The sequence below is a fragment of the Pagrus pagrus genome (genome assembly GCF_965226575.1).
Source record: "Pagrus pagrus genome assembly, chromosome: 1".
Taxonomy (NCBI): Eukaryota; Metazoa; Chordata; class Actinopteri; order Spariformes; family Sparidae; genus Pagrus; species Pagrus pagrus.
The window spans coordinates 30,709,423-30,770,370 of NC_140185.1; the positions used below are offsets into that span (position 1 = coordinate 30,709,423).

Genomic DNA, 60,948 nt, shown 5'->3' on the forward strand with positions numbered 1-60,948 from the left:
GGTTACACCGTCATGGCTCACTCGGACGCTTGCAGAGCCATCGTTAATGTTTTTAGTGACGTCTGTGACAACTGCTGTGAGGAGGGCCCATCAACACAGTAAATATCTGTGCATACTTTACTTTCATATCTGCAGGGTATTGACTCCTTCTACATGAACTGTTTTATCGTTAAACAGAATTACCACAACAATAAAAGAAGTTAAACAATGAGTAAATCTTTCCCACATAGCCAGTGGAACATTTTGTGTGCCCATGCTGACCGTCCACTGCAGCTCAGCCTGCCATTCTCATGTCAGCGGCCTTAATTAGCGCTCGGTTCCCAGAGCCTGGGAACCCTGCCACCGTGTTGACTTTAGATGTGGCCCCCTCCCTACAGGGCCATGGTTTTGTTTTTGTAAGACCAGGATGATACAGCTTCACTGGAACTTACACATAACAAGCTTGCCAGAATGGGCAAGATATGAGCAGAAACGTACACAGCTTCAGGGCGCTGCTTTATCTTTCAATTAAATTGTTTGGACCCTGAAATGCTGCATACTTTTGGAGACGATACGAAAAAGAAATTGAACAGTCATGAATCCTGCGTGTTTGATCCAATACTCTGACACTACAATCCTCAGACTTGAATACAGATTTCACTCTGCATTATGTCATTATACCCCTAATCTTTTCTGGAAGTGAAAAAAAAATGTCACTTTCAGCCTCTCACAGTGGTTCCTGCAGTAAACGGGCTCCGGTCTAGGAAAAAAGACGCCGTGAGCGAAACATGTTGCCTAAATGATCCACATCCACACACATGTGGGCACAGGTCCATTAGCCATTGTCACATTTCATTTAGTGAGTCATGAGGATCTCTAATGGCTCGCGACAGAAAAAAAGGTCAAACCTATTTCGAACAGGTTTCAAAAAGAAGAGATGAAGAAGTATATAATTAGCGCCGTACTTCTGAACATGTCCATGTTACCGCAGTTCTCGTTGCATTATCGCTTCACCTTCGTAAGGCCGAGTGTTCAGCTGAATAGAAAAACACCTCTGAATAGGCACATGACGGTGAACTTCTGTCTACTTTTTTGGTAACGCTCCAGACGTATTGCCATGAAATTATCTGAAATGAAGCACTTTTCTGATCTCTGACAGCCCACCTCACAGAAGATGGATGGAGCATTCGCGGTCAGCAATTCCTACGAGGGCGATGAGAGGACAAAGGAATAAAAAGAGGCCATTCTTTGGCCAGCTATGGCCCAAATCTGCCTTCACTTGAAACAGCACCGTGAATCATTAGGTTGAAGGTGTGTGTGTGTGTGTGTGTGTGTGTGTGAACATATCCAATATCTCATAAAGTGATGCTGGCAGGAGAGGCTTGGTTGGCAGCACCTCTAAAAGCTGGTATAACAGCAAATGTGCCAAAAATATTGTAACGATCATAAATCACTCCAGCTCAGTCGAACCTCTCTTTGTTTGTTTCCCCGCTGAGATTTCCCCCCTTGTACTTTAAGTTACAATAACTGCATTAATGTTGCATTAACCCATGTCACTGCTGAATCACTGTGCTTGTTATCTTTCAAACAAAGACCCGCTGGCACTCCTCTGGTATCACAGATAATGAACTTGTCCGGACACACCAGGATCGGTGGACAGCAGCCGAATGTTCTGGTGAAATCATTTAATTCCAATGGTGCTGCCGTCATCAGAGGATCCTCTTGAGGAAGCAAAATTAGTCCACACCAGCAGTGTTTCGCATCAGTTCAACTTCGGCCAGCTTTGACGTGCAAACTTGCACCGTTGACCAGCAGAAAACTATCTCCACAATGTTGATCTTTGAGGGGAAAGAGAGTCCAAAAGCTCATTAGCTAGGTGGCATCATTTTAAGCAGTAACAGACCATTTTTCAAATTCCCACCTTCTGGCATTTCCCTGTGGCGTTACTCTCGGCAGCTGTGTCTCAACGCTGCGTTAGCAACATGGCTACCGCTAACGACGTGGCTACTGTCCAAAGCAAAAAAAAAAAAAAAAACAGCCGTAAGAAACCCTGAAACGGCAGAGTTAAACACCCGGTTGAATTTATAAGCAGACAGGTTTTGTTATTTACTGATCTAATTCATCTTAAGTCCCACTGGTAAGAGGAAACACATTTCAGTCGGGTTACAGAGAGTCTGTAGTCCAAAAACATCTCTCGAACCCAAAGCGACTGAGCTGGAATAACTTGCTAACCGTAACCAAACTTGGTTAGCTTGTTGGCTTGGACGACTGTGTTCTCCCTCCTCAAAAACTTTTTTATTGAATGAAATGTGGGTGCGATTGTCAAAGAAGTGCCAGGGGGGAAGTAAACAGAACAGCAGAGAGAACACTGACAGCCTGCCGGGCCACCTCGCACGTTAACAGTTGGCTCACCAGAGACAGGAGGGAGGACATGGCTGTATCCTGAGTGAGAGTGCAAACATCACAACATCCCTACGAGTCACAGAAAGCCTGCGGGGCTAAACACAGACGTAACTTATGAAAATTAATGAAGAGAGCTGCGAGGAAAGACTTCCTTATCTGCGTGTTTCTGCCACCTGCCTCCCTCCTATCTCGTTTTCTGCCTGTCTGGTGCCAGATTGGTACAGACGGAGCAAGAGGTGCAAGGATGACCCTGAGCTGTCATTGTTTCCCTGCTAACGCCCTTCCTCCTCACTCCCTCTTTCCCTCCTTTCTTCTCCCTCTCTGTTCCTTTTTAGGGATGGCAGGCTGCACAAAGACAGGTGATTGCTGCTGCTGCTCCTGTAAGGTAAAAAAAAAAAAAAGACGAGCGAGAGAGAGAGGGAGAGAAAAGTGTGTTTTTTCTCTTCCATTTGGAGATGTGCTACGTCAAAGCCTGCAGAAAGTGTTTGGAATCACTCACCTGAAATGTCAGTGACTTCCTAACAGGGTGTCCATCAGTGCTTTTTCTAAAACTGACAAGGGAGCCATTAGCTGGTAGCTCTGCCTGTGGGTGTGTGTCCTGTGGTGGGAAGGGCTCATATCGAGGTTTTTTTCCCCATGTCCATCTGCAGCAAGCCTGTATGACATCCATGCGATAGAAGAAGAAAAGGGAAGGCATCTGGAGTGTGTCTGCTCATGAAAGCATGCGAGGATACTTATTTATATCCAGCGAGGAGGGTTAAGGTTCACAATCTATGAAATGTGGTGTGATTATAATACCTCCTTGATTATAGCTGTTGTTTATGTTCTGCTCATGTGTACACAACCACACACACACACACACACGTCACAGACACACACACACACACACGCAGGTGCAGGCACCATGACGACACCGCACTGTTTGCAGCATGGACACAATCTTTAATCATCCTGTGGTTCGGCTGCAGAACGGAGAATATACAGTGATGCAGACACAAACACAAACACAAACACAAGGACACACACACACACACACACACACCTTCCCCCACCCGTAGTCCACCCCCTGCAAACCCACCGATCCCTAGTCCATGATGTAATGCTATCAGACCCCTCCTCTGCTGCCTCTCCCTCCCTCAGTCTCTCACACACTCCCCTCTCTCTCCTTCTCCTCATTCTATTGGTGGCTCGCGCCTGCATCTGCTGGATCAGCTCTGACTCCTCGCACACACACACACACACCGCACACACACGCACACGCACACACACACACACACACGCACTCACACACACAGAGGCGCGTGCACACTTCCACCACGCTCCCCTCCTCTCACACACACTCTTTTACACATACACTACCAGGGGGATTCCTCCGCCACTGCAGCCTCTGCTCGCTCCACCTGGCTCCCGTCTTCTCTGCCGTGGGGGGGAAAGCACGGTGAGTCCTCCCTCCTTTTCTCTCTTGTGACAGCCGGCGATTGGGGTTCACAATAAGACAAAAGGATGAACGGACGTTGGGAGTGTGTGTGTGTGTTTTTTTTTTTCTTCTTCAGTGGAGAGAGTGGCGGACAAAACACCGGGAGGCATTGCTTTCCTGCCACTGCAGCCTGGGAGGAGGAGAGGCTGGCAGCCGAGTTTGGAGTAAGGAAGTGGTGCGAGGTTGCTCAGCTACTACAGATACCGGTCATCCAGGCGCCGGGTGCCATGGCAATAGATTGCATTCAGTCAGAGAGGGTCTCGCCTCATTGTGCGTCTGTGTCCTAGTGGTGAGGTGCACGTGTGGGATAAGGAATCTGTTTGTGTGCATCTGTGTGCATGTGCAGCCTGATTCCCCGAAGCCTGAATGTGCTCCAGGGTGTTGTGTGTTTTTTTATCTGCTGTTTGAAAAAATATCAGTCAGAATTGCTTTGAGATAACACAGGGAATGGGGAAAGCTGAATCATGTGAATTTTAAAGCGTTAAGTTCCTGTGATGTGGTGTAGTTCTCACTGGACGGCGAGGATGTATGGCTGCAATAAAGCCCTGACAGTCTCATTACGTACGTATAGATTGTTCCTGTTGTGTCCCTGACGAAACAGGGTGTGTGCATGTGGTGTGAACTCATGCGCCTGTGACATTTGGACACTTGCAGCGCTCCCTCTTGTCTTCTCCTTCCCCCATTATGTGCACCGGGGCTCTCTCATTGTGAGGCTCAATGACATTGAGTCTAATAGGAGAAAGTAATTCTATTATTGCCTCGGCTTTTGACTGCTAAATGACACATTAATGATAATGGAAGTTGGGGAGCGAAGTCACTGGTGCATTTGTTCTTTTCCGGGCTGAGCTTGACCAGATTGCATTTTCTGTAGCCGTGCACTGCAACCTAACCTTTTAGATCCAGTGTGTTGAAATGTTAATATTTAATAACGGTTGGTCTACTTCACATGTGGACACTCTCATGACTAATTCATCCAGATGTTTTTTCCATTCCTGTATCACATGGAGCTGACAAAAAGCCAGACATGAGTCGTTGCTTTTTTTTTTCCCCATTTCAATACAAATGCAGAGAAATTGGCTAATTTTAAAAGCATCTCCATCCTGTTTTTAGTTGATGAGTGCGCTGATGGGATCCATAATTCAAACAAATATCGGCTAAATCTGGAAGGAAGTGTGATCCGTCACCAGCTCACTGGCAGCAACCCAAACAATATATTTTCCGCGCTAGATAATCTGCATGCCGTTCTTCAATTAAGCAACAAACAAATTAGCTTTGCTATGCTCTTCAGCTCGGCTCATTATTATCAACGATTGCAGCTATAACCACATCGAAAGGAAACAAACCCACAAAGATATTTTGAAAGTCGGCTGGCCTCGTTCAGATTCTCCCCCTCGTGCAACAGCTCGTGCAAATATGTTGCTGGATTTTTTTAAATCGATGATAAGCACATGAAACGGCTCCTCCTCCAGGCTGTTTAACTCTGACATACTCTCCGTGGGCATAAATGCAAAGTAATTAGGATGTGGGTCCAACAACAAACTAATAAACCAACAGGCAATGAGGAAGTGAAGTGCATGGTGAGTTCCCATTGGCTGTTCAAGCATTATTTGGGGTCCTTTAAAGGTTAGTGTGTTGTCACACTGAGATAGTTTATTGATTTCTTACTGTTTGAATCCCATTACAGCCCCACTGCCCCAAAGACCTTTTGAAAGTAAGGGCAGGAGCTAATACTGCACTCATGCGCTGCAGTTTGTGAAGCTGGCACAGAGTCTAAATGTTAATATTCTCCCTGAAGCACTTCTTCTGTTATTCACACATCCTCTGATTGTGAGGATTCTCCGGCTCTCATCTGTTCTGTCACTATTTCTGACTTTGGAGGTTCCTGCGTGGTGAAGTTGAGGATGCAGAGCCTGTACATTAGATCTGCTACAATTTCATGCTGACTGAACCCGTTAATTCTGTATCTCTCCCCTCGCCGGGTCTACTGACGTCAAAGCAATCAACTGAGGCGAATATGAATATTTGAACTCACTCGAGGTATAGCGCGAGTAGTAAAGAGGGAAGGTAAAAAAAAAGGTCAATTAAATCAATATTTTATCGACTCTGCCGACTGTGTGACCGATGTGGATCCTGAACGCAGCGTTAGAGGAGGATTCACATACCTTTAACCTTCTGGACAACTTCAGCTCAGTCACAGTTTTAGTGGCGCAGTTGCCAAGAATGAATGTTGGCAGTAAACATGAATGCAAACAACTGATGCTGTCGCATTTGTCTGTGTCATCAGGGCCGGATTAAATGTAAAGATTACACCAGGCAGACATATGTTTCTGAGCCCCCTACATGCTCATTCTGATGTCTGGTAAACAAACGAAATGCCACATGATATCATACTATTATGCTCATTATTTTTTAATTGGAATTAGGTTTTAGATGGTAGATACATTTAGATTTTATGTTTTCAAAAATACTCAATACCTAGTGGCAAGAAGTCCCTTGGCATGTGCCTAAAATGTCTATGATGCCTCGATCCTGCCCCGCGTGTCACAGGCTACGTGCCATCCTGAAAATTACATAAAAAAACATGTCATACATGTTCACGTTACGTATTAATGACCTGACTGTCATATCAGAAGGTGGAGGGGATGGTGGTGGAGCTACAGGTGAAAAGACTAGCCAGGCTAGCCAGTGACTGCTGTTCATGACTGTGTTTCAGTATTTGTAAGCGTGACACTACTAGACGTTTTTAAAGAGACCTTTTGCGACGACACAAACGGATACTTTCTATACGTGTGTGTTTGTGGTGAGCGAAACAGCAATTTTAAGACAAAGCGTGATCTTTTCCAAACCCTAACCAAGTGGCTTTGGTGCCTAAACCTAACTAGATCATATTAAATTGAAATTTGAACCCTAAGAAACATAAAGTAGCAACATATCAGTGGTTTGTGGAAATGTTAAAGCTGCTGTAAGCCTTATTGTCGTTTTAGCTAACTTCCTGTCCTTTTTGCAGTTAGCTATCCGCTCCCTCCTCTCTACGGCTCTACACTTGCACAACTCCTTTCTTTTTCTGAGGCAGCTCCCTTTGCCTCTTTCTTTTCTGTCATCGCTTGGCCTGTTTAGTTGTATAAGCAGTCAGCAGGGGTGCTGGAGTTGGTAGCTTTCCCTGTTCACCCATTGCTGGTGTAGGTACCAGAACAGGAGGATGCTGCTCTCTGCCTCTCGTTCGAGCAGACAGGACCGCCTCTTTAAGGCGTCCTCTGTCGTGATTGGATAAAGGAGGCAGGGATAACAGGGTTTTTTTTGCTCTTTTACTGCATGAGCAGGGAAAGGAGAGACATGGCTTACTGACCAAACACTCCATAACAGTGAAAACTGTTGGAATATAGATTATTTTAGTAAAAAGATATAATTTACAGCAGCTTTAAGTGCCAACATGTATTCTGGAGACAGGGTTGGTTTTATTGCACTGACTGTGTGCATGTGTGTGTCCTGGTCTACATACAGGCTTTCACATGAGCACTGACAGCTGTCATTTTCCTGTTTTTAATCAAAGATTGTGATTTCCCCCCCCTCCCCCCGTTGGCTCTAAACAGACACACCACAAGTATTCCTAAGAATAAAACATGTGACGATGTGGGGCTCACTTTAGGAAAAACCAGACCCAGGACAGCTGCTCTGCTTCTTTGATCCTCAAAGCACCGAAGCACTCTTCCACCAAAGCTGTCCACCAAATGTCATGCATAGACAAGCTCATCAGCAAAAAAACCCTCCGACATCTAAACGCATTCGACTCAAAAACAATGAATTCTTCCAAAGTGAAGAGCTACGCGTCTGCAAACAGACACACGGCTGAAGAGCGTATGAATACCTGGGACTGCACAGTGTTTTAACAGAGACTAAACACACAACAGAAGGTCGAGAGTAAAGAAAAATATGGACGATCTTTGTTTAACACTCGAAAATCTAGTTTGACTGTTCGTGCCTGCACTTGTGCTATTATCACACTTTGCTTTAAAAGGATTACTAACACGTCGCATTGCTATCCAAGCAGCTGATGGAAATTTAATTTTGTTTTCAATGAGATGTTTTTTTTTTGGTAACGTTGCACAAATCTCTGCAGAGCTTTACTGGAAGCGGAGCAGTTTTGATTTAATTTCAGCAAAAAAAAAACTTTAATGGAAAAACCTGCCGTTAGACGTAAGAAACACAGAGGCAATTTCTTACATTTAATGATATTCCCCTTTAACGCTGCGCTATATTTAATGTCAAGATTAATAAACTTGTGTGTGCTGAAAAATTCATAAAAAAAAAAAAATCAGAACCTCATTAATTCATTCCCAGTGCCGGGAGGCTTTCTTCCACAGCCCTCCCCCCGTCCCGCTGTGCAGCTGTGCAGGACCTTCACCTATGCCCTCCTGCTGCGGCATCCACAGCCTCCCGGCTTCAAAACCAACCAAGAAAGAGCCAGACAAAGAAAATCTATGTATTGAGCAAACACACACACGTCGACATCTTCATTTAAACTGCACTGACAGTCGCTCAGGGGAACACCGGACCACCGTAATCTCATAACATCCTTTAGGATTCATAACGCCACATGTCAGCCTCGTCTACTGAGAGGCTGTCCGACAGCAGATATTGGTGCTTATTCAGTATCAAACACTTCAGCTAGCTTGACCACTGAGTAGGCTTTGAGCCCATATCATAATAATCTCGATGGGGGGGGGAAATGCTATGAAGCTAATCCAACAGATAGGTCGCGATTCTTCTTTCCCGCCACATCTTCAGATTTGTTTTCTTCTAACGAGCAGGAAACCCTTAAGAACAATTGGTCACAACATGAAAAACAGCACAGAAACAGGACCTGAAAAATCAGAACTTAGTATTCTCCACGATGAGCTGTGCTATTGACAAGTTAGCCTCTAAGCTTTAATTACGCGGGGGAACCAAGAAGCCTCAAAAACTCACTGTGGGATGATTGAACATGTCAGGAATGAAAGTAAGAGCCAATTAAAGTTGATGACATGATTTACATCAACTCGTGTTTAATTATTTCCCCTGTCACTTAATACACGGGCGTATTTCTGACATGTGTGTGCATCAGAGAGAGAGAGAGAGAGAGAGAGGGAGATGGTCGTGAGGCTGCGTTAAAACAATGGAAGTTGTAAAAACAGGAGAAGCCACCTCCCCGAGCTACCATCTGTGGTAACAGTGTTTTACTCTCTCTATCTCTTTCTCACTGCTGTTTGGTCACTCTGGCTTCCTAAAGGGCCGATTTACCCAAATAACAAAACGTCAAACATATTCTCTCACTTCCCTCTGATAGTATTTATCCATGCAGATAGTTTGGGATTTATGTGCTCAGAGATTTTTGCATATTTGGCTGTGAGATTTCTGCCTCGACCCCAAAAAGGGAATTATGTTTGTGGTGCTCACAGTGTTGACAGATGATTTTAAAAACTCATAAGCAGCATGCCTTTTCATAAAATCCACTGATTATAGCCTCTGTGTCGACTGTTACTTTGGTAGAAAGTAGGTCCAATGTAAACGGAGGCCTGTGGATTGTCCAGAGTAACCGGGTAAGAGATGCTGTTGTGGTTTTTGTAGCTATGCTAACGGCTCTATAAGGACGGTGCTGTCAGTGTCAGACCAACACTTTGATCCAGAGTGGAGTATCTTAGCAGCCACTGGATTGATTGTCATGAAATTTGGCTGACACAATCATGTCCTCCTTCATAATAAACTCTATTAACCTTGTTGAACCTCCAACACTTTGAATTATGAGCACATACATGCAAAACCAATGACAATCACATCAGTCTCAGCTGTGCTTCAACCGTGTCCCAAATTCATACGAATTTTATACAGTATGCGCCACATAACTCATAATAATATACTGTTTTTGCAGTTACTACAACAAAGTGCATCTGCCTGCGTGTGATGTCGGATGTCAGTTAAACTGCTACTTTAAGATGTCACTCCAAATTAAATAATTAAACTTCATATTGAAATGTTTTCCCTTAGATTTAATACTTCTGTTTACAAGTTTTTTTGGAGCTGTTTCACCACCACCACCCACAGTTAACTTTAATTTTTTTCAGCTGTGAGCTGCTCCTCCGTTTCCCCTGAGAATGGCATTGTGGGAGAATAGTGTGCATAAACAGCACGCTCAAAAAACGGGCTGTATTTAGTCTGTGTCGTCTGCTTCAAGTGTACTTTGTCACGTTTTATGCTTATTGACACCAAACGCCTCCTTAGAATCAGTGTGTAGTATGAATGTTGGACGCAGTGTTTGCAGTTTGTGCTAATTAGCGAGTTTTAATTACCTACTAAAATAAGTAACTGAACAATGCAACACTACACTTTGAACAATGCAACGTTACAACATTTTCATTGTGGAAGCAGAGTGGGAGTTTCTGTCACAACTACACCTTCTTTCGAGGTGCATTGGAGAAGAGAAGTATTTTCCATTGTGGGCATGTTGGTTTACAGCTCAAAGCCCTGGTGTGTCTAAATACAGCCTTTACAGAGCTGCAAGCTGGAGAATCACTTTGTTGAAATGTTATTTGAAGAAGTCCTTTACCTCCAACTAATTGATTTCACTTGGGCTGATTGAGAAAATGTGATTCTTCGTAGTTTGAGCTGACTCTGTAAAACTGTGTCAGGGTCCAGAGTAGTTCATTGGCCCGATTTGTTTGGGGTCTCATCGGCTTCGCTAAGAAGAAGGCTTCACATGTGTATAAATGACAAACATTTATTCTGATTCTGGTCCAAGAAACATCAGTTTACGTGGTTTACCCAGATGTGTGGGAAAAAATATGGTCACAGCCGACAGCACATGCAGTTTGATTTAAAGGTATCAAAACAACAAGTCATTCCTGTCAATGATAAACGACCAACTTGTCAAAACAACTCCACTCAGGATCATTTATAAAGGAAGCAAATGGGACACTTTCAGATTGGAGTGCCGCACCCGCTGAATAGTCATGAATCATCGGTGTGAGGAGAGACGGAGAGAGAGAGAGAGAGAGAGGGTGAGTGAGATGTGGGGACATTTTGGGGACCGTTGGAGCGGGACAAGGTGAGGACACGGGGATGAGTCATAGTGCAGTCAGGTCTACAGGAGGTGCCTCTGACTTCATCACAGCCTGCAGGAGCAGAGCGTAGTAGTCAGGGTGTTCACACCTCAAGGAGTCATGAGTCGACCTTGTTGCACGTCAGCGGCTCTAGTCCTCATCGTCTCTGACAGATACGTCTCATATTACATACAATTGTGAATATATCTGGAACATACGGCATAAAATACGTCTGTCGTTATTCAGTTTTGTTGTATAGCTGTTACTGTTGCTGACATTCTGATCAGATCAGATTATGGAAATTGATTCAAAATCTAAGGATCACCAATGTCATTCAAATGTAAACTCTGGAGACCATGAATGTCTGTACCAGATTTCATGGCAATCCATCCAGCGGAGAGCTGCAGGAATGAGTCCTAAAACCCAGAAATAATAAGGAATCAGTTGCACTTCCAGTTCCTTCGTCTACTCAGTCCGTCTTTACAGGCTGAATTTAGTTGCAAACTATTGTGACTTTAACTGTACAACTTGCCAAAATGACAGAGGAACCAGGGCGATGCTAACTTCCGGGTTAGCCTACAAAAATACGTCATCCCTGCAGCACTCTATAGTTGTTGAGATCTCTCAGTCTCAGATTTCTTTTTAGCCAAGCTGCTAGCATGGCTAAAAAGAAACCTCAAGTTCTTATCTGTGAATGTAAAGACGTAAGGGGACGAACACCTAAACTTCGAGTGCCTTTGAGTCTGTCAATGAAAGAAAAAGAAATGTTGATCTCATTGACGTAAGCCTTAGCTTTGCCGTGAGCTGCTTAGCGCTTGTAAATTGACTAAATATTTAGGCGAGTCTCCAAATCTGGTGTTGTGTATTACTGAAAGAGTCTGTCATACACTTAACCCCAATAAAAGCTCGGCGGGTGGCCGTGACCTTAATATGAATGGCTTGTGTGTGCTCCCCAGTGCGTTCGCGTGCCACCACAAAGGGATATTATTTGAGTGCGGCGGCAGATTAAGGGTTATGTGGTCAACAACTGAACATTTGAGAAAAATGTGACCTTCAGGACTTAGAAACTGCTCTGATTGATGATTTTTCTGAGTCTGTAATAATTTCCTCAAAGTGTAAATAGCTCCTAATAAACCCTGGCGTTGCTCATTACCAAGAAGCTACTTAATTCTTATCAAAGTGCTTCGCAGAAAGCTCGCAGAGCTGCTCAGCATCTTGTTATTGCATCTTCAGTTTGGGAGTGTCGGAGGACTGCTCGGCTTTTTTTTCCAGATAGAAGCTAATTTGTTCTCGTAATTTTTTAATCCATTTGTTTTCGGAGCGCTCAGTCTCAGTTTCGTTTGGACTCATAGCTCAATGCATTGATTAATAATTGCTCAATGCTTCAAATCACTAGGAATAAAGAAAATTCTGCCCATTTTTTTAGAGGAATTCATTCTGCTGTGTGGTCCATCGACTCCCTGGTGTTGCGAGGCTGACTTCTGCATAAGTTGGATGATTTTAATCTTCCCGGAAGTAATCCTTGATTGAATTTGAGGGATTACTGAGATAAAGGAGAGCAACTTTGATTTGACGTCTGTCTATCAGAGAAGGTACAATAGAGAGAGAAAGAGCTGCAAGTAGTCAAAGATATGGAACAACGGGGACAGAAAGCAAGAGAGGAACAGAGACGTTGCCTTTAGTTTAACCCTCTCCTGCGACATATTTTTCTGTGACAACATAACAGAGGCTATCAGGATGCAGGTTGCTGTCATTACATCACCTAATGGTCAAAATATCTTCCCCCCCTGGCGATGCATGATTTGTGTCCCTCCTCGTCAAGAAGAGGTACTGATCATTCTGATTGGACGTCCTGAGCGGAGCACAAGGGTCAGCCACGCTGTTGTTCAAGAGGCCACGTTTCTTTTTTTTTTTTACTCTTTTCTGAGGGCAAAGAGGAGATTACATGAATGGCTGAGTCTGGTTGCGTTCAGGTCTTTGCCTTTGTACATAATCCCCTGTAATTCTCTTTGTGGTAGACGCTCTCGGTTGTCATTCATTGTCTGACGGCTGCAGGGTCGCCCCGAGAAGAGAGAAAGAGGAACTCTGACACCGACGACAACAGAGCAGGAAAACTTTCTCTCGGCGAAGAAGTCTGTCGAGGTCAGAATCAGAGTCTCTTCTACTGTAAAAAATGCATTAATATATATTTCAGAGTGTGTTTCAAACAGACAAGTGCTGAATCAATTCACTACTCCTACACGTTGGTAACTAACGGTTTATGCACAGATCGTGTGTGTGCATAATTGTCAGGTTTTTTGCATTTTTAACACTTTCAGTCAACTTCAGGCTTTTATTGTGGTGGAATATGTAACCCTGTGATCCCTGCAGCAACTGGGGGAACTCTTTTATACAGTACACAACCATTCGATCATTCATTTATTCATATTGGGTTTGTTTTACTCATTTCATTCCCAAAACAATCGTACAAAACAATAATACACTTTTACCCAAAACACTAAACAGGAGCAGGAGCAAGAGGAAGAGAATATTATCTGCCCTACGCTGCCGTGTACAGACAGAATCTGAACTTCCACATATTATGTTTCCAAATACCGATAAGACATAAAGGCCTTTGCATTCACACTTTGCAGCAAGAAATTCTTACATTACAGAAGAGTTATGTGTAGACCTATGCATATGTTTTGTCTACGAAAAATACATGTATGTATCTTGACCTGCTTTTGCATCGTTCACAAACACACAGGCACCTTTAAGGCTGCTCTAAGCCGAGGACGTTGCATTCAAATCTGGACACAATGTTGGAGGCAGTGCCCCATTCATTCCAACAAAAGCTACTCGGTGGCACATGAACTGAAAATGTCTCCAGCTATCAAATTACCTGGATCGTGCGCGCTTGAGACTTCTGCTGACCGAGCTGGCTAACTTCCAGTTTAGCGCCCGGCTAACTTGAATAGAAATAAATGATTTAATCTTGTAGCTCTTTCATACTTTCCCCAATTTTATTGGACTGAATGGATTAATTTATAGGCAAACTAGTCATTTTGCGGGGGGGTTGTGATGCTAAAATTTTTTTTTTTACAGTTGCTTCTTTCACAATGTAAGCTTAACAAACTTACTGTCCATTTTGCAGTTAGCAATCCCCTCCCTCCTTTCTACCTCACCACATGAACACACAATCGGCAGACAGCAGCATGGCATTCTCCGTCCTGATTGGATAAAGTGTGCAGGGATACCAGAAAAAAAAACATATTTTCTCTTTTACTGCATGAGCGCAGGGAGGACAGACATGGGTTACTTACTAAACGCTCCATAACAGTGATTACTGTTGGTATATAGAGCTAATACTCTTTTTAATGAACAATATATCACTTACAGCAGCTTTAAGAGAAAGAAGCAGGGCCGTAGCCAGGATTTTAGACATACTGAGGGCCTGCCCTCCTCCTCCATCAAGAACATTTTGACTGCTATAAATTTTCACTTTAGTACAAATCTTTACATTCATCTGCAATTTGACACCAATAATCACTTAGGAAATGATATAGATGAAAATTGGACTCTGAAGAAGAAGAAGCTAAGTAACAAATATGGCCAATTTTGACTTAAATGTATTAAACTCATTGCTTTGCTAAAAACAACTTAGCGACGTGGGTAACACTTTATAATAACCATAATTAATAAATAGTACATTTATAGTTCATTATGTTTAGTTAAGCCATTTCACTGTTCAAACGCTACATAAAACATTAATTGAGCAATCAGTTGCAACTCCAAATAATGTTCATGAAGTATTCATGAAGTATTATGAGCATCAATCACCACTTTCCAATAAACAGCTGCTAAAAATGGATTATAAAGCATTTCTAACTATAAATTTACAATTCTTTTAGTCTATATAATTGTTTATGTGAATGCTCTGACCTGTGAGTGATGTCTTGGTGCACGGCTGAGACACGCATGATGCAGTCAGACACGGTGTGCTGGCAGGCGGACAGGCAGCGTGTGCAGTGGGAGGAGCTTAAGTTTACAACCCTGTGATCCAGCAGCTTCAGTCTGTAGTAGAGGAGGCTCGTCTCCACACACACACACGGACTGTAACACCCTCCAGATCCTCAGGCGAACTTTTAGCGGATTTAAATTGTGTTCCGGTTCGTTTTTTCGACACTTTTTCCCAAACAACCGTGAAGACGTGAGGTTTTCTTTCGTTCCTGCGCCGCAGCTCGTGCACGGTAAGGTCTTTTCTTGGGCTCGAGCGCAGTGCTGCGGTGTTCAGGTTCAGACACCTTCACAGCGGTTGGACCCTCTGCTACATATACTATACATTTATGTTATTTAGTTTTCTTTCTTTAGAATGGAAAGAAAACGTTGTGGGCGTCTTTAACCTGACACAAATGTACTTTTAAAGCATTTAAGTGAAGATTTTATTCAAAAATGGGATCTTTAAAGCATAACTTGAGGTTTTCTGGGCATTTCTTTTCGATTTTTTAGTGTTTTCTTTGAAGTTTTGTGTCATTTCCGGCAGGGATGTGCTGCAATTATCTCCTATAAATGTCAATTAATACAAAATTAATTGCAGCTTTGGCAGTATTGTAACCTATGTGGGTAAACAGCTGCTATTCAGTTTAACACAAAGAAACAACAAACAAGAAGCACTTCTGTTGCATTGTCTCTGCTTTTCCATACAGTGTTCCTGCTCACTTCAGAGCTGCTTTCATGTCCTTTTTACATCGGGGATGTGCAGCTTTGGTGAGGCTCCCTGACACAAATCCTGTGCAAAATCCCCAAATTAGCATCTTTAAATTTGAATGAATACTTCATAAACACTGCAGCTTTGGCAGTAAAGCAGTAACTGTAGGTGGGGAGGCAGCCTGATGGACTGGTCCTCTGTTTTCTTTCTACCCATGTGGGTAAACAGCTGCTGTTCACATTGGGAATCAAAGGAAAACACTTCTGTTGCTTTATTTCCACCAGACTTTAAGAAAAAAAGACACATTGGCACAAACTGCTGCTGCTGCCGAGCCCTGATTGATCACACAGGTCTGTTAACACCATGTGGAGCCACTTGGAATTGATCCTGTCCAGCTTTACACTTGCTTAACGGCACTTCGCTTTTTTTTTCTTCTTCTTCGTGTTATTCTCCTCTTCTCGTCTCTGCTGGCGTGTGTTAACATATCTCTCACATCGCTCTGCATTTCTGCGAGACAATCACATTTTGACCCTGCCTAAAGCATCCTTTTTTTCCCCTCTCTGAGCGTGTCTTCGTTAAGGTTTATGAAATTTGTACTCCATCCCGAACTAATGGACCCAATCTGCAGGCTGTGATGCGTGCGAGTCTGTGTTTAGATGGTGCTGATGTGCTTTGGTTAAATGACCGGTGCGGCAGTCTTTTCCCCTCGTCGGGCCTCATCTGCAGCTCTCCTGCTCCTCTGTGATACTGTATCACCAACACTAATAACACTGATGGTGTGTGGCTGTAAACAAACCTTTTTTTTTCCTCTTGAAGCATCTTGCGTGCTCCCCATCCTCCCTCACACACACACATATGCACACACACACCCCCGCCCACGCAATCACACGCACATTCAAACACTCAAAACAAACAGGCAGACTCCACCCAGCCCTCCACCCACTGTAACAACTTCAGAGGAATGGTCAGCATGTGGAGAGGTTGTGGTAAAAAGAGCTGGAAGGGAAGTGGAAACCGGGGAGGGGAGACAGTGCTGCTTTTAACCCCTGGAAGGGTTAGAGATATCCCATACTGAGTGCAGCGGGACTGCAAGTGCTCAGTACAAGCTGATGGGAACTGGTGTGTTCATGCGTCCCCGTGCAGCTTCCCATACTGTGCCGAGATGTGGGAAAACAAGTCATTTCACTGGGCCGAAGCCAGATTGCACCCAGGACGGGGGCAGGCATGAAGCCAGCCACGCTGCCTGTGCGTCAGCTGAGTTGAGTTAGCGCAGATGAGTTCATGAAAGGTTAGTTGTCAGTCCCGAGTAAAGGGAGCAATGAGCAGTGTGTTGTTTTCCGTCGGGTTTCTCCTCCAGCGAAAACACTTGGCAGAGAGAGGAGCCCCAGTTTGAGGAATCTGCAGGAATTCTTGTAGCATTATCGCAACCTGAACTGTGAAAAGTCACACTTCGCCTCTACACACGGGTTCACATTTGCATTCACTAAAACCCGCCTGCAGCCCCTGTTCCAGACCGGCTCTGCTGTGTTTTAAGGCCATTCATATTCAGTTTGACCTGCAGGTCCTGTAGAAAGGCTCGTCAGGCCCTGGAGGGGTTTTAGATGTTGGGCCAAAGGAGGGCTCTGAATGCAGGTGATGTCCCTCAAGGGGCCACGAAGATGGATCTGAGAGTCATTTCCCTAATCTGACGTTCTACCTTATCCTGTTGCTTGCTCTCTTCACACTCTGCCTGGCATGACTATGACAGACGGGTCTGTTTTAAAAGTAAAAACACGTGTTTTGACACACTCTTATCGGTCAGCTGTCATCACTGTTCACACAGGACCTGAGTTTGTAGCTGCAAGTCCGTACGTATCGCAGCTCAGCCCCAGAATTACAGCGGTCCGTAGCGACGCGCCGTGTGTTTGCTTAACGCCGTCCATTAAATGTGGTTTTCTGCTGTGTTTACACTGGAGATTAAACATGTCATGTAACTATTTAACATGCCTATATTTGGTCAGCTTTATGAATGGTTAAAGGAGAAGTTCTGTCCAAAAATTAACTCTGGTCATCTACTCATCCCCCATGTGGGTGGAAAGTTGGATGAAGAACAGCTGAAGTAGATGGGGACTTTTTTTTTTTTTTTTTTTTAAAAGACATAAAACATAAAATGGCTCCATACAGCTCGTCTGGAGTAATCCAAGTCTCAGGAAGCTCCTCGATCCCAAATTTATTCGTAAAGATATTTATTTTCACCCTTTTTTAAAGCCAATATCTTCACTGTGGCTGCTAGGCTAACAGCTATAGCACACACCCCGTCTCAGTTGGGTGCACAAGCCCCTGTAAATTTTGTCTTTTCAAATCATTTGGGATCTCAGGGCTTCCAGAGACTTAGTATTATGACGAAAGAGCTGTATGGAGCCATTTTATGTGTATTTTCTTATTTTGAAGCAAGTCCCCATCTACTTCAGTTGTTTAGGAGAATCATGCAACACTGTTATGATGTGAAGCTTCAGAAATATTTTGTGCACTGTGAAATTTCACCCGACTTTCCATCGGCATGAGTAGATAATGACTGAATATTAATTTTTTTGTGAATTTATCCTTTAATGTAATCCAATCTGAGATTGATCAGACAAGAGATAATTGAGAGGATCAGAACATCAGCCGTGAACTATAGTAAGTCTATAGTAGTCCTATTATTGTTAATAAAAAATAATAAACCCACGTTGAACCGTGGTTGGCTGAAACATGTCCACCCAGTCGTGGTTATTGTAAAAGGCAGGTTTAAATCGCTGCACTGTGTCCATCTGACAAGAGTTTAAGTGAGAAGCGTCCTCTGCATCGACTTGGACGAGGCCTGGACTGAGGTGGCTGTCTCTGGATGGAAACATATTATGTAACACGCTCCTCTCCAGAGAGAAATTAATGTCTTCCCCATTTTTCTTCCCATGTTTTGAAAGAAATGTAGACAAAAAAGATAAACCGTGACTTTGTAATGAAAAACAGACTTTTCTGTGTGCCTGGAATGTTTTTTCCTCGCGAGCCCAGTGATAACCGTATCTTATGTTTCAGCTGGAGTGATATGGATACAGTTATTGTGTTTTTATTTTGCCCCAAGATGGTTTTTGAGATCGAGCAGATTCATGGAAGTTACGAAATCGAATCGTCTTATTTTGCTATTAAAACAAATAACGTTTATTCCCACATGAGGCGGGGGGGGGTGAAGTTATCAGGCACGTGTAATTACAGAAAAAGTGTTTCTTAGAAGAGATAAGAAAGTCATTACTGAAGTTAGAGCTGCAGTTTTATTTCTTTCTTAACTTCTCTCTTAAATATTTGAACAAACTACCTCAGTACATCCAGTTCCCACTCTCATTCTCCACTTGTTGGAAGTCATTTTGTGTGATGCAGTATGAAGCTACAGGCATGTATCGATGTAAGCATGCCTCAGTAGAGAAAACTAATTATATTAGCGACCGTATGAACATTGTAAGGGAGGGTGTCAGAAAAGGAGAGGGTGTTTTTAATTTCCCTTTTGGCTGATTGGAGCAAAGTCTGACTATCTCGAGAGAGTTCGTCACCTTGGATTTGTATTTGGTTTCAGCCTTAAACTGGCAATCGATGAGATTTTTTGCTTTAAAGGTGCAGTATGTAGTTTTGGGGAAGACATTTTAATCAGAAGAGAAAGGTCTGCATTGACTGATTTTTTTTTTTTTATGCCTAAACAAACTAAAAAAACAAACTCTTCTATAACTGAATAAACAAACTGACCTTAAAGGACAACACAATTTCATGCTGTTTTACTGCAATAATTTTGAATTTCTTCTCCAAAATGACATACTGCCACTTTAATCTATCATTATGACATAAATGTTGATTGCATAATGTAATGGTTGTAGAATTATAACACCACCATGTAAACCTCACTTTCACTGCTACCGGGGCATGAAATCTCTCAGGATGGGGTGAATATCATCTCCATTACACGATAAGAATGAATAAACTCACGTTGTGTTCTGTGTTGTTGGTAGTCGCAACTCAGAAACGGAAATGATCCAGTTATCTTTGACAAATAATACTTTTATTATTGGAAACGTAAGGGAGACTGTTGTCTGATGGATGGATGGAGGTGTTACAGCGTTCATGAAAAAACGTGCACTTTGCCAACTGCACTAATACACTAATACATTTTGCAATATTCAATTTAACCTTAAATGCGGCATCAGGAGCTAAATTATTGTTGCATTAACATATTCATGTTTGAATTAGGTTACAGAGTCTAATGAGTTGTACCAATTTACTGTTCACTGCTTTGGTATTATGACATATCGGGAAAAGGGAGTGCTGCAGTTTTCTTCTAAGTCCAAAGAAGGGTCCAAAGAACATATTAATAACACTAGAGAGGGCCATTATTTTTAAAGTGAAGCATTTGATTCAGCCTATCTGCCCACCCAAATAATTTTCCTCTCACTCATAAAAGGACAAAATCCTCCTATTTTTATGACAATTTTCATTGGAAATCAATGAATCATAGCTGCAGCAGGCTTTCTAATATTTTCCCAGCTTCTCTTGCACCATTGCCTGTTATAAATTCATTATGATACCATCCCTTATCTGTCCATGTATCAGCTATTATCAGCGGTATTGTTGCCAGGAGGGACGACACTGTTGACTTATTACTTCCGTTATTGGCGTCGACTGCTCGCGAAGACAAAAGACGGAGCCCCTGACAGTAAACAAAGCAGAAGTGCTTCGGCTGTTCCTTTTTGAAGTCGACGTGTTTGCAGAGCGTAAACAGCCAACAGCCTCGAGGCGGCGAACCACACAGACGACTCAAACTGTGTCGTGTTTCCACTCGGGATAAGTAATGTGAACAGTCTTGTGGTCACGGCCCGTCGTTAACATCATCGCCGTCGGTACCTGATCACTCTGAAGTGTTGCACTCTCAGGTTTGACGAGGTGAAGCAGGGGCCAGAAACAGAATATCGTCATCTGATACGCTTTTTAAATCCTATTTCCCTGCCTGTCAAATCGAGTAAAGAAATGAGTCCTCACATCGGTTTAACTGCAGGGATTAATCGTGCCCCCCCAACTCGATGTTTAAGTCATGAGATGAATAGCCTACTATGGATAGCCAAGTCTTTGGATTTGATGGTGTAATTAGCAGATGAACTGTGATGCTAACACAGCGTGGTCCAGACCTCACAAAGACCTCTATTGTGCGATTACATGACTGTAAATCTTTCACTCTCCTTTGTCACGCCACAGAGTTTGTCCACAGACGTGGCTGACATCATCATCGACCCGGCAGATGAATGAGAAGTTGTCTCCTGCGATGTGAACATCTTTGCAGCTTTGAAAGCAACAAGTGTTCGCTGTACATCTTAGCTGGAAAATAACAAGGAGACTGGAGTGGCGGGGAAATAAATGAAATGCCCTTTTTTCCTCTCGCTGCTGACGTCTTTGGACAATCATTAAATCGCAGTCTGTCAGGCTTGCAGAGCCCAAAGCAAGATTTAGATTCCTCTGTGACTTTTTTTTCCGACTGGAAGCAAAAATGTTGGGCTGTAATGACGAGGATTTCCTGATTGGTCAGCGCATTCATTAGTCTAAATGGGTCATCAGGTTAAAAGTGTGGAGAGCTTTTCCAGCCCAGAAGCACATAATAAACAAAAGGAGATTAGACTAATCTGTTATTTTCCAGTGAGTTTGTGTGCTAATAGCAGTCATTCTTTAAATACAGTAAAGTGATTTCCTTATAAGTGGCTTATGCAAAGGTCTCCCATAGTTTCTGTAACAGGCCTGCGATCATTGCGACTCCGGGAAACGATGCCTCCTATCACACTGCGTCCTGACTGACACACGCAGCTCATTATTGACACTTTGCAAGTTTCTCAAGAAGCCATCTCCCACTGTTCCCCCGTCAGGCTTGAATAATTTGAGGCAAGGGCAACTCTGTATCAGAGGGAATAAGGTGACCCCAACTCTCCTTTGAGCACTTATCTCCTCTGCCAGTTCTGCTTCACTCACTCGTTTGAAATGATAATTGCTCTTTCCCACGCGGCAAAGCTGAGCAGTATGTGCACAAATGTAAAAGGGGGGTTTGAATATTCCTCAGAGCCTATTCGAGCTTAGGATCACACTTAAAGTGGTGTCACACCACGCTCTGGGCTCCTCGTTTCAGCGCTGCCTGTATATAGCATGTTGGGATTGGTGTCGCCGAAAGACAAGTCCCGATAATAACCTCAAACGATAACACGAGGGGATGTTCATCGCTGCTTTTAATACCTTTGACTCAGAGACATGGGCGCAGTGGGATCATGGGAATGGTGTTAGTACTGCAATTAAAAAATAAGCACAGGACTGTCTGGTAGCTTAGCGTCATGCAAAGCCAATTAGGGCATATTTAAAGGAGCACTACGTAGTTTTGGGGAAAAAATAACATAAGAGAGAAAGAGATAAGATAGAACAGTTCTGGATGGAAAGATCTTCATTGAATGATGATGCAAAATTGGTAACATGCTCTTTAAATTCAACATAATCCAGCTCAAACCAAAAAAAGGTTTTTCTACTTCCCTTTTTTTATTTTTTAAACTCCAATTAGCCGAGAGACGATGCAGCTTTCTGGACCCAATCACACTGTGAAAGTTATATTCCTGCGATTAACGGCTAAATCTTAGTTAATGCTATTATTTTTGTGCGTATAACTGTACTGATCGATATCTTCAACTGCATTGTCTGCAACTAAAATCAAACATTTGGAGTGTTGTGCAGCAGAACATGCCGTCACTGAGTGCTTTCTAGTTTAGTTAGCACACTGTGTGTCTGCTCTTTGATCCGTATTTATTTTTTAGCCGATGGCGGTTTGAACCATCAGTGAGTGAGTCACTCTGGGGTCATGGGAAATGCCTGGTTTATGTCCTGAACTGCCTTTCGTTTGATAGTAAGTTTAATGTCCCTCGAGTAAAAGTTAAACGTGCTCTGCAGCGTTTTGTTGTTTGAAAGTCGTCATCGTTGAGTATTCGAATGCATCAGGGACAAACCGCAGCAGGATGCGTTACAGCCAGCCATCGATGAAAAGAGGATTCGTGGAATAATTAATAATACATGCCGGAAAAGTCAGTATCCTGTTATTATCACTCTGGGATCACACATGTAAATCAATGATTCAGTAAACGCTGTCTGTTTCAATTCTCAGAGACTTTCATGTTACCGTCAAGCAAACTGAGAGTGACGGATGATAATGTGTCCGGGAAATAATGCCCGTGGTTGTAAGATGGGATGTTTTTTCTTTCTTTCTTAAGATTTTAACCTTTTTTGACAGTGCACTAAATCAGAATCACATTCACGAGTTGGTCATTTTAACAAAATAAAAGGTTTTTATAAATGTATTTACATCCGAATACACAGCGGGTCTGAAATCTGTCACGTAGTTTCCGAGTTGTTGATTTCCAGCTTCGGAAAAAAAAAGATAAACAGGAACAACATACATAAACATACAAGTATACATATTTATACTTCTTTTTTTAACACAGTTCTCGTGAAGGATTGAAAAAGTGCCAGATTGCTGTTGCGACGTCCACATTACCAGCTGCCTGCCATCATTAAGACGAACACATTTGCATGGAGGAAGTGGAGGTGATAAGTTAAATCAATGGCTCTTGATTAGAAGTCGCTTCTGTGTTTTTCGCAGCACTTGCACAATTTTGTCTCTTTCAGAGGAAGGTTGCCTTCAGGCGTCACAATCTCGAATCTTCAGTGTGCAGCTGTCCCATATTACAGAGCCGAAAGTTGGAGCGTGCGTAAAGGTTTTTTTATTTTATCCCGGGTTAAAGTCTCTTCTGTTGTGTACTGACACGGAGGCCTCGGTTGGTTTCAGAGCCAACAGAAAATCGTGTTACCTGCAGGGCAGAAATGATATTGGAGAGACAATATAAGAACATTTTTCTCTCTGGGGTTGCTTTGTATTTGTGTGTGTAAGTTTTTTTAAGGAGGAACAAGTGAAAGCGTGTCCAATTGATTCCATATCTTCAGTTGACATTTATAAAAATAAGCCCTTAAAAAGTTTACATTCAGTTTCCTACTCTATATGAATTTTCTTTGAGAGGCAAAAACAATATCTGGATGTAAAGACATTTCTGCATTATGAGTTATGACGAGGTCGTCCATATTAAGAACAACTCAAAGGCCTCTGTGAGATCACATCCTGCAGATGTGTCTCTGATGGACGTATTACCTACAAGCTGCTGTACAGTCTTAAGAAAGCAATGAGCCACTTTTGTTGCCTGTGTAGACGTACCCACGATTTTAGAGTTTATTTTTAACCCGGTCGTGATTTATTTAGAAGTCTGCTTTCTTTGGCGCTGGGAGCAGTCTGCTCAGCTGAAACCTTCCTCTCTACTTCCCCCCTGTCCCATCCCCAGGTGGGCTGGATGAGAGGAAGTACGGTACCCCACGTTCACAGAAGGCATCATAGTGCTGTATCTCATAGTATGAAAATAACAGTACTTTACCCTCCACCCTGCTGGAGAAATCCACTCAAAAGGTTGAGGATTCAAAATCTTTAAAGTTGAGGGTACGTGTTCTTGTTCTCAATCATCAATTTATGAGTTATTTATCAAATTGACTATTTTCTCGAAGCAGTAAAGTTTGCCAGTATATCAAAAAAGAAAATGCATTAATATGTACCGTGTAGCATTGTTGGCACACATGTTAATTACATTGCATCCTTTGCAGTTTGAGCGTACATGTAGAAGCAGGAACTATATAAATCTGGCAGAAGACGTGCACTCCTTGCAAGCGTGCAATATTGTGCAGGAAACAAGTTAACAAGCGAGCCTCACCACCACCACTATAGGCAGATTGTTCAGTCTTTGAATGTGATCAGAAACAGTGTTACGTTTATCAAAGTATAATCTATTTCATGAAGGCTTTTGGATTTTGCTGCCCCTCTTTTATTCTGAAGTTGACGATTCTGGTTGTCGCACCTGATTCAGAGTTCACTGAAAAGTTTTGTAGATTCTGTCAACATATAAGCAGCTCTATGTGGTCTCCTGAATGGTTTTCCTGGCCATTGTTTACTACATTACAGTGTTAAATGCAGATTCACAAGTGAGGGCCCATAGGTTGGTATTCTCTTTGTGTTGAGTGGAGAGATTGGTCCAGGATGTGCTAGTTTGCTAAAGGTGTAAGGAGACAATTAGCATCGACCAACAGAGCAGTAATGTGTCTCCATGTAACTCCACGTTTGGGTTGCATGTCTCATCTTAGCTGGCTTGCTAACGATATCCACCCTCAGCTTGAGTTGGGCTGTAGGTCTGATATGAACTCAAGTGCTGCTGTGTTTAGCTGAACGCAGCTCAGCCAGCTGGTGATGATCAGAACAGAGACTCTGTGCTGTGCTCGGTAACAAAAGTACTGTGTCGAGAATTTAACTAGTGCTTTTGAGTAATTAGAAAAGTGATCATGTGAAGTATGTTATGAGTATTTGATTACATTTTTATCACTGTATTTAATGTATTACGTATCAGTGAATCCAGACAAATTTAGTTAAGAGCTCTTACTCTGGAGTAAGTTATTGGACAGGGGGGATTTAACAAGTTAATGTTATTGAAATTATACGTGAGATAATTGGTTTTTACAGCTTTTTCTTGGCGATAAATTAACACTCATTTCACAGTCAGCGAATATCCAGCCATTGGTTTTTTGAGGCAACATGGCACACCCTCCCCCCACCATCCCCCTGGTTGACTTTAAACCAATCGTGCACTGCTCGCTCAGCAAAGCCGACTGCTATAAGTGAGAGTTATAATGGCAGACACAGCATGGAGTCTCTGATTGTCAGTCACCTACTGAGATCTTTTCTGCCCAACATAATGGCTCCATAAATCTCCCTGAATAGCAATCTGCACCCAAGGGGCCGTGTTGTTTTTAGGGTCAGAGCATGAAAAAAAAATCAACTTTAACGTTAGTGCCAGACAAGGACGGATAAAATTTACCCTCTGAAAATGATTAGACTTGTTGTTGTTTCTTTTTTTTTAATATGTGTTGGAAGCAGTAGTTGCAGTCATACAAGGTCACCCTTAAACCTGGCAAAAACCGAGACACTAAAGTTTCAAACTTGATTGCAGCTGCACGGTATAATGCAAATTACAGTTCTCTTTCACTTTGGACTTAGATGTACTCATGATACTGTTAATGGATTGGACGGCGGCCTAATCTAGCCTCATGTCGAGCTCTGTGATCGCGCTCTCATCACAGGGTCCTGCCCGGCCGCTGATTATCTCCATAAGTGCCTCAGCCTGTGCCAAAGACTAAATGAGAGACAAGTCACTTTGCAGAGATGACTTATTGGGAGCCGCTCGTCGAGGACAAAGCCCAGTCGTTTATACAAAGCTAGCCAAATGGTTAGCATTCACGCTGCTCCCCATTCAGTGAACTTGCCGTGACCTGGCCGTGCGTATCGTCCAGTGTGTCTGTCACATCCTTTCTCCCTCTCAACAGATGCAGGTATTAATGGGGCGCCTCGAGGGAGGTTTGAAAGGTTAATGAATCTGTTGCCTTAAGCAATATGGCACCAGATTCACCCTTCATAGATACAAGGAGCGGCAGACCCTCTCCTAGATGAGCAGATGGGTCCTGTGGCACTGAGCGTAGCGGGTTGCCTGTACTGTAACAGCTCCAGATGAACAGAGCTCTAATCCTATAAGTCCTGTAATAGTTGCCTCTAATAAGATCACTTTCTTTGGTGGAGTACTCGCTGTCAAATATGATTTAATGCTTATTAATATTTAATACTGTTCCCTCAGATCCATGCTTCATTGTTCTTCAGAATGAATAAGGACACTACATGATTAATTTGACTAAAATGCATGTAATGGTGACATGGCTGTATGGCAACAAAAATATGTAAGAGAAAACAGGACAAGTGTGTCATTATGTCGTTTACTTGCCCTCCCTGCCCTTGCTAAGCCTCAGCAGATCGGCCTCCGGGGTTTCGAACATCCATCTTGTCTTCCTGAGGTGCTGGACTGAAGATTTGAGGCAGCACACCCATGAGTCATCCCGTATTTTGGATTCCCCAGATACTTTAAGTTTCCCAGACTGCCGGAGGGGCCTCTTCATATTGACATAACTCATTTATGACTAAGCTCGCCAACTTGTTGTTTTTGCTTCGACGTACAATAATTTGTTGGGGAAGCACCAGAGAGAAATGTTCAAATACGAAAACACTGAGGAATAAAGTAAGCTAAGGGGATTAAAGATGACTAATCGTGAGCCGCACCTGGTGCTACCGTCAGCTTCTGCTGTTTTAAAGGAGACATATTATGCTCATTTTCAGATTCATCATTTTATTTTGGTTTGCTAGAATAAATTTACATTCTTTAATACTCAAAAAAGCAATGTTTTGCTCATACTGCGGCACTGTAATCACCCTCTGTCTGAGACTCTCTGTTTAAGCTCCTGTCTCTTTAAGCCCCCCCCCCCTCCCGAATACCCAGTCTCCTCTGATTGGTCTGCTCACACCTGAGCCAGCATGGTACACCGTGACGCTGGTCAGCTCTGTCATGGTTTTGGCTTCCAGTTAGCTTCACTTCTACTGTGAATATAGGCATAAATTAAGCAAAAGCGTGACATGGTGACGTAGTGTGATGTCACAAAGTCACGGAATTAGAGTGGGGACTATTGACGAGGCATTTAGGAGCAGTGTTTTCTGTGGGAGAGAGGAGCTCTGGTTGCCGCAGACTTTTGGCTTTATAACTTTCAAGAAGATGACATTATTAAAGAAAGTATAATAGGCCTCCTTTGATATAGATCAGAGATAAAGATATTTAAAAGATATATAGAAGATATTTTGACACAACAAATAGCAAATCAATAACACCTGATGTGTCTTTAATACTCAATAATATGAACTGGTGTGACTACGTATTTTAACCTCTTTTCTCAGCAATTTGCACAACCGTGTATGTGATCGACGAAGTAATTTGCGAGTGAGTTAACAACTTTTAGTACAGAAAGGTCAATGCGAGAGTGTTGAGATGTTTATTAATGCATCCCTGCCCTACAGAAACTAGCCCCAAAGTTTCCCAATTTCTCAGAGTGCCAGGAAACCCTCCCGAACAGCACCCCTCTCTTTTCATTAAAATTTAAAAGACCTCTGGAGTTATATAAGGATATGCCCCGGGAACATGGAGACCTGGGGTGTGTGACACATGCGGGGCTGCCATGCTTGTTGTTGCAGTCTCAGCAGGCATGAAAAGGACCAGACGAAGAGGGTGGGGGATGTTACAGGATCACGAACGTGTGTTTCAGCCCCCAGTGACTCAGCTAGCTTCAGCAGAGCAGCAGGGACCAAAGCAGGCTGGTAGCGAAGTGACGAGTGACACAGATGTATTGTTTCACCGGTCGAGACTCGGTGGAAGGACAGAGACGGGTGTGACAGCGAGGCACAGATGCAAGAGATGAAGGGGGAAAGGTTTTATACAGTGAAACTACAGGAATCTGTCTTGCCATTGCAAAAGTGAGACAGATGACCGTCCACCTACCTACAAAAATGCCAGTTATACCCAGTTATTATGCAAGATGAACGGCTTTCCAGTAACTACACTCTGCCAACATCTCAACAAGTCCTTCAATCAGAAAGCTGCTCATTTTCCTGGTGCCAGTCTGCAAGTCTGTTAGCCAACTGGTCCAGTCTTTGCAATGGTAGGTAGCGAGGAGACAGCGTTGTACATCTGTTTATCCTGCATTCTGCTGTAGTACGTCCCGGCTGGTCCAAAGTTTTTTAAGACGGTATTCCCCAGCAGGGAATTGTCTCAGCTGACAACCAGGGGCCACTAACTGACCCCCAGTTGTCTTGTACTGTTGTCGGATTTATTAGCTCCCATAAATATTTGAACGAGGTCCTCTGGGAGTTGTTGCAGTGACGCAAGCTCTCAACCAGAGACGCCATGTGCTCTCCAGTGTTTACTCTCTAAACGTCACCACCTATGTAGGAGCTCGTGGGGGGAGAGACATCCAGCGCTGTCAGGCAATAAGGAGCAGTGAGTCCTGTTCTGTGACGGGAACAGGCCCCGCTGTGTTTACCGACTTTGGTGTCTGTACTTTTCTCAGGATGTTGGCGAAATCACAAGAATAAAGAGACAGTTCGCTCTCTTGTCTGACATTTACGTCCCCCTCAGGATACATTTTGATACCCATCAGCTCCAGCTGTACTCGGTGTTTAGTGTTAATTAGCCGTTGTTAGCATACTAACATGCTACACTGACGATTTAAGCTTTGGTATTGCTTTTACGTTTTTCTTTTTATCTTTTTCTTTTTGGATGTTCACCCTAACATTTAATCTAAAGTCAAAGTATGTTTTTTTTGTTTTTTAAAGCACAAATGATGATTCAGACTAAATTCCTCTGGTTTTTTTTCTTTATCTGTACAACTTCACTGTTTTGTTTACATATCACATAGCATCCTTTGTGGCCACACTCGTCAGCTGTGCTCATTCAAAAAAACTCAGTAATAAACATCAGACATGCAAATCTAGCAACCAGCTGATGAATGCAACCTTTAATAGCTTAAAAGCCAGATATATCTGCCAGGTGTTGGTGGAGACCCAAAATGGAGCTAAAAGGATCGTAAATGTCGCCATAAACACGACTCTAAATTAATGCTAATGTAGCTTTGTGTCAGCAGTACGATGTGTAACAGGTTCACCATACAAACATAAAAGGTCCGTGTTGGTGTTACAGCTTGTTTCCACCACCTCCAAGTGTTAAAGAAATGTGTTATGGCTGCTTAAGTGCTACTAAGACACATGTTTCCATTTTATTTTATCATATATCTCAATAGCTTGTGTTTGTTTCAGCCGAGAGCGATGAATCAGACGGAGGAAGTGCCTATTTCAAGTGTTTTCCAAGGAAGAAGACACCCTTATTAAAGAATCTGAGCATACATAACAGGCACCTTATCTGCACACTCACACTGTAGGCAGTAAAAGTCAAAGAGCAGATGTGTTCATTGCGCCTCTTTGAGACAAATTACAGAGTTGTCTCGGGAGTCACTGTTCTTTCATTTATTTCTCCACATAGCCACAAAATTAGAGCGAAGCTGCCATAATATCTTCTCGGGGAGCTCTCACCGATTGTTGATGACAGCATAATTAAATACAGGGATATAAAATAAAAAGTCCAAGATGCGTTTTATCTGGCAGAGAAAACTTTGTGGGCTGCTGTGCAAATTGGACATTCAGTTGGATTTAAAAGTTTATGAAACGCTTGAAGCTACCACACGGTCTGTGTGTTCATGTTAGCTGTCTGGTGGTCTGAGGAATGTTGAGTTGAGTTTTTCTTTGGCAGTGTGGTGAAAAAGCAAACGGTAGAAGGATAAATATTTGTTTTTGTCATCAAGGCTTTAGCTGAAGCCATCAGCGCGCTACAGTTGAATATTAAAATCTGGGGACAAAGAGACGCAGCGGGTGATTTTCAGGGGGGTGACGCCATTGTTTGCTGTCGAAGCTGATTAACACCTTTAACTCTTGAATTCTTGATTTGTTGTTTGCAGTAAAACCAACACTCCATCCCCCAGGGTGAACCACCAAATCCATCAGTGCTTTTGCTTTTATAGTTGTCGGTTATAGCGTCAGAAGTTGGATATGGATCTGTTACTCCAGCTGGTGTTTCATCTTTTTTTTAACGTGTTCTTGGATCCGACATAAAGGAACAACTTCTCTCTCTTCTCTCCGCAGATCTGGAATGACTTTTACTAAATGGCCGGTGGTCGGAGCTTAACGCTGATCCATCGAAGAGCACTATGAGTAGATGACAACAAACAGCCTTTAATCCAGGAAGGACTCCTCTTCTCTGTGCTAAGAGTCTCGCTAACCGTGTGTAAGGACCACTGGGAGTACAAGAATCAAGTCAAGGACACGTTCACTCCCCCGACAGGAAGATGGGAGTGAGAAAGTAAAGCTCTGCGGAGTCGAGAGGAGCTTAATGAATTCCAGGGAATCTTAAAAAACAAACTGTGCTTTTGTGTACGTCTGTGTGAGAGGATCAGGCAACCATGTGGACATTAGCTGCGACGGTCCACTGTCTCCTGGCCGCTGCACTGCTATTGGCCTGCTGCCTCCAATCGCTGACGGCCACTGAGGATGATGTCACGCCACGCATCAGTTTCCCTTACAGTAAGTGAAAAATAATTACCTGACACAGTTTTGTAGGCATTGCTAGATACATCTTTAAAAAAATGGGAACAATGAAGCACAAATCTGACCTCTGTCTTGCTTGTCCAAGTATTTAAGATGAGTAACTACGCAGAAATCAAGCCAGCTACAGCTTAGAAATCCGCTACAACAGTTGTAATTTCAGTCAACCACACAAAATAATACAATTTAGTCTAGCTGAAGGTGACCTGAGAGAAACAGCTAGACATTGTGTGTAATGAAGCAGCCCCCCTGCAGCAGTCTAGTACTGACACAGACATGACAGAGACCACGAGCGCCTGCAGCCCCGGATGCACGCGTGTCAACGTGCAAGACGGCCACTCAACAAACACCACTTTTCATAAACACACGCAATTATAAGTTTGTTCCCTCTGGTTATTTTTCTTCTCAGATTAGATGTCACTTTGCATAAAATTGTGTTGTTTTTTTCACCCCGAGCGTTGACAGAACTGGGTGAAACATGCGCGGCTCAACACGCGACTCTTCAAGTTCAACAATTCGGGGGCTAGGAAGTATTGTGCAGCACTCACAGAGCCGGGCTTTGTACCTTCACAAGCACTCGGTCCTTCCCTCCTTCTGCTGCTGATTGAGCGCTCGGTATTGTCCAGCTGAACGCAACAATTTATCTCACGGATATAAACTTAATGTGTCTCCTGGTGAATCTGCTGATTGAATGGGAGACCTTTCTGCACCTGACTTCATCACTGAATGTAATTACTTCACACCGCAGCACTCCTTATTATAATAACAACTGTGGATTAGGCTTTTATAATGTAAATACATGCTGCCGTTGTTCGCTATTTGTGCAGCTAACAGCTTTTCGGCAATTGATTGATGCATTATGGGAGCTTATGACAAATGAGGGAGAAGAGAAATAAGGTCGCTGTTTGGATGCAGCTCACAGGGAAATTGACTGGCTCACTAAACACTATTTTTTAAATATCCTGTGCTGGAAGCGGACAGTTCTGCATAGCTAACAAGTTGCTTCTTAAAATTAGGTTCCTGGTTTATGTATTTTTATCCTGTCTTTGCATCTGTTTTGCACCACTGCTCATCCAGGCAAATATGCCGATCCAGCAGCAACCAAAGTACAGGCTTAAATGGATGTAGGGGTGCGTTGGCTCCTGTAAACACTACCTGTCTCAATCTGAAGTTCCTCCTTGCGAAAACAACAATCTGACACTTGTTTCCTTCACTCCTCAGCCAACGCCAGTGAGGCGTAATGCTCTAATTCACATGCACCCATCTCAAACTGGCATCGCTTATACCCAAGAAGAACCTTTCACATACTTGAGCCAATTTAATCCATTTAGTTCTTTTGAGAAACAAGTTAAATGGCTCAAGGCTGGTTCCCAGCAATTAAGTGTTTTGCAAACCACTGATGTCTCTATTTTGTACCCCCACTTTGCTTTTACTCCGCTCGGCATTCATAATTTAAAATTTCATGTATTTTGACAGCAGCAGCTTGTGATTGAGTTTCTTTCGGCTGGAGCGGTGACAGACAACATGCTTCTCAGCTGATAACGTGGCGTAGAAAATCGTATTTAAACGTCACTGACACTGATTGTAACCTTTTCATTAAGAGTTCAGCTTTGCATAAACAGGGTCTCAGCGCCACTCACATGCTAAACGTTTCGTATACAGACTAGCCTCGATTCAACCCGCACCATTCACGCAAAACATGTAAAGCAGGTCACCCCTTTAAAACCTCCATTCTGGTGTGCACAGTCGGTAAGAAAAGAGAGAGGACCCTTGCTCAACGCGGCCTTTTTTCCTGGAAAGGCGTCCTTTTTTCCTTTTTGTCCTCCCTGCCTCTCCTCCCGCTCCTTCCCTCTCTCCTAATGAGCCAGGCTAATCTCTCATGTGCACTGAGTGGAGGTTTTTGTGGTTTCTGCAGTGGGAGAGCTCGTCTGTTTTTCATTATGGCTCTAGTGCAGAGAGGCAGCACAAAGGATCATGGGACTTGAAGCAGTAAGCATCGGTTAAGCATGCGGCATGTATCGCTGTTAGATATCAGAAACTTCTCGGGCAGGATGTTGCTGTCTTTCTCCAGAGATCCGCTGAAGGGATGATTTATTTTTCCTCTTTTATTTTGCTTTCGCTTGCAACAACAAGAAGAAATGAAAGTTCTGCACAAACTTAAAACAGTTTATATTAATGAGCTGGTTGGGGCGTCTGGCAACCACTTGATCCTCTTTTATTTAAGTCTAACTCAAGTACATGAACTGAGTTGTGTGTCATTCTGGATCCTCTTAAAGGAACAGTTCAACATTTTAGGAAATATAAATTATTATTCTTCTCGTCTGTTAGATATAATATACTACATTCAGCAGATGTTTAGCTTAAACGGCTAGCCTTGCTCTGTCTGAAAGTAACCAAATCCACATACTAGCACTAAAGTGCAAACAGTCAACCCCCCCACTCTGAGCGCTTTCAGTCTTTTAGTCGATGCCTGTCTGTGTGTTTTGGCCTTTCATACACATGCAAACGGTGTTTTAGGTCACGGAAATCTGACCTCCTGGAAAACTCATTCCAGGGTGAAGATATTCAGAAACCCCGCTGTCAGCGTTTACATCAGGATGGGCAGAAACGGAGATTTTCGGAAATTGTGACAATCATTGGCAAATGTGAACTTGGAATATGTTTGTGCGTTGATGGGATATATGTCATATTGCTTAACGTTATATTTAGAACGACTTTGATGATGCAGACATGGAAAAGATAGACAAAAACTGCTGCTTACAGTGTTTTGCTGACAAAATGGTATCATACAAGAAGCTTCTGCCTCGTTCATGGTATTTTCTGTCACTAAGCAACCGACCGGAGTATAAAGTCTGCTTCCATATGCTCAGTGTACGTGAATAGCCATGAGAAATGCGTTTTTCCGGGGTGTTATTATGAAGCGGTGCTCGTCTAGACAGAGATTTTTTTTTTTTTTAAATATGTACATGTGGACTAGGCCTATAATAGAGCTGTGAAAGCATCTGCCAGCCTGTCTGGATCGCCTGTCAGTCTTCATTTTCCCAGGGAAATGTTGTGATTGTGACAAAATAAGATAGTGAAAGCGAAGTTTATAGGGAACCAATCGAAACGCTGTTCGAACTGTTTTAACCGTAACATCGTGCGAACATTACTTCATAATAAAATTAAGCAAAAAACTTGTAAAACATTTCCATACACTGATTTTATCAGCTTCGCTTGACTACAAAGTTCATAACAAGCTCCTCATGTAGGCTAACACATGACGAGAACATGTTTTTCCCACAATGCCAAAGTATTCCTTTAATTATCAACTACAGTGATTGCAGTGTTTTATTTGTTCATCCTATAAACTGTTAAATTTTAATGATGCAACCTGGTGTTTATGTGATTGTAGATCGTGTATATCCTGCTGCGTGCCCTTTTTTCTTTATCCATGAAAGGTAAATGATAGTATAGATATAACACAAGTGCTGATAGTCAGTGGTGTATCTTATTGCAGGTAACTTTGTTTTGAATCTTGCATTTAACTTATATGTGCTCACTATCCTAATTTTCACAAACGGGCGCCCAGAGACTCTGTCAGTGTCTGTTTTCTACACCTGCTTTGTAGGTAATGTGCTGAATATGTAAACAAAGGAATCAGTCGGATCCTGAGGGAACATTTTCACTCTCAATACTTTCACACAGGCTTGGAGAAGAAAAATCAAAATGGCCCTTTAAGCCGAGCTAGCGAGCATGCTGTGTTTGCTCAGTGTACACAGTGTCCTTTCCCGTTTACGTTTGGTTTACGTTCGGCGAATATTGTGCTCTTTCTCTCATGCATGCTAATCCACTGACCTTGGCAGTGTGCGGATCGCAGTGCAGAAACAAGAGGAGGGGCGGTGAGAGGGGGGTCAGCCCAAATACTCATGACATGCTCCGATGCCCACCTAAAACCCCGGCAAGGACACGCCCACTGATCCTGAAAGGAAAGCGGTCTGTGGCTTCCAGCAGAGGTGGCACTCACAAGTGCCTGCACATAACGCCATAACAGCCGCAACAATGGAGCGTAATTACTGCACATCAACTCCTTCTGTTTCAGACGTTTTAATGGCTTCACCACTTGCACGCTCCAGGGAATGTACAGAAAAGTTCAGTCTTTGCAGATTTCGATCAGGGACATTTGATTTGAAGAAAATGGCAAGCAGCAGGAAATAATGGTGTAGCTGTTAATTAAGATGGACAGAGAGGAATGTGAGGTTAAAGAGAGTCATTAGGTGTTTTTTGGACTGCTGGGGTGCAGTGTAGAGTTGTCCAAAGTGAAAGGAGGTTTGCCTCATTCCTATTAACACAAGACATGTTCAGTTTTATAGTTACTGTGACACAAAGATGACCATATTTTATCTTCATTGTGTGATGAGGAGGTAGGATTTATGTGGTTTCTGTGGTGCTGGCTGTAAATCACTCTGGACTACTCATACATTGACCATACATTTTATTTATGCTTTTGCAGCACTTCAGTGTTTCCATTGCCGTCATAAAAAGCATTTTCTTTGTGTATGCACTGCTTTTACCACACAGACCTTTGATGCCAATCTTACAGGAAGATAATCCGAGACTTGGACCCCGTTCACAGAGCCACTTCTTGCATCTTGGGGCTGATTGGATAACCTCAAAAATTGGATCTGATCTCAAAAAACTGACATAGCATCTATATCAGGACTGATCATAACCTGATTGCTCAAAGGTGTACATACATCAGTCTGTCCAAGATGTACACATGATGTGTCCCCCCCCACACACATACTGTAACAGTGTCAGTAAGCAGTTTTCTTATACATCCATAGTCTGTGTCCTCTGTCCTTGTGCTGCTCTCTGTGTGTAGGTCTTAAACTGTATATAGTCACAAGCTCAAAATAGGCTTTGCCCCCATTAACGTCGTGTCAGTTTCTATGAACTCTGCTGTAGAATGAAACATGGTGGCACTTTTGGCTCTTTCTTTAGTTTCGTTTCTGCAGAAAAGCATTTAAACATGGGCTCTTATGGGAATTTACTTGCTTTTGGAGTCGGCTTCAAGTGGCCATTCGAGGAATGGCAGCTCTTCTGCGTTGGCTTTATTTGTCAGCGCCCTAGATGTTGCTGCTTCAGTAGTCTGACTTGCCAGATGTAAACTGTTGGTGTCAAGTATTTAATTTTTCCCTTTCCTTCCGCTATCTACGTATACTGTTTTCAAAACCCCCGTCGCTGCACGAAACAACAACAACCTCTAAGCTGCAACCTGCACACTGAAACTGGCAAGTTACTGTAGCACTACCAATGGCACGGATGTAAACAAGCTAGCAGCTGTTACCTTTTCTTTGGCAGGGATTTAGCCATTTTGATTCCAGGCGTGCAAAATGAGTTTCCCCTAAAACTATACTGCAGGGGCACCGTCGCTGCATCCTGGGTTAAAAACCACCCACGATGATTTTGATTGCAGTAAAAACATGCAAACAAGCCAGACCGTTTTTTTCCCTCCCCCTATACCAGAATGAGACTCGGTGCTCTTAGCGGAAGTAACGCTGCACTAAGAAGACTTACATGCTAATTGTTGTCATAAGCTACCACAAAAATGTGCTCATTTGTAAGACTGAACTTCTTGCTCATGTGAATATATTTCAAAATTGATATGCATTATGGCAAATTAAATAAAATCCTTCTATACCCGTAAAAGTTTATCACTACCACTAACCATTATTATCTTAAAACATCAAGGCACAACAGAAATAAGCGTGTGCTCATAAATGCGCTCAGGAAACACTTGAGGTTTTTTACTTTTGAGTCGAGGCAGAGCTTAAACGGTTAAACGCAGTCGTCTCGTGTATCTTTCATTAAAAGTCAGAACTTTCCTGATTCCGTTCCAGTATGTTAATACGCTCCATATGCCTCTTATTCCTACTCGTGGGTGAATGTAAAAAGAGAGAGAGAGAGATGTGTGTGTCCCCGTGAGGCCTGGCTGAATATATTATATAGACCGAGCTGAAGTATTCTGTTAAAGTGTCTCATTTTATAGGAATCCTATCCGTCTGATCCTTAAAAACACTGGTTTTGACTTGATCAGCGACGACAGCTGACGGTCTGCTGTGCGTGCAGGTGTAGCACTCATCGATCCATGAGAGGAAGCGTCGTCCTTTATCAATCTGAATGACACCTGTTGACGGGAGAGATGGAGTCGGATCAGGCCGTGTGAGGGCCGACTAATCCTTATGAGCCAAAATATGGAGGCTAACGCAGCAGGTGTGGATATCCTGAGCTCACCGGGGTCCTGATAGCAACATGACGGCAGGAAATGGATGTGACAGTGAAGATGTGTGTGTGCGTTCGTGTTTGTGTGCGTAAGAAAAGCCATTAGCAAAGAGCGTAATCCCATGTGCTTGACCACTCTTCGTCCTCAGTTACTTTGTGGTGGATGAGTAGAGAGCAAGAGACCCCAGTTTCGACTCCAGGCCGCTCTTTTCATCAAGTGCCTCTCCAGAGACGCACACACACACACGCATACGCACACACTTTCAGGGTGGAGGTGTGTGTCTGCATGCTGCGGTAGCACTTAACGACCTTCAACACATGTCAGTCCAAAGTGAGTGCACTTAGTACGCTGCACACAGCTGCAGTGGTGCCCTAAAAATCGACGAGAGTGCGCGCTGGAGAGACGTATGGAAGTGTACTTTGATGGGACTCGAGCTGAAGCAGGAACCATCTGCGGGCATGTGCGAGCCAGCTGGATTTGAACGTGTCCAGTGCCAACAAAAATGACATTATTTCTCTTCAAGTCCGCTTGGCTGAGCCGTGGATACCGTGTCATTTATCAAGCCAACTTTCTTTGCCTGTTATTTTCTGTGTGCATATAAAGATATGAAGAAATAAAGAAAGCGTTTGAAGTCCTGGTTGATTATGACCCTGGAGGTTGCTAGTGATATTTTAACACTCATCAAGCAGCTTTTTTTGTCAGAAAAACAACAAAGCAACATGTGTTTGTTGTTGTTTTTTTGTTTTATTTAGATGCATTTCTGATCACAGCTGTTGAATTGAATTGCTTCACAATAAAAGCCACTCTGTGCAGGAAATGTTGCATTAGCAGTAACTTAATATAGCTTCTATATGGCAGCACTGCATCATCATTTCCTGTCAATCTGTGAGTGAATGCATTTCAAGCCAATGTGTGTATGGCGGACCCTGCCATCAACGATGGAAACTTCGATATGGAGAATTAAATACAGAATGTAAATACTTTCAGGGCTATCTTTAAAAAAAAATGCTGTATTGTATTATTACCCCTTTAACATTATAAATACTAAAATTCTGAGTTTGAATTTCTTCTGCAAAACTACAGAGTGCCTCTAAAACCTTTACACTAAAACCATGTTGCCTTTTCTTAGCCTGTAGTTTTGGGCCTCAATTCCACATGAGCACTCAAAGATAAGCAAGACGGCTAAATCTGAGTGTATCAGACTCCAGTGACATCTACAGTCTCTTTCCTGGAGACTGTAGGAGAGAGAGAGGGAGAAGCAGGCCACACATGACAAGATCAGGCACGTCTGTTTTGAATTGAGCATGTGAGGCAAATTATAACGACTATCTGTGTCTGAAGAACTCACTCCGATTCCACATAGTGTGTCTCTCTCTCTCTGTGTGTGTCTCTGGGAGCTAATAGCCAGGATTTTGTAAGCTTTCAGCAGTGATAGACCACTGCGCTCCATCGCTCCGCTGCTTTGAGTGTTGGTTGGGTGCGTGCCAATTCAGAGTGCATCAGGATGACACCTAAGAGCCAATAATTACAGAGCGGAGCATCATGCCTGTGTCAGCCCCTTGTTATTCTGCTTTTAGAGGTGCACAGCGCTTCATGCGCTGACCTCATCCTTGGTACATTTGTGTCGAGGCGATGTTGTTTTTTTCTGTCCGAGGGTGAAGGGAACATTTTCAGCATTTGGGCTTTTACAGTACACACACCAACTGCTCCACATTTCCTATGAATGCTCACTCATCTCGTGGTGTGCTGTTGTTGCCCTGATTCTGAGCCTGCACATGTAACCATGTGGCACCATTAACACCTCTTTGCTGCATAATCCTCACACGCTGCAAACACTGGACTTGCACACCGTCGGGCTCTGGTTATTATCTGCAAGGTGCAGCCGTCTCTCGGTACGATGTGTACACACTCACAAACACACACGCATAATTCGCAGCATATACACACAATATAGCAGCAGGGCCACAGCATCGTTCCAAGTCATTACAAACAACATGTGTGAGCACTACAGACACTGTAGGTGTCACAGTCTCTTCTGAGATTGATTCAGCGCTGTCAGCTTTTATTTACAGTCCAGGAAAAGTGTGATTTTTTTTCATCTGCCCCCATTTCTCTCTGTCTTTGTCTGTATCAGGTTTTGTATTTTTTACTCACGGTGCATTTAAAATAATAAAATCCACCCATGTAACCGACGCTGAGGACACCATTCATATTAAGATGAAAGAATATTTGTGAAGTCTCTTTCAAGTTTGCCCCCAGCTCTTGCAAACCAGCCTGCCACTTCATCAGAGGTCCGTGTCCTCTGACTGTGCAGACAAACAGTGTTTCTTCACCGACTTGGCTGGCGGACTACAGCAGCAACACAGAGCCGGGCTGCTCTCGGTTGCCAGTAGTCACCGACCAATAAATTACCATCACTTCGCCCAAATATCAGGAGGAGCAGCGCCGTGATGACCTTGAAGTGACTTGTGTCGGCCTCTGTCAGGGAGCTCCAGGGCCGCTATCCAGTCCGTTGTCAACTCATGTCAAACAGAGAGCCTTGAAGCTGTGTGTGGTTGTGTGGCTTTGGCTGGCGAAGGGCAGAGATGGATAGATTTTTTTTTTGTAAATTTGTGTCTTGCATGCGAGATAAGCGGAGCTCGGTGTGAGATTAATATCAGCTGTGCTACACTCTCCTCTCCTTTGGATTTTCTCTGCCCGGCTGCAAGTGAACCCCTCTGTCCCCGTTGCCCCCGCGCCTTGTGACTTGGCTCATGCTGCTTTAGTAAATCTGGGGCATGTTTACAGTCGGGGCTTTTAGGAGTGTCTTGGCAGGCGAATGCCTACCAAGCAGCCAATCAATCGCCCCACCCTAGGAGTACTATTAAACCCCTTGGAAAAAAAATAGGTTGATCCTGCTCCATTTCGTCTGAAATATGATGCCTGCCAAAGTGCCGGCATGTATTTTATTACTCAGCGACACTGTGGCTGCAAGCTGGCACCCTCTAATGATATCTTAGTTACCTCAATGGTGAGTAAGCACACGCTGAACAAACTCAGCTGCGATGTGAATGAAGGGATTCAGAGCCGTGCAAATCTCGATGGTGTCGCTGTGCTATTTTGGAGCTCTGGTAAATCGACACTGATGGAGTGAAGGTAAAATGTGTTTCAATCTTAAAGGTGCACTGTGTGGTTTTGGGGAAGAAATTTTAATCAGACGAGAAAGATCTTTACTGAATAAACAATCTTTGTTTTCATGACTGAATAAACTCGGAAAACAAATATCATGCAGTGTCATGCAGTTTCACTTTGAAGCTAGAAAGATGGCAGGGTCCGCCGAATATAAACAAACAGTGTTCTGTGGACCTTATGTTCCTCTGAGAACAGTTTGTTTACTCAGTTATGGAAAAAAATAAATATTTCTGATTGTGTAGTATTACCTCATTTATATTGTAAATATTGAATTTTTTTTCCCCCAAAACTTCTTAGTGCCCCGTTTCTAAAGTAAAAACAAATAAGCAATATAAACAAGTGATGATAAAACAAACATTACATTTCCTAAGAATCTTCCATCAAGAGCACTCACTTTGGTAAATACACTAAAGTTAGATAGGAAGATTGGTACCACTGTCATGTGTGTACATGAAATATTTAGCTATGGTTGGCAGCCAGGCGGGTTAGCTTAGCATAAAGACTGAAAACAGAGGGAAACAGCTAGCGTCTCCCCGCGGACAAGCACCTATTTCAGCCCATGCATGTTGCACAGTAAATCGGTTTACACTAATTCTAGCAGAATTCGTTTGAAGAGGCCGAACTATTATATAATATACATATGGAAGAAATTTTAAATAATCAGTGGAGTGAGTACAGAGATGATTGGAGGCACAGTTACAAGACTTTCCCCCTCGTGTGTCTCCATTTTAATCCAAGAAGTTTGTAGCTGCTCGTTGTGTGTGTGTGCACAGAATTAGTCTGATTCTCTCACTACAGAGCAAACACTTCTTTGATCACAGAGCAGCTGCTCTCTGAAATCCTCTGTGATCTGACTTGTTCCTGCTATCTTTACCTCCGCTGATTAAAATAAGAACATCGCAGTGAATGAACACAATGAATACGCTGCCAAAATTAAATTTCACCTAATTGCCGAGAGGTTGTTATGTGCCTGTGGAGAAAGACAGTCGGTTCATGAGTGTTTGTTAGTTTTTCATGAAGACTCTGTTCTCTCAGCTGTAGATTGTCCTCGATCCTCATCTTTTGAACTCTGCTACTGCGCTCTAGTTTGGACCATTGGCCAGTTTCTCTTGCAGCTTGTAGGCTTTCACAACCATGGCGAATTGAGGCTGAATTGGTTGTACTAACCAAGTCAGCAACGACAATAAAGCGGCCAAATTGATGGTAGGTGTGATGTGATGAGCATTAGCAGAGGTTGAGGGCCCAGCCTGGTGACAGCCAGCTGATTAAACAGGCCGGTGATGAATGGACCTGGAGCCTGGCTGTGAAATGGCCTGCAGATGCCCAGCATTCTGCCGCAAGCATGTCAAAACACACAACTGACCCGCTGCATCGGGCAGCGCAGAAACAGAAGAAAGCCTTGAGTTTTCGCATCCTGACACAGCGTCTACGTTCGTTACTGCGTGACCTTCTGCCCTTATCAAAAATCCATCCCAGAGTGCTTTGAAAATAACATTTCCCTCCCCTCTGTCTGCATGTCTCCTCATAGGTCATCGTCTTAAACCAATCTTCCTGGTTACCACAACTCCCACTCAGTGCCCTGACCTCAAACCCCTCCCTCCATGGAGCCCCAGACTGCTCTCCGAGTAAAAGTTTCATGAGTGTGCTCTCCTCCGCTCGTTATTCCATTGTCTGTCTAAGAGGATGTCACTGTGATTTATGTCAGAGAGTTTTAATATGCCGAGGGAAGGCTGTTTTTGGTTCCAGTGAATGGCCAAAACTCAGGGGAGCCGTGACAGTCAAGCTATAATACGTCCCCCTGTTGAGAAGAGAGACGGCTCTCCTTTGTCTGCCAACGGTGGCGTCCACTGGGACTGACTATAGCTGTCTTTATGAGCATTTAGAACATTTTTAACAGACTTAATTCACCTTGAAATAAAACCAGTTTTTCCTTCCCCACTGGGGTCATTCAGGACAGAGGAGGGGAAATACACGTTTTCCTAAATATGACAATAGGAAGTCTTTTTTTATTTTTGAATCCCCTCCCTGGATTTTAATGACAGGCCCCTCTCTTCATTGACTCCAGATGTCACCACGGTTTAAACAGAATGAGGGCTGTTGATCTGCAAAGGGCCTCAGATTTGATTTTGGACACGATGTGGCTTGCGCAGCTGGCTTTCACTCCCATAAGGGGAGGACGATCGTCTGCCAAAGAGCCTCGAGTGTTAGATGAACCATTTGTTTGCGAGCATATTGAAAAGTTTAAGTCGTGGGTTGTAAACATTTATTGCTGTTTACTGGCTCCCTTTGCGTTATGGTCCAGTGCACCACCTGGAGTGCTGGAGATAAACGCACTGCTAGTGTCTTTTCTTTACTGTCAGAAGTGACTACATTTGAATTCAGTTTCAGCTGGTTGTACATGAGGGAAAAGGCCGTAAACGGTTTAACTGCGGCAAATATTAGTGTTGACGACTTCAGATACGAGCCAGTAATCTTATTTGGATAAGCAAATGGAGTCCGTGACCCCAAGCGCTTTGGCGTGGGGAGCACATCGAGTGTGTTTTAATATGTTTGGAATGGAAGGAAACGGATAAACATTTACATAGATGGTCAAAAAAACTGCGAAGAGCAAGAAGTATGTAAGCAGAGGACGCAAAAATATGTGATTGCTCATATCCCATGTCTTTGTTGACCTCTAAAAGGACCGTTAGTCTTGTTGATAGATACCAAGTGATAACATTCACCAGCTCAGCTGTTGTTTCCCTGAGGATGACGATGCTTGAAGGTCCTGATAACCCACTTTTCATGACATCCTGGACCATTTGATGTCATTTTTATTGGGTTGTTTGAGCAGTTTATCACACTGTGACCAATTGTCAGACTCACTGCCTCTCACAAAAATCAATCCAAACCTCTTGAAACGCCACTTTCATATTGGAAAGCAGCAGTAAAAAGCCGCTGCTGGTGCCACTGCAGAGGATCCTGGGCTGTTTGCGACACCGAGGGAAATGCTATAAAAGGAGCAATGTGTACATTGAATCTGTGCCTCATCACAAGAACTATTCAAGGCTGCAGTGGGAAGGGAGAGATGCGGGGGGAAAAAGTAACTCATTTGACTTTCGGCCCACTGCTAAAGAGATCCATCTGAAGAGGGTTTGGCGAGCGGCAGAATGAAGGTGATTTAGATTGGTGTTGAGTAGAAGAGGCTTTCACCTCGCTGCCAGTAGAGAGCTGGCCAGCACAGGAAAGTGTGGACGTGGCTCGCTGGCACACATGTGACATGTTGTCATGGAGCTACAGTAGCTGCTGGCTGCCACCACCGGAGAGGGGGGATGAACAGAGAGGATAGTCCCACACAGAAATGATGCTCAGCCTTTGTGTCATGAATTGATCTGAACTGAAGCTCTCCGCTGCAGTTTGTGTTGTGCTGTAGTTGGATGTAATATGATGTCTGTCCACTTGTTCTTGTTTCCTGCTTGATTTGTTCTTCCAAGAAGATTTCCACATTTCCTTGGAGCGCTGTCCAAATCGTTCATTTGTGTTTGGCCAACAGGTCCTGTAGGAGTGGAAGTTATTGTGTGTTGATTTGTGGCAGTCCGCTGTGGTTTTAGGGCGTTCAACATGTGTGTTTAATAATGTTAGAACGAGGTACCTAAAGCCCTCAACCGTTTAGTGGACAGAAACCCGAGGCTTTTATTTTGAAACATTATCAGGAACACATTGAGGAAAACTTATTGACTTGTAGTGTTCACATGCATGGGCTACTTGAAAATGTCATCACTGCCATCTTTTCTCCAGTTTCACTCATATGGAGATATTGTGCGACTTGAAAACAACGTGTTGCAGTTGCCCTGATGGACTGTAGTGCTGCTACACTCTCATTATGTTCCTTGAGAAAGCGGCTTGGTCTCGCGCGACTTCTAGTGGCTAAATTCGGTATTTCGCCATGTGCGTTGGAATAACGCCTTGGAAGTCGGAAAAAATTAGTTGCCATCATATGACCCTGAAAGATGGCGGACGAAGTTTTAACATTGTTTTGATGGTAAGAAACTTTTTTTTGGCATCCGCGTTGCTCCCACATTGAGATCGTCCCAACACTTATATACAGTATAGTATAATGTCACGATAACAATATAAGGACTGTACACTGTACATTTTTGCACTTTTCTGCCTGTGTCGTTTAATGATGTCAATTATATGATTCACCTCCACTTCACCTTTCAAAATAAAGTGCTCTTCTTCTTGGTCTTTACTTGAAGTCTCAGATTCAATTTGTTTTTCCCATTTCAAGCATGTCCAGGCACTTTCTGGCTGGATATGACGAGCGAAACCCATGCATCCGTGTGATGTTTCGTGCATCCTCACCAAACGAAACATTTTATCGGGTATTTAGTATCTAATTACAGCAATAAAGCGGTTTTTATTTCTGATCGTGAGATGAAAGTTTTGAATCCTTTTGAAGCCCTTTAAAAACTCCTCAACATGCATTTTAAATCCCAGCGCTGGGATATGGAATAAATTGTTCTTCTCCCTTCTTCACAGCTTGACGGTATTGAGAGCGTTGTAAATTGGGACCTATTTCTGTGCTTGTGATCACATTTATGTGTGTTCTCGTACTTTAAGCGTCAGGATTAGGTTCTGTACCAGCCTGTTCCTCTCTGTTCTGTCCTGCTATGTGATGCTAATCTCCAGTGTGTGCGTGTGGTTTTTTTTCTTGCCGTTTCCCAGATGCAAAGGAGAGGTCGGCCAAGAGATTCTCTGTGGACGGCGTCTTCAATTACACGTCTCTGCTGCTCAGCCAGGAGGACGACATGCTGTACGTCGGAGCCAGGGAGGCGCTGTTCGCCCTCAGCCTCTCGGACATCAGCAAGACCAAGCTGCAGAAGAACGTGAGTTATCGCAATGCCAAGTGGGGGGGAAATTGCAATGAAAATATGGGCTGGCAGAAAAATCATGCAGCTAATCGTCGAATTTTCTTTTCCGAGTTAAAGGAGACCCATTATGCTTTTTAGTTTTTTTCCCTTTCCTTCAGTGTTTTTATATCCGTTCTTGAAAGTTTAAAAGGTCAAAGTCCGCACCAACAGAAGCTCCTCTCTCCAACAGAAAACACTGCTCCTGAAATGCCTCGTCAGTAGACCCGGCGTTCATTCCTTGACTTTGTGACATCACACTACATCACCATGTCGGACATTTGCATAATTTATGCCAGGGCACTGAAGAATTGATTTAGCACAACTGCTCTGTTGTTGTTGTTGTTGTTAGCGGTGCTGGGTCAGGCATGTGTGAGCCGACCTATCAGAGCAGAGTGGGTATTCGGGACGGTCGGCCTCAAAGAGACAGGAGCTAAAACAACCCTGTTCTAGTGGTCACACAAAATCAAATTATGAACCTGAAAATGAGCATGATATGTCTCCTTTAACAATGTGGTTTGTAAATGCAAATTATCCGAGTTAAATAATTGTGAAATGAATAATTTAGGGACTTACTTGGCTCCATATGTTGCGTCATCTTTATTCATTTCCACACGACAGTTCATCTTTGTGTATGAAGAAACTTCTCTGTAGAATCGGCGTGCTTCCCTGAATTTCGCATGACTTATTCAAGGTTTTTCTTTATCATCCTCAGCTGACGTGGGGCACTCCTGCCGGAAAAAGAGAGGAATGCAGCTTCAAAGGGAAAAACCTGGAGGTGAGAGGCACCTTTTCACCGCTATTGAACATACCTCTGGAAAAAAGCTCCATAATGACAATATCGAAAGTGTGGATTTTCTTGTCTCTTTCCTATCTGCCCTCTCCGAGTTGTTTCGCTGGTGTGTGAGAAGATAAAATGAGCATTGACTTCTGTGTTGACAATCGTTTCCACCAGTTACAAATAGATTCATCAAGTGTGCAGGCTCGCCAGGGGATTGCTCTTTTCTCTCTCTCTCTCTCTCTCGCTGTCTGTTACCTTGTTGTCATACCAGCTGTTGTTTCCCTAGGCACGAACCTTGCTAATCTTTGTACCGCAGTGTACAACGCTGGTCTGTGTATTACAGAGCCCACCAGGAAACTGCCGTGTGATGCTGGAGGACGGAAACATTTTCATGTTTCTATCGAACAGTTTCTGAAGTATTTGTGTCTGTCCGACAAAATCCGTTTCTAAGAATTTCTTATGGATTCATAGACCTCACACTTGCTTTTCCCTTTGTTCCCCATCCAGACTGATTGCTTCAATTACATCAAAATTCTCCTGCGGCTGAACAGCACTCATCTCTACGTGTGTGGCACTTATGCTTTCAGCCCTATTTGCGCCTACATCGTAAGTAATGACCTCTCAGTCCAACAGAGCCCTGATTTTTATTTCTCTCCACTTCTCTCACTGGCACAGCGTTTGAATTCTGATGCATTTCTTTGCTGTTCTTGAGGAATCAAGCTCTTTTATCCACCATGTCAGTATTGGATCTGTTGCTATCCGAGCGTAACCAAACGCTGCTGAGGCACTTTAGCCAGACAAGTCAACAGGGGGTACACGAGCCGTGCGGTTTTGCAGCGAGAGGGAAGCGGTAGATCTGTTTATCTAGCGGAGGAGTAAATCTGGAGTGATGGTAACCGGCAGCAGGATGACATTGATTTCAGTGAAGGGGGGTCAATCGAGCTTGGCGACAACTTGGCTCAACAACTCGACCCCCTCCCTCCTCCTGCCTTGACGTCAGAGTGAAAGAGAAACAAGAGACTTCTCAGACTGAAGATGACTTGGCAGGACTTTGGGCCCTGAACCGAGATTCCAACTCTGAGCCCGGTTGGTCGGGGTGAACACTCGTCATGTCGACAGAGTCCAGAAGTGTGTGTGTGTGTCTGTGTGTGTGTCTGTGTGTGTGTGTGTCTGTGTGTGTGTCTGTGTGTGTGTGTGTCGCCCGGAGCGTTCCTACCGGCCAGACGCTCTCTGACTCGCATAATATTAACGTTAATAAATGCTTTATTTTTATAGCTGTTCTCAAAACAGTTGCAGGAGGATTTTACGGGCAGCGTTACACGAAGCCGAAGCCAAGAAGATACACTAAACAATCAGATGATGGACATGAATTCAAACAAGCCCCGAGTACAACAAGTCATAATGATGAAGCATGGGAAGATTTTCCCGGCAATGGAGGCGCTCTGTGCTGTCCTTTTTAAATAGAACGAGTTATTACTCTTGCTGCCCACAGACTTTTTTTTGCCTCTCTATGTTAATAGTCACATTCCCGTATGTACATTTAATTTAAAGGCTTTCTTGGTGACTGTAATTGTTCCTCCACCGACTGCAGAGAGGTGTCCTATTAAAGCAATTTAAGTGTAAGTGGCTGGCACAAAATCTACTGTCCCTGTTTTGAGAAACCATATGTCTTTTTTAGGGATCGACAGATTATTAGCTGTCAGGGAGACAGTTTACAAATATTTGGAACCGATGTATATTATATTGTACTTCACTTGATTGATTATTTCCAATTTCCGCTGCTTTATACTTCCACTCCACTAAATTTTGAAGGCAAATATTGTTATTCGCCACTTTGCTGTTTTTTCTATCATTGTAAATTGATTTGAGACAGCTGGTCACAAGGCGTCATCCACACTTGCAATAGTGCATCGCGCCAGCGTTTCCTGTTTGACCCTCCCTGTCTGTTGACGCCAACATTTTTCAAACTCTTTGCTCACTGTTTGTAATGCGGCTCTCTGTTTAAATGGTCCAACCCTGAGATTACTCAAGTGATGTCACTCTTTCAGACACAACAAATCTCCACGAGAGCCTAAATAAGACGTAATACAACTGTTACTCAGCCTGAAGTGGCGTACACACTTGAGCAAACAATATTATATATACCTGTGTTTCAACCAGCGACAGGCACCTAGAGTTACTGTGGTCTGTTTGTGGACAGGCATATTTAAAGTATTTTTCTCTGGTGGTCCATCCATCCTTTGATACTACTCTGTCTGACCTCACTGATGACATGAATCTTTAAAAAACGGGTTACAAGTGTATCATTATAAGTTTCAATGAGGCTCAGTAATTCCCTGAAACAGCTGGCCACTGCAGCTCTTAGCAAACATCACCTAAACTGTACTAAAGGGTTGCATTTGGGCGACTGTTGTGAGTGAGGAATTAATGAACATTAGCAAGCATTAATTGCAGCAGGATGGTGCATGTGGTGTTGACTCACAATAAACTGCAGCAGCTGTGTTCACAGCCTTTGACATACAGTAGCCTGAAGACCCGGCCTTGCCTCCAGACGGAGCTGCTGTGTGTTCAAAGTGACCTAAAAGTCGGTCCTACTGTGTGTGTTGTAGTGAAGAAGTGGAGACAGCGAGCTGGAGGTGGCTGAGCTCACTTTAGCTCACTCTTTACTGTAAGTACAATTTAATTGGACTGTGCCTGAGGGACATTTTTTGCTGTTTGTGTCTCGTCTCCAGAACACGTCAACATTCGCGCTGGAGAGAGACGAAGTGGGCGAGGTCGTGATGGAGGATGGGCGCAGTCGCTGTCCCTTTAATCCAGAGTACAAATCCACTGCCATCATTGTTGGTACGTAGAATTACACACACTTCTTCTTGTTTTCCTCCCTTTGTGTCACTTTAAACATTTGGAAAGACAAAGACAAAGGTATGATTATGAGTGGCTTCTTGCTGGGAAACGGGCTCAGGCTGTTCTGAAGCCATACTTTGATGTTAACTACCACTTTGATTCAGTAATGAGTCACGATGTGCCTGCTGATGCTGTTTGTCTGCCTCAGCCCTTCTGATAAATAGCCGGACACCAACAGACGCTGTTTGTGTTCAACTTCTTTAACAAGCAATTAGGGAATAATTGAGCTGGATATGAGCGGAGGACATCATTTGTCTAATCCCTCACTCATAAACGCTCGCTCTAAACTACCACTGACTTCATCTGTTGCCGTTAAAAAAGCCCCCAGCACATCATTTATTTGAGGTTTATTATGCTTAATTAATAGCAAATTAACTTCTTTATTTAAAATCTTGCAATCTTTGTCTTTTTTTTCCTCCAGATGGTGAATTGTACACGGGCACCGTCAGCAACTTCCAAGGGAATGAACCAGTCATTTACAAGAGTTTGGGTCAGGGAACGGCTCTGAAGACAGAAAACTCTTTAAAATGGCTGCAAGGTAAAAAAAAAAAAGGCACATCAGATTGGACTGTGTTTCTTTTTTTCCCCTCTACAAATCTCCCATTATGCACTCAACAGAGCAGATAAGCTCCAAAAAGTAGCGATCATTAGCGAGGCAAGGCCGGCTAATGCATGCAGACGGAGAGTCCTATCAGACGGCGCACATGGACTTCAAAACACAGCTCGTCTGTGTGATCTCTGACTTCTCTCCGAATTTACGAAGGCACAAAACGACTGAAAGCACAGTTCCATTGCATTGATGATAAAATTGTAACGTGTCTGTCTCTCTCTCTCTCTCTAACCGCATGTTTCCTTTTGTGTTTTTCTATTTTAAAAACAGATCCCGTCTTTGTCGGGTCGGCTTACATCGAGGAGAGTCAGCCAATAGGCAACCCCGTGGGAGACGACGACAAGATTTACTTCTTCTTCAGCGAGGCGGGGAAAGAATTCGACTTCTTTGACAACACCATTGTGTCGAGGATCGCTCGCGTGTGCAAGGTAAGACACCTGCGGTTGGGGTGAGGTCATTGCACAAGGAGGCCCGTGCAAAAGTAAAGAGGCGCAGCGGGCTTCGAGCTTCCTCCTGATAATCCTTGATACAATTACCTCAAAACAAGGCGGGACGTTCCCATGTCAAAGCACGTTTGGCAACGTTTAACTGAACGTCACAAGGGTGCAGACGCAATGAAAATCTGTCACTGGTGCGTTAAAGCGCTTTTTCTGTTCGACTGTGCAAACATGTTTTCAACAGATTTGGTTTCCCCGTGCCTGAATCATCCTCTCCTCCTCACCACGCCGCCCTCCCTCCCTTTTCTCTGCAATGTCATCTCCCCCTCTCCTTCCATCTCCCTCACAATGTCAGCTGCACTCGTCCATCCCTCCAGCTCTCTGCCTTTCTCCGCCAGCGCTTTGAGCTTTGCAGGCATTATTAGTATTCAAGGGTGCTTCGCAGCAATATGAAATGCTTTTTTCCACTCTACTATATGGCCTGTTTTTTGTTGCAGGCAAACTGTAGCAACTGCAGAACTCGCTCGCATCGTTTAAACCGCCGACGTCATCCCCCCCTCCTCCCTCCGCGAGAGTTTAGTTGGGTCGATCACCCTGAATAATCAAGAGCAGACTTTATCCCGTTTCACCTGTCATCGGATCAATTAAAACGGCTATGAACCTGCCTGATATACACGCTCTCAGCATCCCTCCCTGATTGATGCCTCTTGTTCATGGAGGCAGTAATGTGAGTAATCGTGGGGACAGCATGTAATCTTAAGTGACAGCTTAATGACTTAGTCCTGCTAGGCTGTGGCACTCGGTGCTGCGACACCTTTCGAAGCCGGCGGAGCACCTCCTGGGTTCTATATATGGAAATCAGTGACAGAAAGGCCTCCAGACTGTGGCAAGCAGGCAAGCTGTTGCTGCAGAAGAACTGTGCAATAGAGACAGAAGAATGGCTTGCTCTGCTCTATAGAGCGCCTTTATTTCGCAGGAATGCAGCAGCCCTCCTTCTCCAGACTGACGTCTTTTCAGCCTCGCACTCTGTGGCAGTACAGTAGAGATGCAGGTGGTTTCTTTAACAATGCAGCCGCGAACGGCTTAAAAACGCTAACAGAGCAATGTATTGAGACGATGCAGAGGAATTCCTTCTACTGTCCAGTTTCTACTCGAAGAAATGATCGTCTGACTTCAGATAAAATTAATGTTGCACAACGCTGAGCAGCTCTTGCGACTAGCTATTTTGAAATTTTGTTTTTTCCTTTCCTTCAGTGTGTCAAATAGGTTCCTGTGTATGTAAAAGGACTTGAAAGTTAAAAAAAACGACGTCAACAGAAGCTCCTCTCTCCCACAGAAAACACTGCTCCTGAAGTGCCTTAAATGCCTCGCCAGTAGTACCGCCTTTAATTCGGTGACTATGTGACATCACACTACGTCGCCTTATCACACATTTGCATAATATATGCAGAGCTGACAGGAGATGCTATGAGTTGAGCTGGCTCAGGCGTGTGTGAGCTGACCAATCAGAGCAGACTGGGTATTCAGGAGGGGGGTCTTAAAGAGACAGGAGCTAAAACGGAGCGTGTCAGACAGAGGGGGAAATACAGTTGCCAAATTATCTATAAGCAGCTCCCGTTTGCACTGCACCCATGGATGTAAAGACGGTTATCTCTGGATTACTTAGATACTGAAGGAAACATAAACATCTGATTATTCTCAAGCTTACAGTTTATACTCGGGATCAGTGAGTCACACTGAATCTAAAGCCGTGGTAATTGTGTCTGTGTGTTTCGATTTCACCGAGTTATGACTCAGTCGAAGAAGGAGTACAATTTTGACGCAAATTGCAGCAATCAGGTCTTAAAGGCTTAAAAGTGCCTTAATTGCCTCCATGAGCTGTGTGTCGCTGCTGCTGCTGCTGCTGCTGCTGACTGTGTCGGCGAGTGGGCCCAGTCAGCAGGCTGCACCGCACTCACTAACTTCCTGTTGTTTCCAGAACGCAGACGTGTACCTGTCCACCTCTGTGTCTCTGCCTCACGTCCCTCTCCAACACATCTTCCTGAATCGCTTCAGGCTGACATCCCACACTATTTCCATATTCGCCTTTTGTTTCTCAGAATAGCGTCTCACGTCTGAACACACGCCCGGCCCTGTGTACTCCTTCGGTGTGCAGGAAAGGGCTGAACTCGGATCAGAGTTAGGTAACTGCCAAGTACGAGGGCCCCTCCCTAGAACACACTTTTCTCGCAGCCTGACAGAAAACATGCACTCCCTTCTCCCTCTGTGTCCCAGGTCAAGGCCAAATATGTGTAATTGTGGTTTTATCGCAATACGTGAAGTATTTTGGATGAGCTGGTTCACCTCATAAGATAAGATAAATCAAGGCCTCTTCAGCCTTTTTCGCAGTGTTCCTCCTAACTACTGTTTTGCTCGGGTTTGCCAAGTAATTGTGCTTCCGAGTTGTTTTTCCTCGCCCTCTTTCCCAACTGTCCCCCCTCCCTTCTTCCACTCCCTCTTTCAGTTGTTTATTCAGGTGTGCGCACTGAGGGACTGCGAAAAGAGCAGGCCGATTATGAACGCTGCGTGGCACCATTTTCTTTACTTTTCGTCGAGCTGCTTCTCAGGTGGACAAACGTGAGGAAAGTTGTGTTTGATACCGCACATATGAGCCAGTGTATTTTTGGAGGGTAGTTATCTGGGGAGGGAGGGGGGGAAGTGGTCGATTTGAAAGTACGAGCTGCGCAGCGGAGCACAGCAACAACAGCGGTGGACAGCTGAGAGAGCAGGAATGTGGTCTCCTCATTATGTGGACAGGCTACTACCACAGCCTGGTAATTGGCTCCCAGGGCCTGCAACATCAGTCCCACGAGGTTTCACCTCACCGTCGCGCAACATGATTGTTTGTGTGTAGCAGAAACAGAGAGGAGGAAACAGAGGAAGTTATAGTTTTGCATTTTATTATCTCCTCGTGCTGTTCTGTAGGAGTTGCTCGGGGTTTTGGAGGCCCTGCTGACGGGATAGTTTGGATACAAGGCTGAAAAAGCTGTCTTGAGATTGGGCGAGACCACTTGTTTTGGTCACGTTCCTCCTCCTCCTCCTCCTCCTGCTGCTGCTGCTCCTCATGTGTTTTCCAGCTTGCTGGCTGTATTTGGGAGGAGTTTCTTGTGGTGTGTGTTTACAAGCTCTTTGATAATTGCTGGTCCCAGCGAAACCCATCTGATGACCGTTTTTGTGAATATTTGTGACAGCGTAAAAAGGAGAATAAGCATCTGCTCTGTATGTTGGAGGAGAAGTGAGGCGTGAACCACTGATGTTGATTTCAAAGCTGTAATTAATAACTAACCATTGTCTGTTTTCAATTTCAACATCTCCTCTTCAAAGAGCAACTAATATTTATCTGCCACATTTAATCCTCAAAATGTCCTCTGCAGTTCAGTATAATTGCACCCAACTTAAATGGTTGGAGTTGAATCAAACGTTAAATCCTGTTTGGTTTAGATTAGTTGTCCAGTTTATTTCTCTAAAAATAGAGTCATAACTGTCACAGTCGCCACTTTCACTCCTAGATTCACTTCTTTGACCTCAACAGCACCCTCTAAAGTCAAGCAGGGGGAGTGCAGCTTTGATATAACAAGCATTTAAGAGTCTTGCAGGTCTTTTTTGAAGCTTTCCAACAGCTGGTAAATTGTAGCAAGTCCCAATAAAAATGTGTCTTTCTTATTAAGGGTGGGGTGGAGTGGGGTCTTCCAGTTTTCTTGGACTCCTGGTCTGTTGTCTCAGTTAAGCTCAGTTACCCTCTGGCTCCAGGATTGTTGTTCATGTCGGCTCTAATGACACAGTTGCAGTAGTAAGAAAAATCAGGGACTGTCTTAAAAATCTTCATCAGCTGCATGATGCATTCAGGTCCATGCCCCTTCACTCCGTATTGAGTCCTTAGCCATGTTCTGTTCTTGTGCAAATAAAACTTAAATGAGACATAAAGTCTTCTGTAACAAACTATAACGTACCTGAACTGTTTGCAGGGTGATAAAGGCGGCGAGCGGGTGCTGCAGAAGAAATGGACCACCTTCCTGAAGGCCCAGCTCTTGTGTTCCCTCCCCGACGACGGCTTCCCCTTCAACATTATCCAGGACATGTTTGTCCTGAAGCCCATGGGAGACAGCTGGGAGAGCACCGTCTTCTACGGCGTCTTCACCTCCCAGTGGTAAGGGAACAAAGACGAGGGTTTGTAATGCACGGGCACTTTATTTAATCTGATCTGTGTTCCAGTTTATGTTTATGCAGAAACACACAGACACGCACATGAATCTACACAGCTCACACACACAACCTCCAGCCAGTTTTTATTTAATATCTCCACTCAGACTTGGCAAGTCGCCTTTCCTTCCTTGGCTCGTCTGAATTCAGAGCAGCTGTAATGAGCTTAAACACTAACAGAAGCTCATGCAACCCCGATGTCTAATTAATGTATCAACAAAATAAAGGTTTTAATATGGAAATCATTCAAGCGCCCACTCTACAACTGTTCTCCAGTGAGAAGTTGCTGCTCCAGTTTCCTGAGTGAAATGATGAGAACTGCAGAAAGGATGGACCGGGTAGAAAAAACACGCTGCAATAAAACGGACACACATAAAGTGCGAGACTAAATCTTTAAATCGCTCCACTTTCAAAACTGCAACAGAAGTACGGAGGAGATATCAACTTTATGTGTGTTGACAGGTATAAAGGAGCGTCGGGCAGCTCAGCGGTGTGCGCTTTCACCATGGCGCAGGTGGAACGAGCCTTCAGCGGGCGCTACCGAGAGGTCAACAGGGAGACGCAGCAGTGGTACACCTACAACCATCCAGTGCCTGAACCGAGGCCCGGGGCGGTGAGTGGTCCAGACTATATCCTGTCACAAACAATTCAGTTCAGCTTCTTTTGCCTCAGCTGACCTTAACCTCAGCCTTATACTCGAGGCCATTCAAGTAGCATCCATCTCTGTTCAGTCAGAGGAAAGTTCACATGAAATTCCTAATATACATTTTTCTGATTATGTTTTACATTTTTACACAAGCGGTGTATGATACGATCCAGAACCAAACATATCCAGCTGTACCTGTAGACTGATTTCTGGCCTTTTCAATAAGTGAGCTTGATGTAAAGCAGATGTTCTCCTTTTCCTTTCTAATGAAAGAATCCAACAGCACTGTCGTACTGATTTTCTGCCTAACTGTTCATGAGTCCCTGGAGCAAAAGAAATGCCTAAGAGCTTAAAATGAGAAGATATTAGCTTAAAAAACAAGTCAAAGACTTCTTTATCAGCCGATTCTGTCTTTGTTTCCAGTGATACCTCACCCTGAACATTATGCTTTCAGCTAACATCACAGTCATTCATACATGAAAACATAAAATTATCAACAGATTGTGAAGAAATAGCAGTTTTGATGTTATGTCTTTTTATTGCGTTGCTGAGATATCTACTAAAGTTAGCATGCTAACCAGCTTTTCTCAGCCCGTTGTGGTCCAAAGCTCCTGGGTGCTAGCGGTGTAAACTATAACACAGACTGCTAGCTACATTGCGAACCGAGCTAGCTAGCCAACGGCAGCTCTAGTTAGCGGCAGTTAGCTGTCACTCTGGTGATATGCTGCCCTCTACTTGTCTTGAATATGATTTTGAACAAAGTCACTATAAACATTGATTGCTGTGAGTAAAAAGGATTTAATGTAAACTTCTATAAACTCGCAGTTGCATTTACTGCAACAATTTAGACATTAATCTTGGGTTTAGGCATCTTGAAAGTGTTTAGATATTACTGCTAAAGAAAACAGTTTGAACGCTGTGTATCTTCGGCACCACTTGAATGAGCAGAGATTCATTTCTCATTTCTAAATTTACTCCCTCGCAGTGCGTGACCAACCACGCCCGGCAAATGGGCATCCAGTCGTCCTTGCACATGCCCGACAAAGTGCTCAACTTTGTCAAGGACCATTTCCTGATGGACAGCGTGATCCGCAGCTCTCCCCTGCTGCTGAAACGCAGCGTGCGCTACACACAGATCGCCGTGCACAAGATCCAGGGCATGGAGAGGGCCTACGACGTGCTCTTCATCGGAACAGGTACGGCTCATTACACGACAACAGTCCACTTTATGGGTTATTTTGTGGCTATTTCCATCATTTTTAAAGGAAAATCTTTCATGTATACTTTAGTGTGTTTGATTTGTTGCTTATATCCGCTCACAAATCCCCCGGCCTCCGGTATAAGTCACTTCCACTCGTCCTCTGTGTCTTCCAGATGATGGAAAGCTCCATAAGGCCATCAATGCCAACGATAAGATGCACATCATCGAGGAGATGATTCTGTTTCCCGAGCCTCAGCCCGTGCAACACATCGAGCTCGATCCTCAGAGGGTAAATCACAGCTCTTGTCATCTCAACACACCTCATAATGATGATTGTCTCTGCGTTTGTGTCAGATTGTATTTAATCTTGACCCATTTCGTACTCAGATTCGTTTTTAAGTCACTAAAAAAGTGGGAGAGCTACATTTACCGGATGCACAAACTGGTTACAGACATTTTCTTTCCGCAGCGGCGATTCCATTGAGTTTTCCTGTAAGTTATAGCACCGTCTGGAGCAGAGTTTATGATCCTCTCTGGCATTTTACCCCGAGCTAAATTTCATTACCTTTCTCTCTTTATTACATAATGGCCTCTCCCAGGGCCAAAGCAGCCAAACAGCAATCTTATCTAAGATTATGTAATTCTAAGTCCAAGATGTGTTCGGTGTGTATATTCTTAGCACCAAATAGGGATATGAGAGACAGACAGAATCCACAGGAAGTCTCATATACTGATAGATTAGATGGACTAAATTTAGCCGGTGCTTTTGGGAACACTGGGATGCGCTTTATATCAGGATCAACGTCACAGTCGTGGTGAAGATGCATCTCTGGATAATCGTATTTCCGCACAATAATACATAGTGACTCTGTAAAAAAGAACTGAAGATGAGGTCTTTGTAGCGGACACTTGTTCTCATGTGTTTTTGAGCTTATCCCAGGCCCTCTAACGACTTGGCTGACATCACAAAGAGAGAACAGCTGGCCCGTGTTAGCTCTTTGTTTTGGTTAAATTCTTCTGTTTATCTTAAGTAATTGTTTTGGCGTTGTTTCCCTTTCTGAAATCAGAAAATCTGTAATCCAAAGCAGAAGCTCTGTTCTGTTCTGTTCTGTTCTGTTCTGTTCTGTTCTGTTCTGTTCTGTTCTGCCCTCCGTTCACCTTTTTTCATGAGAGATTCGCCTCACACATGGCTTTTACCTTTTCCTGCAGGGTCTGTTGTTTGTGTCGTCCAACTCCGGGCTGGTGGAGGTTCCTGTGGCCAACTGCTCCAACTACCTGAGCTGTGGAGAGTGCGTGTTGTCCAGAGACCCTTACTGCGCCTGGACCGGGCGGCTGTGTCGGGACGTCAGGATGGCTCCACCTGACAGGTGAGAGGTCACGCACACAGGGCCACAGCATCCTCAGCTGCTCTGAAACGTTCACGTTGAGTTTTACTTTGAAAGTACAACCCTGCTTCCAAAAATATTGGGCCGCTTTAAACAACTTTCCCAGTCTCTTGATGCTCCTGTCCCAGCTTTTTTTAAAACATGATGCTGCCGTCATATTCTGAATCAGCATAAATCTATAAAAATCAATGAATTTGATGAGTGAAACAGTGAATATATTGTCTTTGTACTGTTTTTAATTGAGTATAATTTAAAAAAGGAATAGGAAGTCATCACATTCTGCATTATTTATAGTATGTTTTACACCTCATCCCAGCTTTTTTTGGAATCGGGGTTGACCAAAGGTTAATTACATTGACAAAACAAAACAAAAATAACACTGGAGATTGTCATCCATGATTTATAAGAGCAAACTGGGCCGTATGCAAGAACATTTTCATATTCTCATCCTAACTTCTCTTCAGAATGTTTTTAGTTGAATTCAACAAACTCTCTGAAGCTGCACGTTCTTGAGATTTCATGGTTTTACATTAAGTTGGATGCTAAATAACTTATTTCTAAAGCAAAGCGGTCAATGACGACTATGAGCAATGACCTGACAGGCAGGGAAATATTAAACAAGGGAATTACAACCTGTAGTCGGTGATTTTACACCGTTTGGTTCACAGAGGGGTAGGCAGCTGTCTGACCTAGAGGACCTTCCTGTTTCTCAACTAAAATATGAAAATAAAGAACTAAAATCAAAATTAATGAATGACACAGATCTTAAATAACTCACCGTATAAATCTGTTTGCATGAGTGGTTCTTGCATGAGGCCCAATGTACTCACACAATGAACAACAGGAAAAGATGCGAGGCTGGTGTTACCTCACCTCACCTCACCTGAACAGCCTTTAGATGAATGTGTTTGTCACAGTGTAATATATGAACGTGCAACCAAACAAACACTTAAAATAAGCACGCAAAAGCTCATAGTCATGTGCGACAGCAAGTAGCTTTTAACAGAGCTTTGTTCTCTGCGTCACGCTGCTGAAGCTATACTCAAAGGTTTAAAATGACGGGCTTGGATTGAGAAATGCGTGCGTCCATATACACGGTGCCTCTCATTACAGCTGCTGACCCTCACCCTGTTGTTCTGTTCGATATGTTTTGTTTCAGTCACTGGCAGCAGGATGTGGAGGAGGCCGATACATCAGCCATTTGTAACAGGACACTTCCCAGCACCAGATCGGTCAGACCAGCAGCTTCTCGTAAGTGTGACCTCTGTGTGGAGTCACCTCTGATTATAGTCATGTTGTCAGGCACCTCGTGAACACCACAACACACTCATGAAGGTGTCACATGCAGATTGTTATGAAGGCACGAAACACTGTGCAGGTCTGTGTGTAAGAGCAAAGGACTTATCCACCAAATCTTTAAAGGAATAGTTCAACATTTTGGGAAAACAAGGCTAGCTGTTTCCCCCCAGTCTTTATGCTAAGCTAAGCTAACCATTTGCTGGCTGTAGTTTCATATTCAATGAACAGATGAGAGAGGATTTTAGTCTGAAACATTAACAAATGAACTGATATCACCAACAGAATGTGAAGAAACAACAGTTTTGATATTATGTCAAAGACCGAGATATCGTCTAAAGTTAGCATGCTAAGTAGCTACCCCTTAGCTGCTTTGTTCAGATAGTAAACAATACCCTCAGTGCACGAAGCTCTCAATCAAGGCAGAGTCAGCCATCAGAAGCACTAGCTGCACGGCTAACTGAGCTAACCAAACAACGTGAGCCAAAGGTAGCAGCAGTTGGTGGTTTCTCTGGTGATATGCTGCCCCCTATTGTTTAGAGTATGAATTAACAGGTGGCCAGTTCTTACATATTGCACCTTTTTAAATATGTTTTTGCAATATTAAATATGTTTTGAAAAACATATTGTTCTTTCTTTTTTCTAAAGGTGGCGCCCACTGTAAGCTCATTACAATCCCAGCCAACACATTCAGAGTCCTGCCCTGTAAGCTGCGCTCCAACCTGGCTCAGAGGAGGTGGCGCTACAGTGACAGCGCCAGCCAGTTCCTCTACGCCACCCCGGAGGGAAACCTGGTGGTGGTGGCTCAGTCCGACAGGATCGAGACCTACGAGTGCTGGTCGGAGGAGGAGGGTTTCCGCCAGCTGTTGGCCAACTACTGTGTGAGGGCGGAGCCCCGCCAGGAAAGCACCACTCTGATTGGTCACTCACGCACACCGCACATTAAGCGAGAGGAGACCATCATCCTGCCAGGCGAGTTGCCTTCGCAGCAGGTCCACACGAAGACGTACTGGAACGAGCTGATCGTGGTGTGCGCCCTGCTGGCGTTCTCCCTCGTGGTGTTCTCCCTGTTCGTCATCTACAGGAACCGAGATCACATGAAGTCCATGCTGAAGCAGGGCGAGTGCCCCAACATGCAGCAGAAGAAGCCGAGGATTGTGGGAAAGCCCGCAGAGAGTTTACCCCTGAACGGTAACACCATCCCCGTTTCCACTTCTGATCACAAGGGCTACCAGACGTTAAATGACAACTACATCTGCAGCACGCCCACCCACGAGTCCTCGCCAGACAACAGCAAGAGCTTCTCCGAGGCCTCCGACAGGCGGCCGCTCAACGTGAAGGAGAGCCACGTGGAATACTCCCCGACCTGCCCGCGGCCCCGAGTGAGGCTCGGCTCCGAGATCAAAGACTCAATCGTATGAGAGCACAGCGTTCGCTAAAGAGATTCCACCCTGTATCTCCATGAAGGATACAGGCCACCGAGCGAAGGAGAGGAGACCCCGACATCCTTCTACATCACAGCACGTCTTTTTATTTTAGCCATCTTTGTTCTGTGATCAATGCGGAGGTCATTTTTGTTTAACCATTTCCACTCCGAAGCCAGAGGTTGGTCCGGTTTTGCTGCCTACGGGCGGGAAGAGAAGCAGCGGAGGATCATGAACCGTCGCAGCTGCTAAGAGTAGTTAACAGTCTTTGTTTGAGTCATTCTCATGGCCGCTCATGTGTGTGAGTGTGGGGCTGGGCAGTGTGGGGAAGAAAATAAGAAATAAACAGAAGATCTTCTCCCGTTATCAGTATTTATCACAGTATATCTCTTAGGTATGCAATATCCAACATTAATTTGTCTTTTGAGCTCCATCACTTAACACAATAGACACTAAATATTAAATAATAATATATTGCCCAGCCCTATCTGAGTACGTGTAAACCTGCACATGCTCTGCAGAAAAGTCTACACTTCTGCTATTATGCACACTAGAACCAAGCTACAGCTTCATGGTGACCAAGAGTTCAGGTTTAGGAGATTATAATACAAGTTTTGCCTATTCATTACGATCCACACATCACGGAAGCAAGTCAGAAGCACATTTGTTCCCTTTTGCTGAATAAATGTCACGACTGTACGAGGACGAAGACGACGAAAGATGAGGCGAGCCAGGAGAAAACGCCGCACCCTGGTTATAAATCGAGCCCTCGTAGCGAATAATTTAAAGGACTGCAACATTTAAGAAAGAAAAATGATCGAAAAACGTGATCATAATTTATGCTCCAGGGCCTAACTATTGACATTTACCTCCTGAATGTACGCTGTTGTTCAAAGAAGG

The 60,948-nt window shown here is 43.7% G+C and overlaps 1 protein-coding gene across 2 annotated transcripts; it reads left to right on the forward strand.

Moving 5' to 3' along the window:
* Window positions 1-3,636: 3,636 nt before the first annotated feature.
* On the forward strand, window positions 3,637-60,412 carry LOC311259628 (semaphorin-4B-like). Of its 2 annotated transcripts, none has more exons than XM_084356876.1 (15): window positions 3,637-3,820; window positions 30,342-30,779; window positions 44,944-45,104; window positions 45,841-45,903; window positions 46,414-46,512; window positions 48,639-48,750; window positions 49,232-49,348; window positions 49,691-49,848; window positions 53,862-54,043; window positions 54,559-54,709; window positions 55,728-55,938; window positions 56,117-56,232; window positions 57,153-57,310; window positions 58,488-58,579; window positions 59,273-60,412. In XM_084356876.1, the coding sequence occupies exons 2-15, from the start codon at window positions 30,659-30,661 to the stop codon at window positions 60,043-60,045; spliced, it is 2,514 nt and encodes an 837-aa protein (XP_084213002.1). In that variant the 5' UTR covers window positions 3,637-3,820; window positions 30,342-30,658; the 3' UTR covers window positions 60,046-60,412. The 2 variants fall into 2 exon arrangements, with proteins under 2 accessions (XP_084213002.1, XP_084213003.1); XM_084356877.1 differs by lacking the exon at window positions 3,637-3,820 and adding an exon at window positions 15,007-15,161.
* Window positions 60,413-60,948: the final 536 nt, after the last annotated feature.

What these genes read in the sequence shown, in the direction of transcription:
- LOC311259628 (XM_084356876.1), top strand. Translation starts at nt 30,659, where the DNA reads ATGTGGACATTAGCTGCGACGGTCCACTGTCTCCTGGCCGCTGCACTG. An exon ending in ACGCATCAGTTTCCCTTACA is followed by an intron (nt 30,780 to 44,943) that starts GTAAGTGAAAAA and finishes GCCGTTTCCCAG; the next exon opens with ATGCAAAGGAGAGGTCGGCC. An exon ending in GGATCGCTCGCGTGTGCAAG is followed by an intron (nt 49,849 to 53,861) that starts GTAAGACACCTG and finishes AACTGTTTGCAG; the next exon opens with GGTGATAAAGGCGGCGAGCG.